Here is a 72,089-nt window from a genome sequence, read left to right as displayed (position 1 = left end):
TGACAAACGTCATGTTTTTTTTTTCCTTTTTTTTCAACTTGAAAATAAAACATTTGCATCAATATAACAGAAAACAACTCATGGCTCTGATACCACTGTTGGGTTTTGAGCATTCTAACACTCCTATGGTGTACATGCAACCCTATAGACCTTGGATCTATGTTTTCTCTATTATACATGCAAATATTAACTATTCCAAGGTTTCATCCTAACTAACATATTATGAAGCACCTATACTACAAAGTTCTAGTTAGATGACATACCTTTTGATGTAGCTTTATGTCTTCAAGCTTTAAGAGCTTAGCCCCAATAGTGTGGAAGCCTCAAATGGAATCACAAATCACCAAAACACCTTGGAAGAACTTGAGAGAATATGTATGCACACTAAAATCGGTCCACTCTTATTTTCACACACTTGTCCAATTTTGTGAGCCAAGGACCCCTTTATATATTATGGAGGATTAGGGTTACATCCATGTAAACCCTAATACCCATGACCTTTCATTTACATAGGATCCATGGGTTAAAAGCTCCATGGACCATCCATGAAAGCTTAGCCCAACCTAAATGAACTTGGCTCATTCCATATATATAAGAGTCCATATTTAATTAGTTGTTTTTGATCACTTAATTAATTCTAAATTAATTCTTGATCAATACTAATTAAATAATATGATTCCATATTAATATATTAGAACTTATAATATATTAATATAAATCATAAATATACTATTCTCAAAAGACTATCCATATAAATTGTGCCGGTGAAGTGCAACCCAAATGGACCATGCCGGGTCGGGTCAAGTACATACCAAATATAGTTATGGACTTAGACATTAATCCAACAAATGCCTTATCCTCACTTAGAACCTCTTCTCTAGCTTTATTTTGGCCATTTACACCTTGCATATACGTAAAGTTTGAAACTTTACGTAGGAAGTATGCTCTAGGAACTCAGATCTGCAAAATGGAGCTTTGGGGTGGCTTATAAGCATCTGAATGGAGGGCGAGTCCGATGAAGATTGGCCTTGAAGGTTTCTGCATGGACTCGGCGAGTCAGTAGGGTGACTTGACTAGCCAGTTAGGGTTTCCTCGACTTCAGATTACGCATAGACTCGACGAGTTGGTGGTAAAATCGGCAAGTCATTGAGGGTTTTATGACCTTCTGAACCCTTAAGGAACTCGACGAGTTGCTAGTTGCACTCGGTGAGTTGGGTCAACATGGACAGTTGACTTTGAGTTTGACCAAGGGTTGACCAGTTGACCTCTGAGGGTATTTTGGTAATTTGGAAATTTATGGAAATGGTCTTATGGTAAATATAAGTAGTGGAGTTAGTGACGGTGGTTCGAGAGTTTGAGCTTATCATTTCAGTTCGACAGTTATGAGGTGAGTTTTCCTCACTATGCTCAAGGGTCTAAGGCACCAAGGCCGTCCCTTTTTGATTGTGACTCTGTATGTTATGCTAGTATGAACTGTTAGATTTGTTGGATTAGATGTCTAAGCCCATAACTATTATTCGTATGTACTTGACCCGAGAGTAGCATGGTCCATTTGGGTTGCATATCATCAGGACAATTTGTTAGGATGGACTTTTGAGAGAAGGTTATTTATGGTTTATTAATATATTATAAGTTATAATATATTAATATGAAATCATATGTTTTAATTAGTATCGATCAAGAATTAATTTGGAATTAATTTAGTTATCAAAAGAGACTAATTAAATCTATGGGGACTAATTATGATAATTAGTTATATTTATATGTGTTGGGCTTATGATCCATGTTGGACCAAGTTTATGTATGGATACATAAAGAGTTGGGCCACATGAACCATGGATCATAAAACCCATGGGTATGGATTATGGGTTATACCTATGACCCTTGGAATCCTACATATAAATAGGTTACTCCATAGCCAAAATCACCACTTCTTTTCTTAGAGAAATATGGAGGTGTTTTGGTGCATGGAATTCTCTCTCAAGAGCCACCTTTGTCCTAGGTGTGTTGTGATTCCATTTGAGGCATTTCATACTATTGGTGCTAAGCTCTTAAGGCCAAATACATCAAGACTTCAAGCCACATAAAAGGTATGTTTCCCTAACTAGTATATTATATGGTTTATGTCAAATGCATGCTAGTTATAGGTTTAATGCCTTGGAAACCATTTGCATGTATAATTAGTGAAAACATAGATCCAAGGTATTTAGGGTTGTATGTGTACCATAGGATGTTGTATTATACCAAAATCCAACAGTGGTATCAGAGTCATGGGTTGTTTTCTATTATATTTGATGCAAATGTATTTTTTTTTCAAGTTGAAGGAAAAAAAAAGAAAAAAAAACATGAAGTTTGTCAAATTTTATGATAATTACTAGATTTTATGAAAAACTAATTATTTATAAAATTTGAGTCACTTTACTACAAGAGTTGAATTAGGTCAATTTATTAAAAGATAGAATGATATGATTATTTTATTTGTTTTAAAAGTTTGATCTAAATGGTTTTAAGGAGTTACAAATTTTGTCATAAAATTTTGGAACTCAAAAGTTTTTTTTTTTAAAGTTATGATCTTAAGAGTTTTGAAACTTCCATAAGTTATGGATGTGAAATGTCTCATTTATTAACTCTTTAGGTTATGAATTCCAAGAGTCTTCAAAGGATAATTGTCAAAGTTTCAAGATTTGTATTAGTTTATATGATTATCTAATTTCTTGAAAATTGTTGATGTGAATTATCTTTACTTATGAGTTTAATCTAGATCATAGAAAAATTATTTGATTATTGTGTTAATTGGAATATTTGATCTTAATGGTTTTTATGTACCCCATAACTTGTCCTCAAGTTATGGAAAGTGAAGAGTCTTTCTTTTTAAAGTGTCATTAAGTCTCATAGGTTATGAAAATAGAAGAGTCACTATTTTTAATGTCATCATTAAATGATTTAATGTCTTCCATAACTTGTCCTCAAGTTATGGAACTTGAATTTTTTTTTCATTAAACCTTAATTAAACTCATAAGTTATGAAAAATCCAAGAGTTTTGAAAGGTTTCAAAACTTGTCCTCAAGTTTTGGAATTTGTAAAGTTACCCCCCATGTATACTTTAATTCCAAACTAGACCTTAGAATTTTAAAAGTTTAAAATTCAACCCTTATACTATTATTATAATTTTAATTATATAGATATGTATAAGATAAAGTCAATCTTACCATTAGTAGGCCTCATTCACAAAGCCGGTCTATAAGGGGGGTATAAGGTTACTGCCTATAAAATGGCAGTTTATTGGGTGTCCACTCTCACCCACCGCTTCCTTGACTGGCGGAGGGTCGTTAGCCGAACGGGTAGGATAAAGACTATACTTCTCCCTTCATTAAAAGTATAATGATAAATACTAAGTAACTAAACACTTATAAATTCCCAATCTTAGTTACTTAGGAAAATGTGAAATGGTGCTAACCCATGAAATTACACTTTGCACATTTGTTAAGTCGTTAGTGGAGCGTGTGTGGTTAACCGGCACACTAACATGGGACTGACAATGTGTGGCGAAGGGTAACTTAAGTTTATCATAGATTGGTGGAGCGTGTGTGGTTAACCGGCACATCAATTAGGTGATAAAGTTGAGGGTACCAAGTCAATTTGCATGGTTATTCACACCTTCTTTGTGATCCTCGGCATCCCAGTCACAAACTTGAGAGGGCACAATCGAGATTCAAACATGCCATTGAAAGTTCAATGTATCTCAAAAGATCTAGGAGTTTCAAATCCAATTAAAACTTAATTATATTTCGTTTTCATGGTGGAAATTGGTAAATCGTCATTTACCTACCTTCAACTATTTTATAGCTTGGATTACGGCATCCCTCTTCCGGTTATAAATAGGTTGTTGGATCCTAGCCTTAATATTTCATATTGGGTGTTATATTAAGGACTTTAAATCAACTAAACTTGAATTTCTCCCATTATAGTTGTCTAGTTCAGACAACTATGGTCTTCCCAAATCTTTAGGAACAAGCTTTCCTATTGAAGATGATATCCCACATGGCAATCAAGGTGAAAGATTAATCCCTTTGTTGTGCATTAATGGGACTGGAAATCATGCTTCACTTCCTCCACCTCCTCCAATTATTCTCCCTATCCCACAAGTTCAAATACTTGAAAAGTTCAAGGTCACGCAATCCCTATTGCCAAGCCGGGAGAGTCGGGTGTCGAAGTCTCGAGGTAGCTGGCTGTTGACTTGGTTCTTCAGTCACACCCTGATGACAGATCAAGACATGACCCTTAATGATCTTACCTATTTGCTTGATGCTGCTAAATTAGCAACGATTTGGGGCACTGGTAAAGCAAAATTTGATTGGAAGATCAACTTCCCAAACTTCCATGGACATTGACAATGGTAACATTAGAAGTCCAGAAAAGCTTTCTCTTCCCAATGGAAAGGGATCGACCATGGTCAAGTCATTTGACCTAATGGTAAAGAGAAAGGATAAGTCTGAGATAGTCTCATGTGCCATTTCTAAAGAGTCCATATATTTCTTTTGCCAAAAGAAGGGGCATTGGCTGCGAAGCTGCCAGATTTACCTGAAAGATCTGGTAAAGTCAAAAGTTTGACTCTACTTCAGGTAAAGTCCATTGTGTAACTCTATTAAGTTCCTACTTGGCATTTGTGAAAAATTGTTGCTTATATGATTCCATTAAGAGCAATATTGGAAAATGGATTTGATTCTTTCATTTGTGGTAGTGTCTAAATTTGCCAAATAAGGAAAGATTCTCATCACCCAAGTTTCAAATTAGACCGAAACTCGGAATCATGCAAGTTGTATAGTATGATGAATGAGAACTTTTAGCTTTGGAAAAATTAAGACTAATTCCTTATGTGAACAAGGAAAGAACTAAAGGATCGAGTACACATTCTTGTGTACTGGTCAAGTCCACCACAAAAGATCGATAAGACTATTCGTCATGATTTACTAAAGCTTAGTAAATATGGTTATACTTACAAGTTTAAGTATAATTCTGAAACATTGGAAAAGATTCAATGTATGACAGAACGAATGAGAAGAATCAAATTAGGCAGAAAGATAAAAGTTTCTCAAATCTAAAAAGATGGGAGAGTACTTTAGTATCATGTTTTGTGATCATCTTAATGATTAAGAAACTATATCACAATTAGTCCTCTAAGGTCATCTTAGTGCATTCTAATGGCTAAGAAGAGGAGTCTTGAATTGTTGAAGTGGTTAAATCAAGGAGATGAGTCATACTTCGTTCCAAAACAAGTCTTAGAGTCATACTCCAAGATTGTAACTTGAGTGACACGCCTTAAAGAAGGTTTATAACACTAGTCAAATGTAAGAGTAGATTATGTTCTACTCTTGTATATTTAAAATTGGTAAGTTGTGATGTTTTGGATAAAACAGAGACCAACTAAGGCTAATTGTGTGAAATGTTTGTCTTGATAAAGAATCCGAACTATCTCTTGAATATTTGACAAGAGAGTCTTATATGTCAAGAGGACAGTGGGAGTCCTAGAGGTCTTGAAAGTCTCAAGAGCTAATCAAGGATAAAAACCTGAAGTTCATCACTAGCACACGACTTGAGGTTTATAACCTATCGTGTTGACATTTTTGTGCCTATTCCAGTTAAAGTTGGCTTTGCATATGAGTTCTGAAAGTTCTCAATTGGTTGCATAACAACTTGGAAGCAATGGCAGGCCCTTGTACTGCCAGGTGGCAAGAATTTAAGATTGCACAAGTTCAGTCCATATGAGTTTGGATTTGTCATTAACCTTGTCTTGTGATTATGGTTTTGACAAATTCATATGGATAGAACTCATACACCATAAAATCTAAGCGTCATAAGGTTTCTCTCCGATTTATGAAAATGATGGTGAGGAAATACTTTCACTAAGTAGATTTTAAGTAGACAGCAATTGTGATATTTGCATTCTCAAAGTCGTTAGTGGAGCGTGTGTGGTTAACCGGCACACTAACATGGACTTGTGAGAAATGGCAAAGGTCTAAACAATTGAGACTATGATTACGACATCCCTTTTCATAGTTCTTAAATTATTTAGACACACATGTGAGCTATCTAAGGAAAAGTGTATGATTTTGATAAAGTTCTATCAAAGCATCTCGTATTAGAAATCTGAACTTTGGTAACAAAGTCAATAAAGTATTGATTTCTAGAAGTACAGCTGATTTCTGGATACATGTTAAAGCTAGTGGGAGCATAAGTGTTATGCTAATAATCATCATGTTAGTAGGAGCATGACTATTAAGTTTAGTATTGCAAGTTAGCAATGTTAATTATGGAAAACAAAAGTTTCAATTCGTGGAGTTGCAGGGGTTGAAAAGTTGTTTTGTTATAATTAAGGGAGAGGAATTTATACTTCATTTCAATTCTAAAAGCTTAGATTGAGGTTTTAATCATCTTTAGTCAAGGATACATATATGAATTTTGTGTTGGAATGGCTCAACATAAGGAAATTCTATATATGGGTCCATTATTTGCGTTCTAAAATTCGATTATGATTACAGCATCCCTTTTCATAATCTGAATTATGAGAACTTGGCAAATAGAAATAGAAATATTGTAGCAAAAGACTGGTTTAGTATCATGTCTTTATGTGAGACATCATGAATCGTGTCCCATATGCTTCGGATATAGGATCGATTGCGTGTGCTATAATAGTCATCCTTTCTAAATTTTCCAAATGCTTAGGGCATTAAGAAGGGAAAATTCTAGAATTAGATATGACTAAAATGATTAAGCAATTTTCAAGGACAATCTAAGGTTTACCAAAGATTGGTTGCTCAAGGACAGTTGGAAGTATAATGTTAATTTTGGAAGGACCATATTGACTTATTCTGTAAGGAGGCAACTCTTATTTAGAAGTGATAGTCAAAATGGAATATGGTCAAAAAATAACAATTATAAACATTTTAAAGTTGTCATAGAAAATATGTATGGATTTTTCTTGCAAAGAGAAAACTATCCATGTTTTCCAAAAACAAAGATTCGTCAACTAAACAAATAATCTAACTAATATTGCAAAAATGTCTCTGATACCAATTGTTGGGATTTTATTCAAAAGTCCGGTTTCACAACCGTTAAAAATGATAACGGAAGCTTTAAAAATGTTGAATAAAACTAAAACTATTTTACCCACCAAGGGTCATTTTGCAAGAGTTAGAAAGATTAAAACAATCATAGAAGGGAAAGCATAACAACCTTTGAAGAATTTGATCCTCATGGGAGGTTGGAAGTTGATGAAGTGTGACATGAAACTCTAAAACAAGAGTTCTCTACAAGTATCCACTAAGCAAGAGTAGAACCATCAAAACATGTTAGTATTCACTTGTAATTTGTTGTTCATAAGACTTTGAAATATATACCAAATATATGTTCAAAGGTGAAGCAACAAAGGGGCTTTGTCTAGCATCAAAATGCAAGAGAGTGGAGGAGAAGAAGGGCTTGAACTTTCGAAATTTGGCAGCCCCTTTGAGCCTCTCATGCTCACGGTTTTGGGACTCCAAAGAACAAGAAGAAGAAGAAGCTTGCAAGAAGTGTATCAAAAACCCTTCCATGCCCTCTCTTATATAATGGATAAAAAGTGAAAGGAGACCATAAAGTAAAAGGAGAGATAACTTTGTCTCAAGCATGGCAAAAGAAGACCATGCTTGGTCTCCTTATAATTTTCGAGAAAGGCATGCACAAAAGAAGACAAAAGTTGTCTCATGGCTAGTTTATATACATATACATGTTATCTTTATAAAAATCAATCATTTTTATAAATAATTCCCAACATATATATATATATATATATATATATATATATATATATATATATATCTTATTTTATATAAAACTATCTTTTATATAAGTTGTAACTAGTTTATTAAGATATAAATATGAATATATAAATATCTTATTTTATACAAAAACTACCTTTTATATAAATTGAACTAGTTTATTAAGATATAAATATAACTTATAAATAATCATATTTTATGATATATTTCATAAGTTGTTATTTCTCCAATAAATATTATTTCCACAAATAATAAATTCTCAATTTGTAAAATATTATTTCTATAAAATAATAATTTTCCAATCAAATACAAGTGTTGATATATTTATTAATAATCAAATGATACTAATAAATAATCAATTGACGGCAACTTGCTATATGATGTGACCTATACGATCATATATTATTAGCAATATCATTCTATAATGACTATTGGGCATACTAGATCTTTCAATTATGTTCCTTAGATTTTGTAGGAGTTAACTGTTGTTGAGGTTATATGCTTTGAAAGTTTAATGGTATGATGGATTGATCTTTGAAGAAGATGTAAGATATTAATTCAATTTTTTTAATATATTAAAGGTCCTACATAACCTGAAAAAAAAAGGTCAACAGTCAACAGGAGGAGGAATGGAGATTATGCTTTTGCTTCATGGTTTATTTGATTAGTTTATCAGCATCTGTTAAACAAATAATCATTATCCGGTGCTTTGTCGACTAATGTTTGATTCTAGAATTGAAAATTGTTTATTTTTGTTAAAAGTTTTTTGTAACTACATTTGGGGAAGTTTAAGTTTGACTGAACAGGAACCTGATTCCACCATTTGTTTCTCAATTTCATAATTTTTTGGTGTTTTGAATCCTATTGATTTTAACAATTTGATGTTTTTTTAATATTTTTGTGTTTCATGTTAAACAAGTCAACTGGTGTTGATATCAATTAATGATTTCGAATCCAGGCTAATGCATTTACTCCTTCAACAGTCCGGTAACTTTCTCTTAGTATCTCTATTTCTTTTCCTTTATTTTTACTTTTATTTCAATCTTGTTTTTGACTATGTCGTCTTCGTCCTATATTGTGGTGTTTATTAGTTCAGTTAGTGATTTACATTAAGAGCAGTGTTCTTAATTCATTGTTTATTTTTGTTTTCTCCATTTGCCTTGAGACTATCCAAAGTTCCTATTAAGTGTTTATGAATCTCTGTGTCTATTTGAAATTTTCAAGTACTCATAAATTGTCAATAATGAATGATCCGTTCTTCCTTCTTCAAACAACAATTGAAGTCCTATTTTTATTGATTTGTTTTACTAGCAGACTGATAAACATTGTGCTCATCAAGTCAAATGTTTTGATGTTTATAATTTTTTTTTTTGCACTTTGCAGGGACTACAGGGAGCCCAAAGGTTGTCATGTTAATCCATTCACCTTTGGTTGCACAATATCTATTGTTGATCTTTTAACACACTAAATACCAATGTACTTTCCATTTACATGTTTTTGTTTCTGCATCTTCTCAAAAAGAGAAATGGAAAATTTTCATTAAATTGGAGAAATCCATCTTTATTCTTGGATGTATAGATAAAGTAAAAGGTCTATTTGCAAGAAGTAGCAACATACTTTCATTTCCAATCATGTCATTTTCTTTGCCGTTTCCAACCCCGCAAAGCGGGGTTTCTTCCCTAGTATATATTAAAGCACATGGGATATTTGAACAATATAGTTTACGACTTTAGGTTTCCGCCACCACTCTTTACGGACTTTGATAGTTTTCATCCCTACAATCTGCTTTTACAATTTTACCCCTACATTTGATGAATCCCGCCGTTTCTTTTTTGTTCTAGATCCCTCCACCGCCGTTCTTTCGATCTAATACTTACACAAACCCAACAATTTCATGTCCACTAGACCACCACCCTATCTCACTGCTCACTCTACACATTGCGCCTTCTCTCCACCGTTTCTCAAGCTTGCTGCTCCGACAAAGCAACTATTGACGATGGTCGATTCACTGTCTTCACAAAATCGACCATAAATTGATCCCAAAGTTCCAATCCCATGTAATTTTGTTTATTTTTGTTAACGAAAAATTGCTTCATTTCCTTAGCACGTGTTTCACTGTGTTTCATTCATCATTCCTTCATGCTTCTCCTCCTCTCGATTTTATTTATTGCCACTTTCAGATCGAAGCGAGCGACAGAAGAAGACCGACTCAAAGAAACCCATTTCAATTGCGATTTCCCTCACAATCACTGACGCCTTTGCTCACACCCGTGTCACACCCCCGAACCAGACGGTGGAAACGTCCGAGGGCTTGCGCGTGACTTCATCTTGTAATATCATCACAATGTAAATAATTGAAACAAGACAACACCATCAACATACATATCAAATACAACCGGCATTGTTTACATCAAGTATAGTATAGTATCAAAAGTTACATGCCAAAATATTTAATGTATGATGATAACAAAATATAACGAATTCCACATTTCCTGCTGACCTTTCCGCTTACCGATTCCATGAGAATACAAGTTATTTTGAAAACGGTCAACATATATAATGTTGGTGAGTTCATAAGTGTATTTGAATGAAAATTTTTGTATCGTTAGTAAAACACTAGAAAATCCGATATTTTCTGCAAAAGAGTTTGAATGTGATGTATCAATCAAGTATTAATGCATATGTGGTTTCCATTGTAGAAAGTATATATATGAATAAGCAACCCGGAAAATCCTGTATTTTTCTATTGTATGTAGAAAGTGGGGTATAAATGTATTTTTCCCAGAAAATCCGATATTTTCTGATTATGAGAGTGTTGTGGTCTTAAAACCCTAAGACGTTGTATTAGTATGCGTATGCTTTGTATCGTCACAAGTTTTATTTGTATTCCGGAATGTTTTGATGGTATTGATCTCTATGTGAGTCGTTACAGCCATGCTTGATAATGACTAATTCGCCTGTCATGGCGTCTGTCGGACGTCGGTTGGTTGTAGGTAAGGTTTGTCACCCTAGACTGACCTAGTCTAACTGTAGCGAACAGCTCAGGTGTGGGGGAGTCACCCCCGTATAGATCTATACACAAACTCCCGCTCTCCTTCCAGGAGACTCTGGTTATAACTACATGCTACGATCATACACTCTAATGTGTCAACCGACATGTCTCACTAGATCATTAATTGTTTTCACGCGAGTATTGAATTACGATATGTATAATGTTTTCGTATATATAGTTAAGATTTGCAAAGCCCAGAAAATGTGTATATGAATGTATAAGGCCGAACAGACATGTAATGGAGCAGTTATGGCCCACTAAGCATGTGATATATAGAATGGCCCCAATAAGCATGTTAATGGGTCACAAAGGCCCAAATTAACATGTAATAAACATATTAGGCCCAACAAACATGTAAATGGCCACAAAGGCCCAAATAGACAAGTAATGAATATATTAGGCCCAATATCACGAAATAAACATTTATGGCCCAAATATATATATAAGATAATATTTTTGGCCCATTTTTATAGAAATTGACATTTTGGCCCAAAATATATAAAATATTATTTTCGGCTCATTATTGTAAAGATTTACATTTTCAGCCCATTTTTAAATAAAATGACACTTTTCGACTCAAATTTATAAAAATGAGATTTTCGGCCCATGATTATAAAAATTTACATTTTCATCTCTCTTTTCATAGAAATTACGTTTTTGGCCCAAGTTTTGAAAAAATTTCATTTTTAACCCATGAAACCGTAGGTTTACATTTTAGACTCAAACTTGAGTTAAATGACAATTTACTCCATAAAAATCGAGATTTTTACAATTTAGGCCCAATAAAACCGAAATGCCCATTTTTATGGCCCAATATACAAAAATTGCATTTTTGGCCCTTTTATTCCCAAGAATATCATAAAAACTCAATTTTGTATAAAAGTGACTCTTTTAGTTCTTGTAAAACCGAAAGTGTCATAAAAATCTCATGTTTTTGTTTATTTGTCAAAAATGGCCCTATTTCAAGATTTTGTTTCATTTTTCCAACAATCATCACACATGTACACTTTCACTCCCATGTTATGGTGTGTAAAGTGTTATAGTTTGTAAATTTCATAATCTTTTGTTATGGTTTTCGAGATCTATCATATTTCATCACATAATCATAACATAAACCAAGAAAATCACACATAACATGCACTAATACATAGATCTACACATATATACTTGTATTCTCCCCCCAAAACAAAGTAAAACTGAAAACAAGGGGGTATGAACTCACTTTGAGGTTTGGATTCGGTTTTGATGAAGAATGAAGTGAAGATCTCGGCCCTAGCATGCTCCTTGAGGGGGGTTTTCGAACTCTATGAAGTTTAAGAGTATAGATCATGAAATGTTATGGGTTAAGAAGAGATTTTTGAAGAAATCAAGAAGCTAAACCATAGATCCAAGTAAGAACTTACCAAATATGATGATCTTGATGAAAAACCTTCTTGAAAATACCCACAATCTCGAAAAAAAATAGAGGAAGGAGGAGAAGTTCTTGAGAGTGTTTGAAGGTGTTTGAAAGAAAAAATGGAGTTGGTGTGGTGGAGGTTTCGGCCGAGCGTGATAAGAAGAGGGGGAGAGAAGATTGAGGTGATGTTTGCATGGAAAACCTGTTGGGTTATGAGCATTCTAACACTCCTAAGTGTACATGCAACCCTAAATACCTTGGATCTATGTTTTCTCTATTATACATACAATTATGAACATCCAAGGTATTATCCTAATCTAGCATACAAAATAATAAATATAACAAGATATAATACATACCTCTTTGATGTAGAATGTCTTCATGAAGCTTGAGTGCCTAGTGCCCCAAGTGTGACACCTCAAATGGTTCACACAACACCAAATACACTTGGAATAACTTGAGAGAAACTTGAACACTCCTTGAAATCGTCTAGCCCTCACACTCACACATTAGTGCACGATTTCTTGAGCCATGGGATTCTTTTATATGGTGGCTATTAGGGTTACACCATGTAACTATAACTTTACCCATTCCTTATGCTCCATGGATTTTAACCTCCATGGAGTATCCATGGGTCACCCCATGGACTTAGTCCAACATAAGGAATCTTGGATCACAAGCCCACATATATAAGAATGAATGATTTACACAATCAACCCATATATTTAATTAGTCTCCTTTTGATCACTTAATTAATTCCAAATTAATTCTTGATCAATACTAATTAAATAACCTTATTACTATATTAGAACTTATAATATATTAACCAACCTTAAGTGTTATTTCTCTCATTATAGTCTATCCAAATACATGATGCCATGCAACCCAAATGGACCATGCCGGGTCGGGTCAAGTCTTACCAATTATAGTTATGGACGTTGACATTAATCCAACAGTACCACCATGCAAACATTAGGTTTCACAAGCACAAAATTCCTCATTCCCCCCCCCCCCTTTGTCTAATAACCCTATTGGGCCGAGAATTTGGGCTAGAAGAATGAAAATGATTTGGTTTGGGCCCATTCTTGGTTTTGTTCGAATTTATGAACCCAAGATTATTTTTCGGCCCATTGGGCCCTTATAAGGGTTCACGGCCCAATGAAGCCCAATTAAAATGGTTTACGACCCATTAGAAATAAGAAGGATCATTCTAGGCCCAAAATGCTAAAATCTTAGGAATGTGGGTCAACTTAGGGCCCAATTAGGGTTCCTAGGCCCAAAATAGTCAAGTGGAAGGTTTATTGGTCCATTAAGCCCAATAAAGAATTCTAGTTCACAATGAACTTGAACCGGGATTTCTAGGGTTTCAACCCATAGTTGAACATATGCAATGTATTGTATTAGGTTTTGACCTTCATTTAAGAGTTTGGAATTTAAATGGATGATTTTGATTTAGCATTACAAAAGATGATGATTACATGAGAGTAGAATTTCCTAGCAAAAAATGCTAGTTGTGACAACTCGTCACTTCAATCGCCAAATTCTAGGTCTGTGTCGCTTAATCGGATTACCTTATGCTCCTGATTGAACCCTGAGATTTTATAGGTTTCAAAGATTTTGTCCTGGTTTTTTATTTGTTTCATTTGCATGTTTCAAAGATTTTGAAGGGGCTTGAATAACATCGTCCAAAACAAATTATCAGTCGGCTTCCATCTGTAAATGCTTCTTCCATATCTTCTATTCCACACTTCTCTATTGATTTACCAAAGGTCGATCATCAATTTTGGACTTTCATTATCTGCCCTGTAATTTGTTTTCTGTTTTTGAATGCTTGAGTTTTGGAAGGAGCCTTTTTTTTGGAATTCTTTATGTTGCATTTTGGCTAGGTTTACTGGGTGGCTGGGACATGGTTATGGGCATGAGGACGGTCAGTAGTCTTTATATGTTGGGAAGGCGGGAGATGCACGAATGTAAGTCTATGAAAATGGTTATGCATAGCAATTTTGAACATCTTAAATCTCAGATTCTTCACATTTTGACTTTTATTGTCATGAGATTGGATGGTTGGTTTTTGGGTTTTATATAAAAACAGGATATGACTAAGAGATGGAAAGAGAGCCCTGGAGGACCATGTCATTTTATGGGTGTCGTGTCTCTCTTTGATCTAATAAGAATTAAGACTGAAACATCCCAAAAATACAGTCCAAAAATTTCATTTTGAATCATTAAGAAAACCATAGTTATCAAACATTATATAAAATCATAAGTCGTGTATCTCAAAAATATCATAAACATCTGTCAAATATATCAAAGTATAAACATCCCAGGCTAAACAAATGGTGTGTGCACTGCAATCATCCCAAGCTCTTCCCCTTGCTACCGGAAGTACCTGAAACCAAAACTGAAAACTGTAAGCACGAAGCTTAGTGAGTCTCCCCAAGCTACCACATACCATACACATAATCACATAAGCACATGAACTGGGCCCCCGCTCATTCCTCGGGCCCCGGCCGGCATCAGACAGAGTTCGGCATCAGGCCCCGCATAGCATCGAGCCCCGCTCGGTATATAGATCTGTTTCTACCAGGCCCCGCCTGTCTCTGGGCCTCGCCCGCTATGCACATACAAACAATAACATATAATCATGCTAGTACATAAAGAATCATACACAACATTATATCTTCTAGTCTTAAGGCCCCGCTTATCATGGGCCCCGCCCCTACTCTGCTAATGGTGAGATATGGAACCCCTTCCACACTCAGCTAGTGATGATATACGGGACCCCGCCCACACTCACCTCACTACCAGGCACATACAAGTATCACAAAGACAACAAGTATAACTAAACATGCATTCATTCATCGGGTACCACCCGACATCGAACCGTAGTTCAGGAACATACATGTAAACCTTCCTCAGGCCCCGTCCGGCATCGGACCGAAATCTGTAAACATATAAACATTCCTCGGGCTCACCCCGACATCGGACCGAAGTCCAGAAACATACAAACATACACATGCAAGAATCACAAAGACATCAAGCATACAAACATTCCTCGGGCTTTCCCCGGCATCGAACCTTAGTCCGGAACATACTAACATACCTAAAAGGGCCGGCATTGGTGCCTTTGACCCGTTCCTACATGAGAAAACTCACCTCGCAAAGCTGAATGTTGAACCTCCCAGATAATCCTCTAGCTGCTAGCTGGCAGTTCCCCGAATTGTTGCTCTCTCAACTCCCCGAGCTATCATCACCAAAATAACACTTAGTCAAAACCAATAATCCTTATTAGGGTAAAATGACCATTTTACCCCTAATCTAATTTGGTCCATGCCTAAGGCCCAAAACCATACATGAAAGGCCCAACACTAGGTAGACTTCCCAAGGCCACTAATGGCCCAATTTTCTAATTTGGTCCCAACCCTTCATGGAATCACCCTTGGTAGCCATTTCATGCTTCATAATCCTCTCGGGTCAACCTTGGTCAAGGTCAAGTCAAATTCAAAGTCAAAGTCAACACATCGAGTTGACTCAACTCATCGAGTCATCCCCCTGACTCGCCGAATTCCCTTGCTACTCGCAATCGTGATAAAAACGAGTCAACTCATCGAGTCCCTCCTCAGACTCATCGAGTTCTACCCTTTACAGAATCGGGACAAATCGACTCAACTCGTCGAGTCCCTCCTCAGACTCGCCGAGTTCTTCAGTATGTTGCTTCATCTCAATAGATTTCGATAAATGATAGGAATTTGAAATTCTCACATTTTTCGATAAGGATTTAGGAGTGTGAAATTAGAATCATTGAAATTATGTTCAATTGGTTTATTTCACAAAGTAAGGATCATAGACAAACATAGAGTGCATACTTGGTGTATGGCAAAGCTATTGTTTAAGAAAAACATAGTGTACATGCTTGGAGCATGGGACAACTAGTGTTTTTAATTCAAGTATAAAGTTGATAAAACCGAAACAATGAATAATGAGTAATCAGTATGGTGATAAATAAAAGTGTTTATTTATATTCATAGGGTTTGATACCATATTTGATTCATTTATTCTTGTGTTTAACTTTGCATGTTTTGACTTCCAGAATAACTAAGTCGCTCTTCTTGAATGATTAAGTTATTCAAACCATCCACAGTCGGTCATATGTTGGAAGTAGATATGAATCAAGACTGCCATGGGTTGGTTTGGAGAGGTCCAAGTTGGTGGACAAAGTGGTGCTACAACACTCATGAGTGCTCATAAGTTCTGAGTATTGGATTCAACCCACACTCATTTGAATCACTTCATGGATTTTATCACGAGTGATCATGAGACGATAATATCTTATATTCTTAAAACCTAGAGATATGAGTTGTTACTATGAGTTGGTTATACATTGATTGCACGAAAACGCATTGGTAACTCGATGTTATAAAACGTGCCTTTGTGTATGATTCAACAAGTAGTAGAACAAGCCATATGAGTCGAAGTTTATCCATTCCTTTTACCTTCGGGATAAAAGCGATATCTGTGGGCCCCTCGATGATTTAGCGATGACACATGTGAGTGCTTGGCCAAGCCAGAACTGATTTGATTTGTTCAATCAGTCAGTCATCATAAATCGAAAATCGGGAAATAACAAATGGACAGAGAGAATGATTATAATCCATGTCTCAGTCCATATGATATCTAGAATGGAGGAATATATGATCCCTTATCTAATGGACAAGTCATTGACAAAGGTCAGAGTTCATTGACAAGATCAGAGTTCGACAGCGGCTTTAAGAGCTACGATTGCCAGTTGGTTTTTGAAGTCATACTCAATAATAGTTTTAGACTTATCCAAGTGGGAGACTGTTGGATTAATGTCTAAGTCCATAACTATATTTGGTATGTACTTGACCCGACCCGGCATGGTCCATTTGGGTTGCACTTCACCGACACAATTTATATGGATAGTCTTTTGAGAATAGTATATTTATGATTTATATTAATATATTATAAGTTCTAATATATTAATATATAATCATATTATTTAATTAGTATTGATCAAGAATTAATTTATAATTAATTAAGTGATCAAAAGGAACTAATTAAATATGGACTCTTAGATATATATATGTGTAGTGGGCCAAGTTCATTTAGGTTGGGCTAAGTCTTCATGGATAGTCCATGGAGCTTTAACCCATGGATCCTAGGAAATGAAAGGTCATGGGTATTAGGGTTTAACCCTAATCCTCCACACTATATAAAGGGTCTTATGGTTCATGAAATTATGCTAGTGGCTAGTGTGGATACACTAAAGAGGGCAATAACCGATTTCATAGTGTGAGCCAAGTATCCATATTCTCTAAAGGTTTTCCAAGGTGTTTTGGTGATTTGTGATTCCACTTGAGGCTTCCACACTATTGGGGCTAAGCTCTTAAAGCTTGAAGACATCAAGCTACATCAAAAGGTATGTCATCTAACTAGAACTTTGTAGTATAGGTGCTTCATAATATGCTAGTTAGGATGAAACCTTGGAATATTTAATATTTGCATGTATAATAGAGAAAACATAGATCCAAGGTTTATAGGGTTGCATGTACACCATAGGAGTGTTAGAATGCTCAAAACCCAACAGTGGTGTCAGAGCCATGGGTTGTTTTCTGTTATATTGATGCAAATGTTTTATTTTCAAAGTTGGAAAAAAAAGGAAAAAAAAACATGACGTTTGTCAAATTTTAAGATAATTACTTGTTTTTGTGAAAAACTAATTATTTGTAAAATTTGAATCATTTGCTATATGAGTTGAATTAGGTCAAATTTAGTAAAAGATAAAATGATATGATTATTTTATTAGTTTTAAAAGTTTGATCTAAAGAGTTTTTTGAAACCTCCATAAGTTATGGATATGAAAAAGTTTTAAAAAAATCGATTCAAAGTTTTTTATGGAGTTACAAAACTTAGTCTTAATGTTTTAAAGAATTCCATAACTTGTTCTTAAGTTATGGAACATGAAAAGTTTCATCATAAAACAAGTATTTAACTCCATAAGTTATGGAATCCAAAATTTTCAAGAGTTACAAAACTTGCCCTCAAGTTTTGGAATTTGGAAAAAGTTTTTTTATGATAAAAAAAAAGATGAAGTCACATCTTAGAGATGAAGTCACATATTAACAAGCCGGGAGAGTTGGGTGTCAAAGTCTTGAGAAAGTTGGATGTTCAATCACTTTCTAAGTCACATAGTGAGTTCCTTTGGGACTACTATGAAACAGACTATGACATGAACCTTAATGATCATATCTATTTGCTTGGTGCTGCTGAATCAGCAATAATTTGGAACGATAGTAAAGCAAATTTGATTAAAATATCAACTTCCCAAAAACTTTATGGACAGTGACAATGGTGACACTGGAAATCCAGAAAAAGCATTCTCTTCCCAATGGAAAGGGATTTGACCATAGTCAACCCGGTTGACCAAATGGTAAAGAGAAAGGCTAAGTCTGAGATAGTCCCATTACCAAAGGGTCCATATGTTTATTTTGCCAAAGGAAGGGGCGTTGATTGCAAAGCTGCCAAATTTACCTAAGGATGTTAAAGTCAATAAGTTTGACTCTACATCAGGTAGACCCCATTATCTAACTTTGTTAAGTTCTATTCTGAGATCCTCATTACATGATGTGACTGGGTCACATGTTGATGTTTTAAGAATCAAAGAATAGAAAGAAATCTTAAAGGAAGTATATGCTGATTCTGATCGCGAAGGTGGATTTCGATCGCATCAGAATTTTGAGCAGTTGCTTAAGAAGTTATGATATATTGCTAAGGAATAGATAACAACAATTTTCCATGTGGATTGTAAGGATAAGTTTTTCCGCAAAGTTTTAAAATAAAAGAAAATTGTTTAATTTTATTTATTTGAAGTATCCTTACAATGGTATTTGTGGAAAATTGTTGCTTATATGATTCCACTGACAGCAATATTGGAAAATGGATTCGATTCTTTCATTTGTGGTAGTGTCTAAATTTACCAAATCAGGAAAGTTCCTCATCACCCAAGTTTCAATTGGACCGAAACTTGGAATCATGCAAGTTGAATAGTATGATGAATGAGAACTTTCAAGTATTGGAAAATCAAGACTAATTACTTGTTCACATGGATGTGTGAGTCAAGTGAAGGACTAAAGGGATCGAGTACACATTCTTGTGCACTGGTCATGTCCACCACAAAGCTCGTTAAGACTATTTGATTTACTAAAGTTTAGTAAATATGGTTATACTTACAAGTTTAAGTATAATTCTGAAACATTGGAAAAGTCTCAATGTATGGCAGAACGAATGGGAAGAATCAAATTAGGCAGAAAGATAAAAGTTTCTCAAATCTGAAAAGATGGGAGAGTACTTTAGTATCATGTTTGTGATCATCTTAATGATTTAGAAATCATATCACAATTAGTCCTCTAAAGGTCTTCTTAGTGCATTCTTATGACTAAGAAGAGGAGTCATGAATTGTTGAAATGGTTAGATCAGGAAGATGAGTCATACTTCGTTCCAAAACAATTCTTAGAGTCATACTCCAAGATTGTAACTTGAGTAACATATCTTAAAGAAAGGTTTCAAACACTTGTCAAATGTAAGAGTAAAAGTGTCCTACTCTTGTACATTTGAAATTGGTAATTTGTGATGTTTTGGATAAAACAAAGACCAACTAAGGCCAATTGTGCGAAGTGTTTGTCTTGATAAAGAATCCGCACTATCTCTTGAATATTTGGCAAGATAGTCTTATATGTCAAGAGGATAGTGGGAGTCTTAAAGATCCTAAAAAGAATTTCAAGAACAAATCAAGAATAAAACCTGAGGTTCTTCACTAGCACACGACTTGAGGTTTATAACCTATCGTGTTGACATATTCTGTGCCCATTCCAGTTAAAGTTGGCTTTGCATAGGAGTTCTGAAAGTTCTCAATTGGTTGCATAACAACTTGGAAGCAATGGCAGGCCCTGTACTGCCAGGTGGCAAGAAGTTAAGATTGCATAAGTTCAGTCCATATGAGTTTGGATTTGTCATTATCCTTGTCTTGTGACTATGGTTTTGACGATTCACATGGATAAGAACACATACACCATAAAATCTAAGGGTCATAAGGTTTCTCTCCGATTCATGAAAATGATGGTGAGGAAACACTTCCACCAAATAGATTTGAAGCAGATGGCAAAAGGTCTAAACAATTGAGACTATGATTACGGCATCTCTTTTCATAGTTCTGAAACTGTTTAGACACACATGCATCCTATCTAAGGAAAGGTGTATGATTTTGATAAAGTTTTATCAAAGCATCTCGTATCAGAAATCTGAACTTTGGTAAGAAAGTCAATAACGTATTGATTTCTAGAAGTCCAGCTGATTTTTGAGTACATGTCAAAGCTAGTGGGAGCATAAGTGTTATGCTAATAATCATCATGTTAGTGGGAGCATGATAATTATTGTTAGTGTTGCAAGTTAGCAATGTTAATTATAGAAAACAAAAGTTTCAATTCGTGAGGCTGCAGGGATTGAAAAAGTTGTTTTGCTATAATTAAGGGAGAGGATATACTTCATTTCAGTTCTAAAGGCTTAGATTGAGACCTTAATCATCCTTAGTCAAGAATATATATATATATATATATATATATATATATATATATATATATATATATGAATTTCATTTTGGATTGGTTCAACTTAAGGAAATTCTATATATTGCGTTCTCAAAATTCGATTATGATTACGGCATCCCTCTTCATAGTCAAATTTTGAAAACATTACAAATAAAAATATTGTAGCAAAAGACTGGTCTAGAATCATGTCTTTATGTGAGACATCATGAATCGTGTACCATTTGCTTTGGGTACAGGATCGATTGCATGTGCTATAATATTTGTCATTTCTAAATTTTTCCAAATGCACAGAGGCATTAAGAAGGGAAAAGGTCTAGAATTGGATATGACTAAAATGATTAAGCAATTGTCGAGGACAATCTGAGGTTTACCAAAGATTGGTTGCTCAGGGACAGTTGGAAGTATAGTGCTAATTTTGGAAGGACCATATTGACATATTCTGAAAAGAGGCATCTCTGATTCAGAAGTGATAGTCAAAATGAGAATATGGAGTTGTCTCCATAGGTGGAAGTTATCTGTGTAAGATTAGAAAACTTAATGCAAGAAGCATGTCCAAAGCAATGTACTTTGAATATGAGACTTAGTTTCCATGGAGTTGATCTCCATTGGAATACCTTATAATGACTGTTGACAAGTCTTTGTGACTTTGTACATATTCATTACAGGAGGGTCAGTGCATATAAGTTTAAAATCTAAACAGATTTCGATAAATGATAGGAATTTGAAATTCTCACATTTTTCGATAAGGATTTAGGAGTGTGAAATTAGAATCATTGAAATTATGTTCAATTGGTTTATTTCACAAAGTAAGGATCATAGACAAACATAAAGTGCATACTTGGTGTATGGCAAAGCTATTGTTTAAGAAAAACATAGTGTACATGCTTGGAGCATGGGACAACTAGTGTTTTTAATTCAAGTATAAAGTTGATAAAACCGAAACAATGAATAATGAGTAATCAGTATGGTGATAAATAAAAGTGTTTATTTATATTCATAGGGTTTGATACCATATTTGATTCATTTATTCTTGTGTTTAACTTTGCATGTTTTGACTTCCAGAATAACTAAGTCGCTCTTCTTGAATGATTAAGTTATTCAAACCATCCACAGTCGGTCATATGTTGGAAGTAGATATGAATCAAGACTGCCATGGGTTGGTTTGGAGAGGTCCAAGTTGGTGGACAAAGTGGTGCTACAACACTCATGAGTGCTCATAAGTTCTGAGTATTGGATTCAACCCACACTCATTTGAATCACTTCATGGATTTTATCACGAGTGATCATGAGACGATAATATCTTATATTCTTAAAACCTAGAGATATGAGTTGTTACTATGAGTTGGTTATACATTGATTGCACGAAAACGCATTGGTAACTCGATGTTATAAAACGTGCCTTTGTGTATGATTCAACAAGTAGTAGAACAAGCCATATGAGTCGAAGTTTATCCATTCCTTTTACCTTCGGGATAAAAGCGATATCTGTGGGCCCCTCGATGATTTAGCGATGACACATGTGAGTGCTTGGCCAAGCCAGAACTGATTTGATTTGTTCAATCAGTCAGTCATCATAAATCGAAAATCGGGAAATAACAAATGGACAGAGAGAATGATTATAATCCATGTCTCAGTCCATATGATATCTAGAATGGAGGAATATATGATCCCTTATCTAATGGACAAGTCATTGACAAAGGTCAGAGTTCATTGACAAGATCAGAGTTCGACAGCGGCTTTAAGAGCTACGATTGCCAGTTGGTTTTTGAAGTCATACTCAATAATAGTTTTAGACTTATCCAAGTGGGAGACTGTTGGATTAATGTCTAAGTCCATAACTATATTTGGTATGTACTTGACCCGACCCGGCATGGTCCATTTGGGTTGCACTTCACCGACACAATTTATATGGATAGTCTTTTGAGAATAGTATATTTATGATTTATATTAATATATTATAAGTTCTAATATATTAATATATAATCATATTATTTAATTAGTATTGATCAAGAATTAATTTATAATTAATTAAGTGATCAAAAGGAACTAATTAAATATGGACTCTTAGATATATATATATGTGTAGTGGGCCAAGTTCATTTAGGTTGGGCTAAGTCTTCATGGATAGTCCATGGAGCTTTAACCCATGGATCCTAGGAAATGAAAGGTCATGGGTATTAGGGTTTAACCCTAATCCTCCACACTATATAAAGGGTCTTATGGTTCATGAAATTATGCTAGTGGCTAGTGTGGATACACTAAAGAGGGCAATAACCGATTTCATAGTGTGAGCCAAGTATCCATATTCTCTAAAGGTTTTCCAAGGTGTTTTGGTGATTTGTGATTCCACTTGAGGCTTCCACACTATTGGGGCTAAGCTCTTAAAGCTTGAAGACATCAAGCTACATCAAAAGGTATGTCATCTAACTAGAACTTTGTAGTATAGGTGCTTCATAATATGCTAGTTAGGATGAAACCTTGGAATATTTAATATTTGCATGTATAATAGAGAAAACATAGATCCAAGGTTTATAGGGTTGCATGTACACCATAGGAGTGTTAGAATGCTCAAAACCCAACAGCGACTTGGCTCATCCACTCGTCGAGTCCTTCAATAGACTCGTCAAGTTCTACTAACTGTAATCGGGACAACACGATATGACTCGTCGAGTTCCCTTATGGAGTCGACGAGTCCTTCTGTCCGTTTGGCCATCTTAGCAGATTAAGCCCCTATCTCCTAGATCCAAGGTTCTTAGCTCGATTGTCCACTGGAAAGGCCCTCCTAAGGGTAAAGTTTCCAACTTTACCCGTTCATAGTTCTTCTAAAAGGGTTTAGACAAAACCCTAATTCCTATAAAACATGAATCTTGTCCAAAAGGCCATATAATCTCAAATCCATGTATACAAACCCATATCTAAGGTTTTAGCATCTGTTGGACACATAAAGCTCCGAACTTTCCTTCCATGCATGGTCTTTTAGGGCTAAAAATACCATAAACTTGCTTATATGCTTGCATGGGGCTTCCATGGTCATAAAGTTTGCACCTTTATGCCATGGAACCCTTTCTAGGTCCTAGATCTGAGATATAAGTCACTTGGGACGTCCCAACCCCAAGGACCAAGGTTCTTGACCCAAAACTTTCATAATATGGAGATAACTAGATCTAAGAGAAGAATGATCAAATTGGAAGATTGATTACCAGAAAATGCAGTAAATGAAGTGTAGCTCCTGGATCTACTTCTTCTCCTTTGAGCCTTCTATCTTCTTCTTCTCCCACAAGCTTCACAATGCACAAAAACACTCAAAAATGGCAAGAACTAGCTAAAGATCACTTATGGCGGATTAAGGTTTCGATAATAGGGTTTGGAGGTGATGGAGGCTGGGGTGGAGGCCAGATATGATGTTTAAATAGGGTGCAAACCATGAAAATTAGGGTTTCCTCCTGATGGACCTACTCGTCGAGTCCAGGCTCGGACTCATCGAGTATACCATTTAAATCCCATGACCAAGCTGGCACATACTCGACGAGTTAGGGCTACCAACTCGCCGAGTAGCTCTTACAAAAATGAATATTTTAATAAATTAAATGCGTACCAGGAACGGGGGGTTACAATTAATCCCCTAATCTTCAGATCTGAGCTTCATACTTCACATACATACTGAAAATGTCCTTTTGAGGGTAAAGTTTCCAACTTTACCCGTTAATACCCTTACTTAATGGGTTTAGCTCAAACTCTAACTCTTTAGGACCTATATCTTGGTCCACAAGCCATCAACACTCCAAGCTAAAGCATACAAACTAAGATCTGGACCCTAGACACTACATGAACACGTAAAGCTTCCACCTTTCTCTCCATGCATGGCCTTTTGGAGCTTAAAAGGCCAAAATGTCATCCTATAGCTTGCATGGGGCTTCAATGGCCATAAAGTTTGCACCTTTATGCCATGAAAGCCCTCCATGATTCCAAATCTGAAGGTATACTCACCTGGGACGTCCATATCCCAAAGATCAAGCTTCTTGGACCAAAAACCCAAGAAAGAGATCTAAGAAGCTACTAAGCAAGTTTGAGACTTGCTTACCAGAAAATGATGAGAAAGAATTGGAGTCTCTGGATCTACTAGCTTCTTCTTGAATCCCCAAGCTTCTCATTCCTTCACAAGCTTCAAAACACACCAAGATTCACTCAAAAATGGCTCACAAGCTCACAAATGCATTAGGGTTTCTGAATCTAGGGTTTGGGCAATGGAGGCTGGAAATGAGGCCAAACCCTAGGTCATAAAGTGTTTAAATAGGGTGCAAAATCCCGGATCTAGGGTTTCCAAAACCTCGTCCAACTCGTCGAGTTGGTACCCTCCAACTTGTCGAGTTGGTCTTCCAAAAACACGCGTGACAACATTCCTACTCGTCGAGTTCTCACCCTTGAACTCGACGAGTTGCCTTCTTGATTGGAGGGTTCCTTCCCTTAATTGGCCTTCTGGTTTCCGGGTGTTTCAAATACATGACAGATATAAAGTGATTATACAATACGAAGGGAAAAGAAAAATTAAGGTATGTATATTTTAAATGTGTGTTGTGTGTGTATTGTAATCTTAAAATTGTCTTATCATTTCTTTGTATCTTCTGGTCAATGTAAGGCTAAAGTGTCTGCAAGTCGATTGCCGTATTTTGGTGGAGACTATTCGCTTGGTGCGGTTGGGGATATAATCTATCATTGGGAATGCATGTAAACATTGTCTTGTTACAGATGGTTCCACTTCAATAAGGTTAGATTATCGTATATTTGTTCATAACAAGCCTCTCTTTCACCCTTTTAACATTAGCTTAGATATGTAAGTTTCTAATTCCAGTGGTAATACTATGAATGTTATATAACTTCACCTATGTTAGCTTGCAGACAACATTAGATCAAACTACATCGACCAGGTAAAGTTTCATTAAGAATTAGATGGCATTGTTGAAGAATTGGGACACAGAGATTTTTAATTCTCACACATTCTGCTACACTCACACCCGAAAGAAAGCCAGCTCATCTGGAAGTGGAAGCAACATAGATGTCTATGTGTGCGATAGAATAGGTTAAGAAATAAAGAGTTTTAAAGAAATAAAGAGTATCATGATCAATCATGATATTGTTGAAGGTTTGATCTCACATCAGCTTTAGTTGTCTTAGTTTACCAAATTAAAAAATAATGATCACTTTGCTTATTGATTTGTATATGTTCGCAAAGTTTCTCTTTGAGTGTATTTTTGTCATTATACTTTACTGTTTTGTTTCTATTTACAGCTCTATAACTACTCAAGGGAAGCACAGGTCCATGACTTATAATGACAGATTAACCCAAATGACCATGCAGCCGGTAAAACTTACTCTTTTAAACCAAACATGTTTTCACCTGTGTTAAAACTAAAAATATTGTTGATTAAAAAACTACATTCTTACAGGTTTTTATGCCTTTAGTGATTACAAATATACAAATAATTTTATCCTTACAATTAGTCCAATCTGGAGCCAAATGCAACAAATATGAATGTATTTTTCATTACTAGAAGTTTCTGTGTCATATCATCATCCATGTAAGATGCAAATATGTTATTTGAAAATCTAATGTTTTGATTAATGTACAATGCTATAATATGGACAAAAAGCCTAGTATATATGTTAGCCTAAAACCGATAAATATGAAGGGCATTTTTTATATTTCCTAAAAGTGCTCCGTTTCTTTAATCCATTTACAGTTTAGACTATCATTTTCCAACATTCTTCTATTTTGATACTTTATCCATCTTCTATTATCAACCCGAACTTTTTAACATTCAGACTTTTGCCACAAGTTTTCTAAAAAGTTGCTAAATTCAACCATTTTTCTTTATTCTTTGTCATTTTCGTTTACCATATTCTTCTGCCCTTTATTTTTTTCCTAAAAAGAATGACACGTGGAACGCACGGGCCTTTTTCTAGTTTTAATAAATTTTGGGAATAACGAGAATATCATTCATGTCTGTAAGAATATTTTATTAACATATAAAAACATTGAAGACTATTTGTTAACATTAATATACGATGGTGCTAAATAATCTCATTGAATTAACATATGTGTGGGTCTCATCGTATGTAGGAAGCATTAAGGAAGAGGTTCATCTTGAACCTTAAGACTGCACGGAGCGGGCAACAGGAGCGCCCGTTAATCTGACGTGGACGTCCCATAACGCCGGTATAACGCGCGAAACACCGCCCCTAGCCGTTATTTGGTGTTACGGAAACCGGCGTTTTCATGGTAACGGGAAGAAACGGGGGAATTGGCATCAATTTTTTTTTTTGCAATGGTAATTAAATGGACCGTTATTGAACAGTCAAAATGGTAAAAAAAAACTATATTTTTTTCAATTTTCACTCAACATATATATATATATATATATATATATATATATATATATATATATATATATATATATATATATATATATATATATATATATATATTCACTTCAATTATCACTCACCATTTCTCACTTTAAATTTTTACATACCCTCAATTCATTTTTTTACACAAAAATAATCATATGGATCAAAACCCCAACACTCCTCTAAACACAAATACACCTCCACCTCTCGGTTTTGCACAATACGAATTGTATGCGAACATCCTCAACACTCAAGGCAACTTTTTCAATCCCCCCTCACCCACCACAATTCTCAACAACCCTTCCACAAAACATTTTCAACCCATTCGCTACAATACAACAAAATACCACACAACCATCACTGATCACCCACCCAAGAAACGGTACCCGAGACGCAAGCGGGGGGAGCCGAAAAAAACGACCCAGAAAGGTAGAACATGAAGGAAAGGGAAAGCGGTTGCGGTGGAGAAATCGGAAGACAAACCTCCAACATGGTGGACTGCGGAGGAGGAATACGTGTTGGCGATGGCTTGGTGCAGGACATCAAAAAATCTAATGCAAGGAAACGATATGAGAAAAGTTGCTTTTTGGGAAGCCGTGATCGGGAAATTTCAGACCATTTTGAAGAAGGATGAAAAGTATCGCAATCACAACATGTTGAGTAGCAAACGGACTCAAATAAGCAAGAAGTGCAACAAGTTCAATTTCGTCTACAACAAACTTTCCTCGCACAAGCAAAGTGGTGCGACCAATTTTGACGTTTATAGAGCGGCGAGGGACCAATATCATGTTGATACCGGTCACGTTTTTTAGCACGAAAAGATTTGGGAGATTGTCAAGGACTACCCAAATTGGAATAAAACGGACACATTTACGGAACAACAATCGAAGAGGTCCCGCGGCTCGGGTTCGGTCGACGTTTCGGACGCACGCACGAACATCAACCTCAATGCGGACATGGATGAGATACCGGACGAATTGAACGACCTTGAAGAGATCTCCCCGCCTCGACGACCGATAGGCCGCGACAAAGCGAGGCGTGCTCAACGACACGCGGAGGAAGGCGAAAGTAGACGTCGAGAGCAAGCCGAAATGAAACAAAAATTTGACGATCACAACGAAATTGTGCGTAAAAGATATGAGTTGCAACGGGAGCATTTGGAGTTCCTTCATCGTGAAGCCGGGGAAGACCCCATTGCGAAGGATTTGACAATTCTTCAAACTAGCGAGGAGAATTTGCCACCGAGACGGTCGGAGGTGCTCCGAAAAATGAAGGTGAAGATCGAGCGGAAATATTAGACGAAGATTAGTGTTTTCTTTTTCCGCTGTAATGTTTTTTTTCGGTCAATGTTTTTTTCTTTGTAATGTCGTTTTTATTTTATTTTCGTTGTAATGTCGTTTTTAATTAAGTATTTATTTTAATTATGTTTTATTTAATTTATATGTTTTTTAAAAATTATTATGACATAAATTAAAAAAAATAAAACAAAATAGAAAAATAGAAATTAAAAACATAAAAAATAGAAAATGATAGGTGTTATCACATGTTATTTAGTGTTGCCCATTTCCACCTTGGGTGTCACCAAAAGTATGACTAGGATGATGAGGTGGTCACTTTGGGTGCAATAACATGTAGTAACATATTGCCCACACCCAAGACCTTTTCCCTCATCATCCTCCACTGCCCACTTCGTCCCTTACAAAACCTAACCCATTTTGTGAGCATCTTTGAGCCTTAGTGTGTATTTTTGGTGTTCTTGAAGGAGGAAGAAAGAAGTGGATTCACCTTGGAATCTTAAGACGATTTAGATCCAGAAGTATCTCACCCTCAAGCATCCTTTGGAGGTATAAAGTTCAGATCTTGATGGGTTATTTGCTTAGATCTTATTAGCCTTGATTTTGTGTAAATTTTGGTCTCATTTGCTTGGTGTTCATGAGTATGGGTTACTCTAGCTAGAAGAGTTGTCCTTTCAGATGTTTTTAGGTGTTAGGGATCATAAAAAGGTGATCTTAGTCCTTTTATCCCTTCCATCCAAGAGCTATAGTGACTTATTGGATTAATAAGTTAGGGTTTTTGCTTTTGGACCTTTTCTAGCCATGAGAAGTTATAAAGGTGGAAACTTTATGACTTAAGACGTTGTTTTGAATTTATATCTGAGTTTGGATGGAAAAACCTTAAAGAATAAGTACTTAATGAGAAGGAATGGGTTCAGACGGCGTACGTTGGGCGTACCAAGTGGTACACTGCGCGTATGTGGTTAGTGTCATGTATTTTACACTCGGCGTAATGGCTGAGTCCGATGGGCGTACTCAGTCAACTTTGAATTTCTTTGAATTTTGACTTTCTGACTTTGACCTTTGACCTGGGGTTTGACCTAGGGCATTTTGGGTATTTTGAGGTGTAGTTTGAGTGTATTTCACTGCTTGTTGTATAGGTGACATGCAGAGTTGGCATTTGGAGCAGCGTTCTTTTCTGCTATCTTTTAAGACTACGAGGTGAGTTTCTCCTCACTGTACTCGTGAGTCGAAGGCACCAATGTCGGCCCACTAAGTTATGTATCCAGGAGTATATGATGATGCTATGTTGATTATATGTTAGATTGATAGATCTCTATGATTACCTGTATTTGCTAGTTATATGAGTATCCGTTGTAAATGTTGACATAGTGAGGTTGGGTTGAGGATGTACTACTTTGTGCTGTAAGCCATCAAACACGGGGCAATCTAATCGAGAGAATGTGGGCCAGAGTGGCAATCCAACCTGGAGATTGTGGACCCAGTATGCAATATGTATGGCAATCTAACTGGGAGGCTGTAGGTCAGGGTAATCCAGTCGGGAGGTTGTGGACCCAGCATGCAATATGTATATTTGTTTGGTTGTATGGAGTATTGTGTGGGAACTCACTAAGCTTTGGCTTACAGTTTAAGTTTTATGTTTCAGGTACTTCAGATGATCAGGGCAAGGCGAAGGCTTGATCGTGCACATCCTTCAGTTTTTTTATGAGATTCGATTTTAGGATACTCTGATTTGTGATCTTTATACTTTGGAAACCATATTTTGTAAACATTTATGGTTTTGGGTTGTTCTTGAAAAATGAAAATTTTACCTTGATTTTTAAGATGTTACAGAAGATGAGCCCATGCCACAACAAAAAGGAAAAAAGGAAGGAACCAAAGCCAAGGTCAGACCGCCATAACACCGCCATAACAGAGAAGGTGTTAGCCGAATCATGACTTGACTTATCAAAAGATTCAACGTGAGGCGATAACCAAGATGGCACAACCTTCAAGATAAGAGTTTGGAAAAGTTTTATAATCACATTGGAAAAACGTTTCGCTCATATGAACAAATTTATTCCAAATGGAGGACGGCTAACAAAAATATCATGGAGCTTAATGTCATTTATATGAATATTGTCTGTATTCCACAAATTGGTGCTATTGAAACGGACATTACTGCAAATGCTCGTGTCATTTACCAAGCAAGATACAACAAACCTTTGCAAATAAGTCTTTCTGACTATTTGTGCACAAAATACCAAAATGGTTCAGTCTTAAATCGGTGGACGATTTTATAGGTGCGATTTTAAGAAAAAGCAAATCATTTAAGACAAATCATAACGAATCATCCGATAACATGTTGGTTCCGACATCAGCAACGCGGTCCCATACGATATGCCACCTCATCCTATGGGATGTGATAATGTAGAAAAGAAGCTTAGAGGTGTTAGTTCATCTAGTTACGTTGACGCTACAAGCGAGCAACTTCAAATGTGGGACACAAGAATCGATAAAATTTTGGAGAGGGATGAAATCAAACAAAAAACTAAAGCACTAAAACTCTTCTTAGAAGACGATAGTAAGTTGTCAGAGTCGGCTTGTCAGATTACGAAGACGGATCTTACGTAAAAATTTAATTGGTATAAGAATATTTGAAGTTATTAATTAAGTTTAGGTTTAAGTCATTTATGTTTTAGGTAAGTATTTTAATATTATTATGTTTGTGTTTTTAAAAATTAGTAGTTGTTAAAAATAAATATTTATATAAAAAATAAGTATTTATTTAAAAAATAAGTATTTGTTTTAACAAAATAAATATTTGTTTAAAAAGTTAATATTTGTTTAAAAAAATAATATTTTTTTAATAAAATTAATAGTTGTTTAAAAATTAAAAATAATAATAATAAAATATGATGTGACAGACACACTACCACTCGTTAACTTGATTTTGTATTTACGTGATATGCAAAAAGATGATGCGGCAACATATAAATCTCTTCCAAAAAAAAGTAGTCGGTCAATATTCAAACATGTAAACATATATATGAACCAACAACCTAATCCAATAATCCATTGGATTGTGGGTCGTTAAGTGTATTGAAATGATATTGAAGACCTCTAGATGAGTAAATGTTGTGGAACTATGAATTTTTTGGAGTGTTTGAGATTACTTTTTAAGTTTAAAAAGTTTTTTTTATAAAAATTCTTTTTGACTTTAGATTTTGAGGAGGCAAAAGATAGTAGTTATTTTTAAAAAATGTGTGTGATGTATTTCTTGACTTTTAAGTGTAATTTAACTTTTAAAATGCTAAAAATCATAAAAAGTCATATTTTCTTGACTTTTGAAACTCATTTTCTTATTCTTTACAAAAAATTATTTTGAAAAGAACTATTATATTTCCCAAATATATTTTGACTTTTTGAAAAAAATTAAAAGCCAAAAAAGTCATTTCAAAAAGACAAAACTGCACAAATGGTCCCTGTGGTTAGCTGAAAATTGTCACTTTGGTCCAAAAACGTTTGGACTAGCACCAGATGTCCAAACTTTTCATTTTGTTGCGAGTTTGGTCCGATTTGCTTTGAATTTTTTTATAAAGACAATTTTGCCCTTGCTTTTTGCTTTTTTTAGTTTTTTATTTATTTAAATATTTTTCTGATTAAAAGATAAATTAATAAAGTCAAATCTCTCTCTCTCTCTCTCTCTCTCTCTCTCTCTCTCTCTCTCTCTCTCTCTTCTTTTATTCTTCTTCTTCACCTGATCTGTGTAGTTTATCCTCAAAAAAAAATCAAATTCTCAATGACCGATTTATGTTGAGCTTCTGGTTTAAATCATAAATTGCACAACGAAATGAAATCATGTTTCAAACTGTTAGGAACCAATCAAACGATCAAGACACCCATATGATTTCCCTTTTCTAGTTTGAAGATCTGGGTATGCAACTTCAAGATCACTTTTAATCATCTTATCTAGGGAGTTGTGAAGACCGAGGAAGCTGGAGAAGTTTTAACAACCACTCCATGAAGACGATCTCTAGCTCAGTTGCTGCAGAAGAAGATTCCAAATTGAATCCTTCATGAGACAAAGAACACCCCCACTACCCCTTCATATGTCTACATCTCTCTTCTTCTCTTCCTGTCGCCCTTCTCGTTTCCTGAAACCCTGACACCGCCACCTTCTCGTTTCAAGATCTGTAAGAACGAGTCTAGATTAGGGTTTCGTTTTGGTTTCAAGATATGAAACCCTATCACCACCATTATCCTAGTGTAGGTTTATGAAACCCTAACAATGGCGTCGGAGGTGAAGAAGGTGTAGACGATGACATATTTGTTCAGATGGCGGACCTTCGATATTCTTATTTGTCTTCGATCTTTTCATTCGTCTGACCACATCCCTATTATCGGATCTGTAAGAGAGATGTTGATAGAGGTGGCGTCCCACCTCAAATATGTCTGCGAGCAAGCCTTCACAAAGAAGCGGTCAGTACCTCCCCCATCTCTGAAATCGTCTCCAGATCAAAATCGATTTCCAGATGAAGATGAGGGATGAACACCCAAGAATCGATTTCCAAAAATTTAGAACACGCATACACTCTCTTAAATTGATTTCCAGAAACACAAACACACAGGATTTTAGTTTTTGATTCGAATTTAAGAATCCGATTCTTAAATTACCCTCGAAAAAAAAACTCACAAATGATTTCCATTGAGTTATGATTTAGAAGAACCCAAATGAAAACGAGATTGGAAAGATAACCAGATGAGATATTTTCTTCAAAAGGAGAGAGAGAGAGAGAGAGAGAGAGAGAGAGAGAGAGAGAGAGAGAGAGAGAGAGAGATTTGGCTTTTTTAATTTATTTTTTAATCAGAAAAATAATTAAATAAATAAAAAACTAAAAAAAGCAAAAAAGCAAGGGCAAAATCGTCTATATAAAAAAGTTCAAAACAAATCGGACCAAACTCGCAACAAAATGAAAAGTTTGGACCTCTGGTGCTAGTCCAAACTTTTTTGGACTAAAGTGACAATTTTCAGCTAACCACAGGACCATTTGTGCAGTTTCGTCTTTCAAGAATAATCTCAAACACCCTCTTTGTATTTGATTTTGTTCTACACACTCACGAAAAAAAAAAAAAAGGGGGGGGGGGGGGGGGGGGGGGGTTCTCAAATAATAGCAACCAAAAGCAAAACGGCACCCTAAAATTGCAACCGATGAGAAAGAATCAATAACTTTTGGTAATTGTTAATGGCCACAAGGGGCAATTAAAACCATCTTTTGCACTAACAATGGATAGAAGATTTTGATTCGAAACAAAATCCAATAACCTCTAAAAACCATTTCACTGAACAAAAACAACCTATCAATATATAAATTTCTTCCATTAAAATAATCTTTCTAGAATATACCTATTTGCCTAAAGCATTTGCAAATTGCAACTAAACGTTTAAGTCGTCACCGCTGTGTGATCTATGTAGAGACCTAATCACGAGCACTCAGCCATTTCATAAGACACCAGCAACAGATCATGTACAAGTTCACTAACAAATTCACAACCAAACAAAAGATTTATTAGAAACTTCAACATGGAAAATAGAGTTATTGAAACCCAATTCTAAAAACCAAACTTTTCAATTCGATTCAACTGTTTGAAAACAAAATATCACCACTTCATAATCTGATACCCACATAGTTCATCGAGAAAGATGAAATTTTACAATGAGTAAACCCTAAACCCCCAAATCTAAGAGCTAGTAAATTTGGTAACAGCCTTTGTCCCTTCTGAGACAGCATGTTTTGCCAACTCCCCGGGCAAAACCAACCTGACCGCTGTCTGAATCTCCCTCGACGTAATCGTCGGCTTCTTGTTGTACCTCGCAAGCTTCGATGATTCTGAAGCAAGCTTCTCGAAGATGTCATTAATGAACGAATTCATAATCCCCATAGCCTTGCTTGAGATCCCGATGTCAGGATGGACCTGCTTCAACACCTTAAAGATGTAGATCTTGTATGTCTCCACATTCTTCTTGCTTCTCTTCTTCTTCTTATCGGCGGCACCGGCGCCAGCTTCCTTGGTAAGCTTCTTCCCGGCCTTTGGCTTTTTCTCGGCAGGGGCTTTTTCAGCAACGGCGGCTTTCTTCTCTTCCGCAGGCTTCTTCTCAGCTGGCTTCTTCTCTGCTTTTGGCGCCATTGAAGGGATTTGAATTTAGAAGAAAGAGAGACTGAATTTCTAGAGGGAGAAAGATTGCTGTTTGTGGGATGTGGGGATATGGACGGAGCTTGCCCTTGTATATGAACTTTGACGCGTGATCTGATTGGTTGATTTGAATTGACCCGGATCGCGAGTACTTTGCATCGGATTGGTTGATTTTTCAGGGAGAAATATGTCATTGCACATATTTGTTTCCTTAAAAGTTTAAAATACCTTCCACGTCAATTTGGAGTTTGGAGTTTGATGGTCCTTTTAGCTAATTTTTTTAAAATTTGCTCTCATTGATCTCTCTAGGTTAAGTGCATAGTTAGAACAAGAGAAATCAACAAAAAAAGTGTTTAACCCCTCTTAGATCTTAAGTGCATAGTTAGAATAAGAGAAATCAACAAAATGGTGTTTAACCCATCTAACATATGTTTTATATATGTTGGAAACTTTTTGGATTCAACTTAGAATAAGAAGTAAATTACACGAATCGTCCCTCATACAAGTGTCAAAATGTACGTTTAGTCCCTATTTTAAAAAATTAACTCGGACCGTCCCTTATATCGTAAAAAGGTGCACGCTTCGTCCCTCGTTAGTTTAAATTTGTATATTTCATCCCTTGTGAGATATGGAATGACTAAAATACCATTTATAGTTTAAACAAACAAGGACGGTCCGAGTTAATTTTTAAAAATAGGGACTGAACGTGTATTTTGACATTTGTACGAGTGACGATTCGTGTAATTTACTCTAGAATAAGAGAAATCAACAAAATGGTGCCCCTCTGCTATTATCTATTATTTATGTATTTTTTTTATTGAAGTGAAAAAAAGAACATATTATTTCTTTTTTACTTCTAAAATCAAATAAATAAGCCATAAAAATATATCATTTTTTGATGACCATGCTAGGTTTTTTTTTTTTTTTTTTTTTCACACATCGATTATTCAGGAAAGTTGTAGATACATATAAAAGACTATTAAATTTGAGGATTTTCTTGTTTAAATCATTTTTTTTACAAATAGACATACAGCCTTTCCTAAAAATTTATATTTATCTATTTATCGGAAGTTAACCTGCAAATTGAATAATAGAAAAAACAAATGAAGAAAAAAAATTGTATGTTTTAATTGGCAAAATATTTTTTTAGGCTCAAACCGAAAAAACATGAAAATTCTAGATGCTTTCCTTTTATAAAATTGACCCGATTATATAAATTTAACCAAAACCACCGGTCATTTAGGATTAGAACAAATAAAAATACATTTTTTTCGAATGAGTTATTGTGCAAACATATAATAACATTCATTTTAGATATGTGATTCGATTATGTTTATAGTCGTCTCCATTGGACCACGAGAGCAAAAAGAACTCTATTTTTCGTATAAAGAATGACAAGATTATTATTAATTTACTCCACACACCACAATGTTATTAAACAAACCATAATTCAACTGAAATGGTAGAAGCAAACACAAAAACTCTTCAAATATTAAGCATATAGTGTCTTTTATAACTCGTTAGCAACTCAAAAATGCTTCATTTAATCAAAAATTGTGATCCATGTAACTATTCAATTCAAACATCAAATTATTCCATTGAAACAAATAAATTTCACTATCTCACTTTCCACTACTTTGTCTCCCGAAACGATAATCGCGAAATCTGCGAAAATATAAAATCCCACCCCCTTTGCGGAGCCGATTTCGGCGTGGACCCCACTTCATTTCCCTCCAACTGACCATCAAACTCCCGCCAAAACTTAATCACATGAAGAGTCTCTTCCTCCGTTGACCTTTGAACCACAATCTTCGCACCATAACCTTTATCCCTCATTTCAAGACAAATCTGCAACGGATCATTCGCCGCAAGAAACAACATATACAACCACCCTCTATCCGACAACAAATTATCCGCCACCGGCAAAATCCTATCAATCACACTTCTTCCATTTTCACCGCCCGCCCACGCCGCCGACAACCTGCCGCCGCCCACCTCCTCCTCGGGGGTCGGCACGTACGGCGGGTTAACCACCATGACATCCACCATCCCCGCCAGGCGTTTCTCGAGCCCGGAGGTGATGTTGGTTGTCAGGATCTCTGCGTGGACCCCGTGTGCTTCGAGGGTTTCGCGTGTCACGTTTGTGGCGTGAGGGTTGACGTCGGTTGCGAAAAAATGAGGGGAGTGGGAGTTTGATTCGGATTTAAGGATAAGGGCGAGGCTTGTGATGATGTAGCCACTACCGCAACCGATTTCCATGCAAATTGTTGGGCGGTGGTTTATTAATTTTTTGCGGTCGGCTAGTAGCGCGTCTACCAACGCGTATGAGTCATCGCATGGCGCGTAGACTTGCGGGTGTGAGCTCACGAGACGGATTTGGGCGATTCGTGGGGGCATTTTTATCATTTGACTGAAATTAGTTGAAGGATGGATGAACATAACAATATAACCATACTAGATATGAAATTATAGGAAAATAAAATTAAAAGAGGGGTAAACAGAGAAATGAAGGGGGGATGAGTGGCACTTTTTTCCCTTATAGAGTTCATCATGTGTCAAAATCACAAGAAGAACATCCAAGCTTTAATTTTGACCTTAGAGAATTTGATTATTTTGGTTTGATTGTTACTTCTAAAAGAGATACACCAAGGAGGAGTGCATTATATAATTCTATGAAATTAACCTAATTTTCCTTATTTTGCTATAATTTGGCTAGCATTCTTTTGTGCATCGATGATTTTGCGTGTGACTTCTCATTAGGTGATTAAGAATCGGAGAATTTAAGCACAAATCAACTAAGATTTGATCAAAATGCTCAGAATAACAAAGATTACACAACAGCTATAACCTGTGAAGCAATTCCAAGTGTTCGTATCATGAAAAAAAAAAAAAACAGGAAGATATTAATCATTGGGGAGACATGAATTAAGGATCTAACGATTGCATAAACGTACCAAAATAACTATACTTATGCTTCATACGAAATTGGGAACTAGAATTCTACAGAGAAATGAAACGGGGAAGGAGTTGTTTTGTTGAATCGGGTTGAGTTGATCCGTTTAATGAAACGGATCTTCAACCCACCGTAAATGGGTGGATTGAGATTGACCCTAAATATGTGAACCCTTAACATGTGAACCTAAACTCAAACAAAGAAAAAAAATATATATAGGGAAATTAAGTAAACTAACCGTAATTTAATGTGTATTCGAAAAAAAAAATTGTTTTTGGCAAAAATAACCATTTAGTCCGGAATAGATATTTCAGATTGAAAAAAACATTTTTCTGACAGACCGATAAAAATGTGTATTTTTGGTTGTGGCATTTGGACGGAAGGTAGTAAACCCAGCCATACGGTTGGTGTTGTTGTGTCAGTTGGACGCTGACAGGCTGTGACAGCTATTGGTTGGCGGTGATCTTGTCAGCTGTTGTATAGTGTGCTATTATTCGCCCCTACATTCAAAATTACTAGCGAGGATGAGTAGTCAACATAAATGGTATGGTTTTATTGGAAAATTGGTAAATTATTAAACCGTAAAACTGAACAAACCATAGTGTTTTTTGTTATTCTTCTCTATTTATGAAAAAAAAAGTATATGGAAGTTTGACAATTCGAATATAACGTTTCATTCATCAACAGTAGTTTTGGTTTTTTGCTTTTAAAGATATGTGCATAGTAAAAGACGGTGTTTGACGAAAGATTGTTTTCTCAAAAGTCAAAACCAAATGTTTACAAGATTTTGTAGACGACAAATGCATATTCCTCTCCTAAACTTCATTTTGATAGTCCGTTGTTTACAAAAGACACGTCGTTACTGTTTAGTCTGTTTAGTTTTGGTAAACTCATGTCTCAAAACAAGTAAAACATAATTTGTCTATTTTTGCATCAGACACTTGTACGTTTTTATTTTCAGCACACTTTGCAAATGCTTATATATAGAAACATGTAACATGAATATTGCTGATGATTTAGCTTAGACTTTGGTAACAACATATATTTCTTCCAACAATCACAAAACCAAAACCCAAAATCTAAACATTCTTTACTTTGTCCCTAAAAATAAGTTCTAACTCCACAACTAAAACCAAATACCAATAATCATGTAAACATGAGACACAACACAACCTACCACCAACTCATCCACAACAAGACATCAAAAGTAACTACTTGTAACAATATCGATCAGCAAATACTTACAAGTATACAAAAATGGAATCAGAATCAGACACCCAAAACTTGTCGTGTTAACACCATAGACTTTCAAAATTGTGTCAAATCTTTACATGCATATCAACCCTCAATCTGTGACAAAAATCAGGAACTTCAGGATTGTAAGGGGTATGTAATGTAATCACTGAAGGATCACCAGATGTCAAATAAGGAAGACAAGATTCATATGTGTTTCCAATGTTAAAAGGGTGTTGAAATTGCTCTGATGATACTTGAGAAATAGGGATAAAATCGGAATTATTTTGGTTAATGTGAGATAAAAAAGTAACATTAACATCCCCAAAACCAAAATCTTCATCATAATCTGTCCCTCTTGGTTCATATTGTGGGTGTTGTTCAGTCAATGTTCTTTCTTCTCTTTCCACTCTTTCATTATGACCAAAATACCCTCGATCAAAACTATTTATAACATTATATTCATCTTGTATCCTATTATACTTATAGCCCTGATCATCTATTTCTTTAACTTCATCTTCTCTAACCCTATCTCTAATGGTATTCCTATAATCACCAAATCTTCTAGCATCTCCCTCTGAGGGCTTTTTAGGGATTCTTTTGGAGTGGAACAGAGTTACAAGTCTATATACCTGGAAATTTTGAAATTAAGAATATGAAGATATTTCTAGAATATATTAAATGTGAGCATAAAAGATACCTGATCTTTTGATAACCCAAAATTGAACTTCTTCCATGAGAAGTAATTTTCTTTAATAGCAGCTTTGAACTCATGTTCAGAAAGAGGATTGCATTTCCAGACAGGGGCAAAACGAACCTGCATAATAAATAAAATCTAGTGGAAGTAAAAATAAGAGATAAAGAATCATAATTGTTAGAGCCTTTGTGATTCTTGAATGCTTACATAACAAAAGATTTAAACTTTGTGAGCCTTGTTTAGATCATACAATCATATACAAATAATGAAATAGAAACACATACCTGAGCAGGAAAGCTTTTTCCTGATGATTTGAATGCATTAGGTTCAATGTCGATTTCACCATTAGAAGTAGCACGAAATACACCATGAAGTTGCCTCCTCTCAAACTCAAAAAGAAACAGAATCATTCCTTTTTTCACATTCAACACAAAATTAGATTGAGCTAAAGGTAGCCCAAGCAACTTACGTTGAAAACACTCTTTCTTTGTTCCAGCATTTGACATAAATATTGCACCATAGCTTGGAACATCTACTGGATCAGTTTTACCTTTATACCCCATTTATCCTCAGCAAACTGCCAAGATATTCAAAAATGGAAACACCATGGCATGTCAAGTAGTAGTGTAGAAAACTAGGAAAAGGTTTTAAAAAAACCAAGTTCTTGAATCTAGAAAACACAAATAGTCAAATAGACGTGTGTGGTTAATTATGTTTCTGTATGTAGGAGTAACAAAAGTATGAATGCCATCAAGAAAGCAAGTGATACAAAAGCTAGAGGAAATGAGGAATAACCTCAATCATAGTCAATCTAAATGATCATCAATAGGCAACCAAATCATACTGTGATTTTGTGTCTTGCACATATGTGAAGCATTTGATCAGAAGGACCTTAAATTCAAGTTACCATGGTAATGCATAATTCGTATATATAACTAGGTACAAAACAAATGCTCCCTCTGTCTCATAAAAATGCAACACATTGAATGTTTATTGTCCAAGAAAATACTAACAACTCCTTTTTGAATGATTTCCCTTTTTGTTCTTTCATGGATGTGCATCTAGATTGACTATAGTGATAAGAAGTAAGAGCAACCATGTTGAAATGTTTGGAAAAAGCATATATTGATTTATTTTTTTGGATCATTAAGGTTGAGATAACTATGATTTGATACCCTGTAACATAGTTGATTGAAACTATTTACTGAAATATGTGTTAAACTGTATAATAAACCCTAGCTACAATCAATCAGGCTAGTGATTCTGATTATTCATGTCAATTGACAATACTCAGAAAATATACATCCAAACACCCTCTTAGAAATTGAAATGGTCGACAGTTTTGCATTAGATAACTATACAATAATCGCAATGATTTTGAATACAAAGAATCAGAAAATCATAATTAGGACATATTTCTATCAAACACTAAAAACAGTTCATGTCGCAAATAAAAGAAGAGAAAATGTACTTCGTAAATACACACTCAATCTACGAACCAAGGTAGTAATAAGCAACTTCCAAGGCAAATGACCAATCATTGATAGAAAAAGAAGAGATAATACCGGGTGAAGCGGGGAAAATTAAGCTCAGTATCATAAAAACCTATTAGAACCCGACGCACAGCCAGAAATCTAGTAATCGTCAGCTAGGATTTAACTAAGCATATAGCAAATGACGAAATGGGAAAAATAGCAAAAGATAAGTCGAAAATCAAGCCATCATGCAAATTTAAACCTAAAAAACTCTAATCTCGATCTTCAATCGGAAATGGAATACAATGTAAATACGACACTGATGATTCGATCAACAAATAAGTAAAGAGAATTAGGGTTTTCACCGATGAAAAAGGCGGAGACGCTGCCAGAAGTTTGTGCTTGAGTTTACGAAAATTCTGGAAACCGTATCGTCTGCACCTTTAAATACGTGAAGGAAGAAGGGGCGAAACGATGGGATCGAATGTAAAAGTGAATCCGTTTGATGTGGAAATGAGAAAACAGACAAACAAACAAAAAGTTAATGACATGATCGCCCATCAATTAGGATATAACAAGTATATTCAAGAATTTATCACTTTACACAAATTAACCCATCTTTTGCATCTTATAAAAATTAACCATTGAATAAGAAATATGTTATTTTGGATCCGCGATTTGATCTGTACTCACCCGTTTAAGGGTCTTCTGTTTAAAAGAAATCTGAAATGAAATGTGATACCCATTACATTCTGGAATATCATTTTAGCTTCTTTCAACAGCAACCTATCATGATTTAGATGCATAAGAGATTCTGATGAAGGATTTAGTTTTTTCTAGCTTGCACATCTTCGCTACATTTATCATGATTAAATTTGAAAAAACAATAGTATGAAACGAGAGCCTTTGCATGGAATCCAAAGAACTTGTCTTAAACGGATAGAGTTTTCATTTCAAATAGGTAGTAAGGTGTTGTTTGTTTTTCTGAAGCCAAAATGTCTGCGGTCTGCGGACCACATTTGCAAGTCTCTGCAACAGAAGAGGTGGACCAAACATCTGCAGTCTGTAATAAGAAGTCTGTTTGTTTTTTTACGTCTGCAGACTGCTGAAAAATAAACTTAATTTTAAATAAACTAATTTTACAACATTTTATTTGAGTTTTACAACATCTAATAATTATTTCATCATAATAGATAAGAAAATGCTACAACAAACAAATCATATATAAACAATATTTATAATATATAATAATAATAAAATACAACAAACAAAATGATATAATATCAATATTTTTACAATGAAAGAACTTTAAAAATCCATCCTCTTGATCTTCTTCTCTGAGATGCAACTACAACATTTAGCACAATATGGTCATTTGATCGTCATTAACAAAGTCTAGTTTCTTGCTTGAGCATCGAGCAATCTTGATAATCAATCTATGTGTTTTGAACTCATTTGTTACAAGGTTGTAAAAATCGTTTGACGGTAGCTCGACGGTCGACTGGTGTTAAGGGATTAATCGGTCTTGACGGGGATTAATCGGAGACCATAGATTATTAATAAACTATTAAAATTAATTAAATATTAATATATCTTAAGAAAAACAAGTACTTCAAAATTAGAAAATAAGAAAAATTGTAATTTGGAAATACGAAAATATGAACATTTTGGTATAATATTCGAAATTTTGAAAATTTGAAAATTTTGGAGTAAAAAAAGTTGATTTTTTGAAAAAAAAAATTTTAATTTTTTGAATTTTTTTTAAAATTTATTTAATTTTTTTTAAAATTTTATTAAATTTTGTTGACATTTTTTTGACTTTTTTTTGACTTTTTTCGACTTTTTTGACTTTTATTGACTTTTGTTGACTTTTGTTGACCGATTAATCCCGCCAAATCCAATTAATCCTAAATTTCCGATTAATGCCCTAATCCTCGACGGTTGGAGAACGCCACAACTTGATTTAAAAGGAGGCTCTTATATTGCTTTCACAACGAACTTGAGTTGAAATAGATAATCTACTAATAATTTCAAAAGTGGTATTCCGTTCTTTATACACTTCTATATATATTGCTTGGGGTTTTGCAAACACCAGGATGTGTTAAAGATGCATCAGCCCCTGTTCTTGATCCAATAAAACTTTTGATTTATTTGAGGACTTTTATCGAACACTTGGTGTGCAATATGAAATCGCCACCTCTGTATGAACCTGATTATTATAAGGATTTCATATACCCAAACCAAGAAATTCAGATGAGAAAAAAACAAAATTAGAAGGATTCCACATGCCCAAAATCACGTGATTATTATTCAATCAGATTAGATGTCGAAAGAAACTGACATCTGATTTTAGGGAAGAACAGATTCTCGTACCTGTGGATGAAGCCGGCAGTGGACGGAGGAGGAGGCAAGCATCGCCGATATTCTGGTGTGTATGGTGGATAGTGATTATGGAGGTCGGTCAGAAGGAGGAGAACGATCGGTGGAGGAACGATAGATGGTGAGGCGATATGGAGGCGCTATGAGAAAAGAACGTATTCAATGTTTTTTTTAGTTGTGAAGATGTTAGAAGACATTGTGTAACATCCTGTTTAATTAATAAATAAATAGATAAAATTTTAATAAACAAATAATTGCCCTAAATCTATATTAGTAGTGGGATGTTGGTTTTGGGAAGCCAAATGTTATAATTTTGATTATTCAGGGGTTAAAAAGTAATTTTGGAATTTATTTTGAAAAGATTTTGGAGGCTAAGGTGCAATTTGGTAAGTATAGGACTTGATTTGTAAAGGGTTTTAAGAGACAGGGTTAAAAAGGTCAAATATGGATCTATTTTGAAATAAATAGGAGTTGGAGGGACCATTTTGGTCATTATGGAGAACATTTAAAATGGAGTGGGTATTTAAGGGTTGCCAAACCCTAACCCTAAGTGAAGGTCGGCCGCACCCCTCACTTCCTCTTCATCCTTCAGCCACAAAACCCTATAGCTCTCCCTCTCTCCCAGCCATCATCTCATCGCTACCATCGAAGGACCACCCGAGGAGCCGCTTCTAAAGACGAAGGTTGCCTTTGGGAGCCATGGCAGTCGACGATCGGAAGAGGCAAACCTTGGGTCGTTCGCTGCTGTATCCTCCTCCGACGAAGTCAATCTCACACATCTCTTCTGTCGGCGAAGAATGAAGACCCACCGAGAGCAGTCGGATGAAGTTGTGTCTGTCGGGAGTTTGAAGTCGAAGATCGGAGCTGTGTCACCGGTAGCCGTTGCTGCTGTCGTTTCCTGTGCCGCTGCCGCCGTCATCTTACACCCTCGTCGTCGTTTTGCGCCACCTGTAGGGGTGGCTGGACTCATTCATGACCAGAAGTGATTTGTGGTGGTTATGTTCGATTGTAGTATTGGTATGAGGCTGCTGGAATGTTTGTATGGCCGGAGATCCGAAGGAAAATCCCCACTGCCACCACCGTGAGGTGGTGGCTGCCGCCAAAGGCCACCACAAGGTGGTTATATATGTGTGTATGTTTAGCTTAGTTAGTATATGTGTTACTTTTGGGAATTTTCACTTGTAAAATGTAATAGAAAATGGAATAATGAAAGAAAGGAACCCTAACCACCACCGTGAGGTGGTGGCTGCCGCCTCCTGCTGCCACCGACCGCCGTGTCGGGTGGCGGTGTGCTTGCATGATTGTGTTTGATTCGTTTGGATGCTGAAACCCTAATGAGCTTAAGGATTTGGCTATGGGCCTATTGGGCTAAGATGGGTTGGAAACCCTAATTAGGGTTTGGAAAACCCTAATGTCACGAAACCCTAATTTGGGACTTATCCGGACCGCATCGAGATTATTTAATGAATTTAAAATATTAATTAATAATCATTGGTAAATGAACTTAAGGCAATAATGGACTTAATGGATTAAGTCCTTAATGGGTTAAGTAGGAACACTTGACCCTAATCGATATTTTATGCGAGAAACCCTCAATTGGATTTGGGTTCTTATTGGGCCAATTGGGAACAGGTTATGGACTAAAGAAATCATTGGGCCTTAGGATAGGACCCATTAGAGAGGCTTGGGCCCAATTTGGAAAGTTGGGCCATAATTGGGCCTTGAGGACTATTAGCTATTGTACCATCAGAATGCCAATCATTTGGACTGGAATAAGTGGTTGGGCCTTAAGATAAGCCTATATAGAGTTTTGGGCCCAATTTGGAAAATTGGGCCATGTGTTGGGGTTTGGTCCATGGTTTGGCTTTTGGGCTTTGAATTGGGCCTTGAATTGAATAAAGCTGAGTTAGGGTAAAGTAGTCTTTTACCCCAAGTGTAGAGTTGTGGTTATGTGTTGGAACCCAATTATTAATTGGGTATTGTTTGATGTTGACAGTTCGGGAATCTGTCAACCAGCAAGGGGAGTTTCAGCTGCGGGGCTTCAGCAGTGCCAAGTGAGTCTCCTCACCATACCAATGGGTCTAAGGCACCAAGGCCAGCCCATTTTATGATATGTGATATGCTAGCTGATTATGTGTTTTGTTAGTATGACGTTTGCATGGAAGACTATCACACCCCCAAACCGGAACGGCGAAAACGTTCGGGGGTGGTTGACGTCATGCGTAGTATCACAACAATTGTATCATAACAAGCATAGTAAACACAACCAGACATTGAATACGTATATGAAAAAGGTTTACATTGTTTAATACATAGTTTTGTTCATATCAAAAGTAAAATGGAAAGACGTGACTCTAACGCTCCGACTTCTCCAAATCCCTGGCTGTCTACTAATTCCCTGAGAATACAAGCAGTTTTGAAAGAATATCAGCATAAAGCTGGTGAGTTCATAAGCATTTAGTTTTGGTGGGAAAAATGTTACTTTGAATCCTTTTGAAGAGTGTTCCTCAAGAAAATCCTATATTTTCTTATGAAAAGCGTGTTTGAAAACTCATTCCTTCCATGACTTCCAGATTCATACGAGATATGTACAATCCAAGGGGTCGTGGAATGAATATGAATATCCGATAGTTACTTGTTAAACAATCTGTTTATGAGAAGCCGAGTTATCCCGGGAAAATCCTATATCTTCCCTAAAAGTTGATGGTTGGTTATCCGTTCGAAACTGAGGTGTACAAGTATCTACCATACTTATATCGATAAACGTAGTTTTCTTTTAAAAACCCTGGTTACATAAATAAAACTAATAAAAGAAAATGTGATGAACTAAATCCTGAAGGTACCATTAGTACCTTCCAGTAATCAAATCGGTTATTCCTTTGAGGTTAGTTCACTTGATTCATTATTACAAAAGTAAATCTCTGTTATCTACATTGTGAGTTTTATAACCATACATTAACTTGATATGGCCCGTATCGGGGCCAGTATCCTTTATGACTTTGTCACCCGTAGACCTGCCGATCCCACTGTAGCTAGCAGCGAGGTGCGAGATAGTCAATCCCGTATAGATCTATACACAACAGTCACGCTCTCCCTACAAGAGATTCTGGTCATAAGTGCTAGTCCTACACTCTGTTTCGGTGGTGAGTGTTACCAAGGACGTGTCTCCAACTAGACTAACAAATTTACAAGTAATAATATGGAAAATCCTTTTTATGATTTGCATGAATCCTTTATAAAGTAATACGTTTTGCTACATGATTCACAAGTTCGTTACCCTAGTTTTGAAACCTGTTTCTACAAGTTGATTTCTTAATCGTTTGGTAAAACTGTTTTCCGTGTTAAAAGCATACTAAACATATAATTATCTTAAACAAAATAATATACTTTGAGCACAAGTTTCCTTGTACTTTTGCTTGTATTCCCCCCCCCCCCCTTCTGAAAAACTCAGAAAAAGCGTAGGGGTATGAACTGATGGGTTTTATACAAACAATCCTATGTGTGCATGCAACCCTAGAGTTGGATCTATGTTATCACTATTAGTTATACAACATTATGAACACATAATAAAACCCTAATGATGCTTACTATTTTTCGAAATTAACCAAAAAGGTTAGATTACATACCTCTTGTTGTTATATTGTAATAACAACTTAAATCTTGAATCTTCTTGTCTTTGAAAGCAAGCACCACAAGTGTAGTGCCTCTAATGGCTCACAAACACCAAGAACAAATGGAGAGGTAATAGAGAGAGGAAAGAGGTATAGAATTTCGTCCCTAGGACCCCTTGGGAAGGCATGGACGAATTCATGAGCCTTAGGGGTCTTTATATAGGTGTAGAGATTAAGGTTTCAGTCCTTATCCTTATCTAGTTGCTTGCCCACCAAGTAACAATAAGATAAGCCTTGAAATCCCTTATCCTTTATCCTTTGGACGATTTCAAGGATCCTTATCTCCTTGAATTCGTTCAACCCATATTTAGGATAACCATTACCATATTTTGTAACTATCACATAATTACAATTCAGCCCCTCTAGTTTAATTAATTTCATTTGATCACAAAATTAATTCTTAATTAATTATTGACCAATATTAATTAAACAAATATGATTTCTCCTTTAATATATTATTCTTATAACATATTAATAAATCATAATAACCTCTTTCTCTATTATTTCTCCAGTCAAGTTGCTTTGGTGAAGGCAACCCAAAAGGACCATGCACAATCGGGTCAAGTACTTGACAAATATGGTTACGGGCTTAGACACTAATCCAACATGAACTCACTGTGGTTGTGTGGAAACGTCTACTGGAAACGAAGATCCTCGGGTTGTTGTACGTGGCACTTAACGGAATCCTAATATCAATAAATACGTATGTGTATCTAAATTAGCAATTTCGTTAGATAAAGTGTTAGAAAAACACTTGCTTTCGGTTAAGGAATGTTACCGGAACCTGCTTGAATTGAGAAAATGAGCTTTCACCACTTAGGAAGAGTTTGCGGCCGTAAAGAGTGGTTTACGGCCGTGAAGAGTTTTCGACCGTGAACTGGGTTTTCGGTCTTTGAAGATGGGCCGTAAACGGGTTTACGGTCTTTGAAGATGGGTCGTAAACTCAAGGACAAGGGTGCTGATTTCGAAGAGAAATGTATTCCAGATGCCCCGAAATAACTATAAACGGTGTTTCTTGGTGTTTCCTCGAAGATTGAAGGCCTTCTAGATGTTTACGGTCACGAGTTTTAGAGAGAGAAAGAGAGAGTTTCCGGTCAGAGGTGTTCAAATGAAGGTGGGGGTCTCATATTTATAGAGGTTTTGTGGTCGGTGGGTGGGGTCCACCCGACGCTGGCCGCAAACGAGTTTACGGCCGTGAACTCCAGTCAGGCCGTGAACATTATGTTTTTCGAGGATAATTCGAGTTTCACGCGGTTTTGGTTCTGACTTGCATATATAAGTTTAATTACATAATACCAGATGATTTTCTAAATCAAAGGTTCGACGGAAGATTAATAAAATTCAAATTTTATTAACGAAAATTGCATAATGGAACGGAAAAAGTTTTGGGTTGTCACAAAGACCTCGGGCGGGTTCCCGAGGCAGTAGACTAAGACCATGTGGGGGTTCCCATGGCAATTAGTTATATGTGTTATGTGGTATGCTAGATAATATGTGATATGTGGTATGCTAGATATTCTGTGATATGCGATGTGCTAGTTGACTCTGTGTTGCTTGCATGGAAGACCTCAGGGGTTTCTCGAGGCAGTGAGATATAAGACCATGTGGGGGTTCCCATGGCGTTCCAGGCTAAGACCATGTGGGTGTTCCCATGGCAGTTGGATATAAGACCATGTGGGGGTTCCCATGGCTTTCCTTAGTTAAGACCACGTGGGGGTTCTAGTGGCACCCGGTGTAAGACCTTGGAGGGTTTCCATGGCTTCCTTATATGTTTATATGTATGGATTGTGTAGTTGATATGATTTATGTGAGTATGTGAATAAGACCTTGGAGGGTTTCCATGACATCTTCATATGTGTATATGCATGCTTATGCAATTGGTATGGTTTATGTGGTAGAGATAGCTTTTATAGTTAATATGATATGTGTTATGTGGATTGTTTGTGGGGTATGCTCTGGGGAACTCACTAAGCTTCGTGCTTACAGTTTTGTTTATGGTTTCAGGTATCATGGTTTTGGAAAGGAAGGGCTCAACTTGATCGCATTGCAGACACTCATGTTTTCCGCAACGAATGATTTTGGGATGAACTCTGATAAATGTTTTAATTAACAATGTTTTGGAATGTTTGGAATAAATGATATCTATGTTTGGGTTATATTAAAATGAAATTTTTACCCTTGATTTTTGGGTCGTTACACATTGGGCCATGTATATGCCAAGAAGACTTCACGCAGACGTTTTTAGGTCTGTGCATTTCCAAAAAGAAAACAGTCTGTAAGGACATATGTCTGCGCGTGGTCTGCGAGGTGCAGACATAAGTGATTATGCAGATCTGCAGACAAAAAACAAACAGCCCCTAAGTGTTTGTTTCTCGATAGTTAGACTTCAATGGACATGTCTGGAATGATTACAAAAGTCTGAAATCCAAAAAAAGTGTTTGTAACATGTGTCTGAAAGAAAACAATGTCTCGAATACAATGAACATGTTCGAATTACATCCCTCGGTTTTTGTTTTTCTAACTTTGTATGTTGTTATTTTCAACATAAATGTGGTTGTGTACACGATGTCAGGGCCGACCCTAAGCATGTGCCGGGTGTGCGACCGCACATGCCCGTGTCGTTTAAGGCCCAGATTTTTTAAAATATATTGTATTATCTTGATATATAAAATATTTTGAGAATGCAAATAATAAGAGGCTGTAGGCGAGATGGTTAAAGCGCTTTTTACTCAATGCTTGTGTTTCAGGATCGAAACTAGGCGCTATAAATGTGACTTTTTTTTGTATCACGTTATTCCATCTTATGTTCCTCAAATTGAAGCCACGTATCACACAAGTACCATTCATTAAATAAATACCATTAAGGCCTAATTATCATACTAGTCCAATATTCTGTTTATTTTTATTATTTCAATCATTTTATTTACAATTCAAATTTTTTATATTTTTGTCACAACTAGCAAATTTGGCTAGGAAGTTCTATCCTTATGTAAGCATTATCAATGGCAACAATTGTAAGCATGACTTGAAAACATGATGTTTATTCAATAACAACAAAATTCCATCAAACACTCTATACAAACACTTCAAATAGTCAACAGAAGATTGGAAACCCTAAAAAAATCCCGATTTAAGTCCAATAAGGACTAGGATTTTCTTATTGGGCCTAATGGACCAATAAGTCTCCAATTTGACTAGTTTGGGCTTAGAACTCATAATTGGGCTCTAATTCAGCCCACTTTCATGAAACTTAACATTTTGGGCCATAATGGGCCTAAAATGGATTGGTTTACCTTAATGGGCCTGGTTTGGCCATAAAAAACCTAATAAATCCTAATGGGCCACAAATCCATTCTTTTATGCAAGATTGGGCCGTAAACCCTCCTAAGGGCCCAATGGGCCGTAAACCATCAAATTGGGCTTCATATTATCGGACTCAAGCACTAAAGGCCCAAAATTCTTTCTCTCATTTCTCCCTCTCGGCCCAACTACATATAAAAGAAACAAAAAAAGAAGAGTTGACTTTTATGATTGCCACCTCCATATTATACAAAAAATAACCATGCATGATCCAACATACATCCACAATAGTCACTTCAATTCCTTCTCTCCTCTCTCTTCTCTTATTCACGGCCGAAGGAAGGAACACACACACACAAACCATTTCAAAACTCTCTCTAAGTATAACACATTCAAAAACACCCTCCCCTCTCATCAAGAATTTTCGAGAACTAGAAGCTTTTCAAGGAGGTTTCAACCAAAAATCACATCAAGTTGCACTCTAGTGGTAAGATCTCACAAATCTAAGTAGCATACTTTCTTTTGAACTCATTCATCCTTCTTACCACCCTAATTTCGTGGTTATGCACTGTAGTGAACCCATCCAAGTTCGAAATCCACACAAGGTGTTGCTATGGCCAAAAATCTTCTTCACATCTTCTTCAAAACCGAAACAACTAAGCAAGGTGAGTTCATACCCCCTTGTTTTTCGGTTTTTACTTGTTTTTGGGGGAGAATACAAGTATTATGTGATGATCTATGTGTGTTTACATGTTATGTGTGATTTCTTTAGTTTTTGGTTGTGATAATATGTAATACTTGTGATATTTCGAGATCTATAGCAAAAAGGGTGAAAGAATCATAAACAAAAACATAATAAACAACATACATCATAGATCTAAGGGATCTTAAGTTTTAAAAGTGAAAAACAAAGCCAAAGAACTTTACAAGTGTCATTTTTGCAAAAATAACCAAGATTGGGTGTAAATTGATAATTATCGGTTTTATGAGGGTTATAAGGTATTTATTTGTATAAAAGCTGATTTTTATGAAAATAATACTTTTCAAAGGGTCAAAAACATAAATTTTAGCCTATTGGGCTTTAAATTGGGCCTCACGAGTTTTTGGGCCCAAGGTTGCCAAAAAAATGTAGTTTTGAGGGGCTGAAATGTAAAACTTAACAAACTATGAGTCTAAAACGTAAATCAATTATTTCAGGGGTTGAAAATGATTTTATTACCAAATTGGACTAAAAATGCAAAGTTTTTGATTTTGGGGTCAAAATTGTAAAACTTACGGAAATTAGGCCAAAAATGTAAACTTTTTACAAATAAAGGTTGGAAATGACAAGTGCAATAGTTTTGGACTGAAATTACTATTCAAACAAAGTTTGGGTGGAAAATGTCAAGAAAAATGGTTTAAGGACCAAAAATGTCAATTTTCATAAAAAGGGACTAAAAGTGCCATTTTTATAGAAAAAGGGGCCACAATGGTCAATCTAAATGTTTTTGGGCCAAATAAACAGTTATAAATGTTTGGGTTAAAAATATCAAGTTATAACGCATGACTTTAAAAATATATACATATATATATAACGAAAAACTTCGTTATAAATCAAACGTTAAGGTATTTTTTTTTTACATTGTAAATAAACATTTAGCATACGACAAATACCAACAATACGAACTTAAACTCGATAAAACACAAGCAACTCGATAAAACATAAGCAATTCAATGGTTGAGCCCAAATACCTTCTATTCGTGCTATTGGGCATTTGTGACCCAATATCATGATTATTGGGCCCAATATAATTACACATGTTTATTGGGCCTCAGGTGACCCAATTACATGCTTAATGGACCCTCAATGGCTTTTACATGCTATTGGGCCGTAGTGGCCCATTTGCATTGCTAGTAAGGTCCAAATCAATCATAATGTGTGATGAGCTAACGTGTCCGTCGCATACTCGACAGCCTATAATAACATACATGATTAGTGGGCCCCCGTAGTCCTCTTCTCTTCGTCTGTTAGGCTTACCTTTTATTCAAGTAAACATAAATCAGGTTGTTAAACAAGGTTATTCAATTTCATTGGATTTAGTGAGTAATAACGGGCGACACCAATAAGTGTCGGTCGTAGTCTGTAGTTATAATCAAAGTCTCCTGGAGGGAGAGCGAGAGTTTGTGTATAGATCTATACGGGGGTGACTCCCCCACACCTAAGTTGTTCGCTACAGTTAGACTCGGCCAGTCTAGGGTGACAAAATCTTAAATTCAATACCGGCTTTCACTAGAATGCCAAGACAGACGAAATAGTCATTATTATGCATGGTTATAACGACTCACATAGAGATCTAATACCATCTAAGTAATCATGGGAAATCATATTCATTCATTGTGACGATACAATAATACAAGACGATCATACTATTTATATCGGAAAACATCGGGTTTTCCGGGGGAACAACATTATTCACTTTTACTTTCGATAACTATAATGCAAGAATTCATTATGAGAAACATACTACTTTTACATGTTTTGAAATCATTCACGCATATACTTATGGATCATCACACCTATTTCGTAAACAATTGTCGTTTCAGAAAATATCGGATTTTCTGGGTTTTTACAAACTACACAAAACATTTTCATATCAAACCTGCTTATGAACTCACCAACATTATATATGTTGACCGTTTTCAAAATAACTTGTGTTCTCAGGTAACCGTTAGAATGAAGAATTATCAAGCATGCATCTGAATGTATTTTATGTGATGTCATTTGTTAAACAATTTATTTTTGTGATTATGTAATGTAAACAATGTACTGGATGTGAACAATGACGGTTGTAATGTATTAATGCATGGTGATGTTTATGTTATGTTTCATGTATATTCATTGTGATGATATTTCAATTTAAGTCACACGAGCCCTCGGACGTTTCCGCCGTCTGGTTCGGGGGTGTGACAATTTTATTTTATAGTTATAAGTTTACATTGTTGTTGGCATTGTTCTTTCTTGTATTCTGATTTTTGATTTATTCAATCGAATCATAAAATTTTATTTTTATAATTTTAATTTTCATTGAATATTTGAGTGATTATTGTTATTTTATTTTTAAAAATTATGTCACCTACGTATATCTCGTAGTAAAAAAACGTAGAAAGGGAACAAGAGTTGAAGAACTAACAAAGGTTGAAAATGTGTGAACAATATTGCTTCAATTAATGCGATGAGAGTTTCGCGATTCATTTAGTTGTATAAAATTATTTATTGTCTTACCGTTTTTTTTTGTTTATGTTATAATAATTATATTAGAATTAATGAAGTTTGGTTATAAGTAGAAAAATTCACATATATTTAAGGGCCCATTTGGTAGACTTCGCATAGTGCCCTTAAAATCAACGGACCGGCCCTGCACGATGTTTCATTTCATTGACCATGGAATGCAACCCTCAAGTTGGTGAAAAATAATTACCAAGCTACGATCTACACCAACTAGTAAGGCACTTTCCAGGGTCATGCTTCAATTGTTGGCATGATGTCCCCGATGTGGAAGGGGACATGTTATTGTTTTATGCATTTCATGTTTTGTAAAAAGGTATGCACATATGAAACAAAATCAACATGGAGGAATTATACTTCGAATTGGGTGACTACAAGCCTTTACTTCGGTGAATGAGATCTTTCAAATGGTTGAAAATTGGTTTCTAAGCGCAAGTTTACTCAACAAAAAGGTGAAAGTTGATGACCCTTATCTTAAGAAATAGGTCGCTTTTTCTCTAGCATTTCTTAAGAGTTGTTGTTTCCTATATAGTATAATGCTACAATGGTTGTTAGTAGTAAGGCTTAGGAGGAAGACTTAAACAAAGATATATGACATGTAGTGCTTTAGAGCATGTATTTATTTGAATTTACATTGATCTACGTACAACACAAATAATCAATGCAAATTCAACATTTCCCGTCCAATGTGATTTTAAGAAAACTATTTATTTGTATCTCACATGTGTTTCATACTTATAATAATTCCTCCAATGAGCCATTTTACGAATAATATCCCATGGGTTTGTTGGTGCTGCATTTTTTTCTTGGCAGGATCAATCTATGATATAATGTGTCTTGTTTATATCGGCCAAATATGCGTAGTAGCTATCCCAGTAGTTACGATCTTTATTGCTTTTCTTGTAGGTTCACTTGTTGTAACACACTATATTTTTAGCAAATTTAAAAAAATAATAATAAAATAAATAAATTTGAGAGTTAAATTTGAAGTAATTAATTAGTTGAAAAAAAGAAGTTTATTAATTTTGATAATTCATTAAGATAATATTTTGAAAATATATAAATAAGTGTTAAAGACAACAATTAGCCTAATTAGTATTAACTTAATATAGAGACTAAAATGATAAGAATTAAGGAAATCTTCAGAAAAGTCCCAATATTTACGGGAAGTTACACTTTAGTCCCAATATTTTTTTTTGAACAAAAAAGTCCTGAAAACCGGCAAGAATTTGCAGTTTGACCCTTTTTAACGGGTTGAAACCGGTACCAAATTAATTTGAGACTATTTCGTAAACTAACCCAAAATATTGAGACTTTTCTGTAAACAAAAAATATTAGAATTTTTCTGTAAACAAAAATATTATGACTTTTCTACAACCAAAACCCTTATTATTATTATTATTATTATTATTATTAAAAATATAAATAAGAATACTATTTTTTGAACTTGTTATTATTAATATTGTTACTAATACATATTAATGCATTTAAATAAAAAATAATATTAATGACATTGTTTAAGGGTGGAAGTGAGGAGATGGTGATGCTTTTAGCATTGAAATCATGAATGTATGTTTGTATATTTTTACTTTGTATATGGTCATATCATATTTGTTATTATTGTTTTCAGTTCAGAATATTAATACTTAACAATTTAAAAAAAGTTGCATATTTGTAAATTGTTTATAAATAGTTTAAGGTAGAATGGTTTCTCACTTTGTATATAAAATTGTTTAAGGTTGAATAATTACTTTCCAAATTCACTACAAACATCTACATAGGTTGCACATATCAAAATTTAAAAGTATTAATTACAATATATTGTTTAATAAAAAGTAATAGAAATAATTCAAAAGTATTAATCAAAATACAAGTATTAATCCAAAAAACATGTCCTATTACTTTTTATTAATCAAGATATTGTAATTAATACTTTTAAATTTTGTTATGGGCTACCTGTGTAGATGTTTGTAGTGGATCTGTTGGATTTAAAAAGTAATCTTTCTACCTTAAACATTTTTATATACAAAGTGAGAAATCTCTTTATCTTAAACTATTTATAAACAATTTTACAAATATGCAACTTTTTTTTAAATTGTTAAGTATTATTATTCTGAATTGAAAACAATAATAACAAATGTGAAATGACCATATACAAAGTAAAAATATACAAGCAAACATTCATGATTTCAATTCTAAAAACATCACTATTTCCTCCACCTCCATCCTTAAACAATGTCATTAATATTATTTTTTTATTTAAATGCATTTATATGTATTAGTAACAATATTAATAATAACAACTTCAAAAAAGGATTCTTATTTATATTTTTAATAATAATAATAATAATAATAATAATAATAATAATAATAATAATAATAATAATAATAATGGTTTTGTTTGTAGAAAAGTCATAATATTTTTGTTTACATAAAAGTCCTAATATTTTTTGTTTACAGAAAAGTTTCAATATTTTGGGTTAGTTCACGAAATAGTCCCAAATTAATTTGGTACCGGTTTCAACCGATCAAAAAGGGTCAAACTGCAAATTTTTGCCGGTTTTCAGGACTTTTTCGTTCAAAAAAAAAATATTGGGACTAAAGTGTAACTTTTTCTGTAAATATTGAGACTTTTCTGAAAATTTCCCTAAGAATTATATGGATACGGGCTTAGTTTATAACATATGAAGTGTTGACCAAGTATATAAGTAACTAGCAACTTAGTTTAAATAATAATTTTGGATGAAACTTTAGTTGTCAAGTCTATTAAACTAATTGAATAAGCTTATCACTGTCCCCGTTAACCGATTAACGATCGAAAGAACCTAGATGGTGATGAATTAAATCTAAGTTTTCACCATTGAAGCTTTGCAAGATAGAAAACTACTTCATATCGATTCTTATATCGAATTAGGGTTTGGAACTCAATCCAAATCCAAAGTTTGAGTGAAATTAAGTTGTGAAATCAATTTCCAAGCTTAATATAACATTCAATTCATTGAGATCAAGTCTATATAGTTCATGATTATGTTCCTAAAAATTACTTCTTGGTTTTTCTTTTCACTTGAATTTCATTTTCTTTATTTGATGATCACTTAGTCGCCAACAAAGACTCCTTTTTAATAACCTTGTTATTAAGATGAAGCCTCGTCATAGTCGCCATGTCATTCTTTCATACCATGTATTGCACATATTTATCATGCAACTCCCATGTAGCTAGATACATTAACTAATAACATTCCACAACGATGCCTTATAGAAATTATTCTATGGCTTTCTAAGAAATTTAGGGTGCGTTTGATTGTGGAAAATTGTTTTCATTTTCCAAGAAAATGTTTTCAGAAAATAAAGTTGAGTTTTATTTTGTAGCTTTCAATAAAAAATTTAGCAAAGGCGTTTGGTTGGAACTGATGAACTTTTCATTTCATCTTAGAAAGTTTGAAAACTTTGGAAAACTGAAAAAATTACGTTTCTAATTTACATACAATTTGGAAAAATGAAAATTTTCACTTTCCTAGAAAACTTTGGAAAATTGAACGAACCAAATGCATTTTCACAAATTTCTGAAAAACTGGAAAATTTTCTACAACCAGACACACTCTTAGTATTCACGATTTATTTTTTTGTCATGTTCGAAATTTTAGACTACATTTGTCAAAAAAGTATCAGATAAAAATATCAAATTAAGCAATTTTCAAATATGCTCCATATAAAAAAAACCAACATAAAAATTAAGAAGCATTAGAGGATTTAATTTTTTTTTGAAACAACTTTATTTGAGAAATCGTTAGTGATCTTCAGAAAATTCATATTTTTAAAAAAGATGGTCCTTCATATTTTCTTGAGAAAATATTGTTATATTATGATATTGATTAATATGGTATTTAGGTGAATGAATATCCATTGAAAGATAGATATATAGAGAATTTTAATTCTAATGTTAATTTTCATAAATAACCTAAGTAAAATAAAAAGGACAAATTAGGCTAATCTTATTTACTAATTTCCAAAAAAAAAAAAAAATTCTAAATTAACCAAATATCAAAATAGCCATAATTTTAGGGGTGAACAATTGAATCGAGCCGGATCAGACCGATTTGATAGAAATTGATGGACATTGGATTGGACCGGTTAATCCAGGGTTTTCTAGTTCTTGTATCCGTTTGACCGGTATAACTTTAGGTGCATATGATATAACTCGTCGAAGCCTACCAAAAGTTAGTTTATCTATTATGATTGTAGGGATGACTATTTTGGACCGGACCGGTTTTACAGAAATTGATGAACCTTCGACTAGAGTTGTTGATGCTGGTCCAGATCCGATTCCCGACCCAATATAATCCAAAGGCCCAAATGGTCGATAGTGTTCGAGTATTTTGTAGATGATATTTTTAAAATCCTTTAAAAACTATAAGATTTTTTTAGGTCAAAATTATAATATCATTTTTTTTTCTTTTGCCATAAAAATGATTTTTAAATATTTTTACACAAATAACTTAAGAATGATTTTTTTGACATTTTTTTTTTACGAAAACCAATTTTTTTTTTTTTTTTTTTTTTTTGCAAAGAATTTTGCCGGTAAGTCTTATGAAATTCTTTGAGATTTTTTTTTATTCATTTCTGAAAAATACAAATATCATTTTTTTTTCCTTTTAACTTTTTGTTGTGGGCCAGTCTCCCTTTAATACTTAAATTGACTGAAATTCGATTCCATCGCGTCATCTCCTCTCCCGCCACGTATATTAAAGGGTGCCGACGATACAGTTTCCACAAACTTCGTAAACTCAAGCACCAAATCCCGGCAGCGTCTCGTATTTTCATCGGTCAAAACCCTAATTCTTCTTTCATTTATTGATCGAATCGTCAGTTTTTGTGTTTACACTGCATTCTTTCTCCGATTGAAGATCGAGATAACTGTTTTTCTGTTTCAGTCTGAACATGGCTTGCTTTTCGATTTATTTGTTCTCAAAAATTTTCCGTCTTCGATTGCTATATATTTTGTTATTTTTTTTTTAAATTATCATAACTTGTGACATGATTATCATGTTTGATTATTATAACGTCTTAGTCTGGTTAACCCTAGTTGATGATTACTAAATTTCTTACTGTGAGTCCGATTCTAGTATACGACACTGAACTTAGATTCTCTTTTTCTTCAGCCACTGAGTTCGAAGTTGCTTATTACTCCTTCTGGTGTTTGGACGTTCATGTAAGGTGATTATCGCACTGACTTGAACTGTTTTTGGGGTTTCATAGAACTTCGTTTCAATTCTGATTAATCGATTCTTTATGTATAAAATCATTACGGTTAATGTAAAATACTCTGAATCTTGCTTTAATCAACTCATTCTCTGATTATGATTCTTTACTCTAAGTTTCATTTGATTAGGCCCTACTATTTTACAAACTTTACATGCCTTTTGTTTCTATTTTTGGATGTTTAGGAAGTTCACTGAGGATATGGCGTATAGAGGTAACATTGTTCCAGGAGAGCTTCCTGGCTATGGTGCAATATTCATGTCAAATTCAGGAACAAAGAAAGAGTGTTTCCAACGTAAGTTATTTGGGCTACCTTTAGCTCAGTCTGATTTTGTGTTGCATGTGAAAAAAGGAATGTTTCTATTCCTTTTTGAGTTTGAAAAGAGGCAACTACATGGTGTATTTCGTGCTACCTCTAATGGTGATATCAACATTGAACCCCATGCATTTAGATCATCACAAAAATGCTTTCCTGCTCAGGTATTGGTTTCTACTTTCTACACTGCTAATAATTAATTCTGCTTTTCATGGTTTATGTATTCAGTATTTTATATATAAAGAAGACTTTTATGTTAAGGATAAGGTTACATACTCAAATACTCAAACAGATTGAATAAAGTAGTATATAGCCATTAATTTTGCAGATGCCATTTATTATGCAGGTTCCCTTTACTTCTGTATGGAATTGCTATCCACTATATGAACATGAATTCAAGGATGCTATTAGAGATAATTACTTCTCATGGAAGAAGTTCAAATTTGGTTTGTCTAAGCATCAGGTATGTCTCTATACTCTTAACATATTTATGTTATTTTGCACATGTATATATTCTAGAAATGTTATCATTTCTTGTTTATCCTCCTCAATATAAAACTTTTCAGGTAAATAAACTTCTGACATTATTCCGTTCCAAAAGAATATCTAAAAACAACCCTCCCAGAACTTGCTTGAGATATGATGATAACTCAGGAAAGAGAGACACAAGATATGATGATAATAGGAAAAAGGTTAGAGATAGGATGAAATTTATAGAAGAAGAAAATGTTGATGGTTTTGAAGTTGATGAAGTTAAAGAAATAGATAATCAGGGCTATAAAACTCTTATGAAGAAAAGAGCACATAAAGATAACAAAGAGGTGTTCTTAACAAATCGTATGAAGGAAATCGATGATTTTGATGATTGTGGTCATAGGAAGTTAGATAAACGCCTTGATCATACATTAAGGGGATTAAGAAGAGTGAGTGATGAAAGTTTGCATTTTCAGTGTGATATAAATAATGGGAATGAAAACATTTTGGTAGATGGTATTGCCTACAAAAACAAATATTTTAGGGATTACAATAGATTACAAGATGAATATCATTATCATGTTATCAATGATTTCAGTGAAAATCATTCAGCACTGAATAACCTTGGTAATAGCCCTAACAAAGGAACTCAAAAGATTGTTGATGGATGGTTTTTTCGAACAGTAGAAAGTCAACAAAGAAGGTTGACCAATCACCCTAAAGGGGTCACTCTCACTACTGATGTTTGTCAAAACCCTAAATATGAGCCAAGAACACCACCATTTGAACCAAGAGAAGAAGATATTGGGATAAAACTTTGTTCTGACGAAGAATTTGACTTGGAAAATGTCAACCAAAATCTTTCAGATTTTATCCCTGTTTCTGAAGCATCCAAGCATTTTCAAAATCCTTTTGAAGTTAACAATATCGAAAACTCATATGAACACATGTTTCCTAATTTAACATCTTGTGATACTTCATTGATTACAACACATACTCCTTATGATCCTCCAATTTATCCAAGTGAAACAATTCCACCACATTTTAGAAAACCTAGAAGCAAAAAATATGTGCGTAAAGCTAGTGTTTTTGATCGCTTAAATTCGGCTCCAAAACCACTCATCCATGAACAAGAACATGAAAGTGATAAAAAAAGTGAGCTAGATGCATCCGTTAAAGTTGTGAGAGAAGAAAAAGAATCAACTTTTGAACAAGATGATAAGAATGTAGATTATGAGGTTTTAAAGAAAGAATCTGATGTGAAGGTAGAGTGTGAAGGAATAGAAATAGTTGAGGAAACAAGGGTTGTGGATTTTAAACGTCGCAAGAGAACAAACAAGAAGAATCTTGATGATGAATTTAAAGAAAACAACACATCAGGGACAGATTCGGATGTGAGGATGTGTTGTAAGCGTAGGAGACTTGTTAGACCAGTTTTTGTTAAAAAAGAGTCGAATGTTTCTAATGATGAAAATATACCTTTGAAAGACGATTCCTCTTTAAGAAAAGGATGTGAAAGCGTGAGAAAGATTGAAGGTCAGAAAGATAATATTGAAAGTTGTTGGCAAGTTGAACAAAATGGAAATGCAATAGATTCGGAAAAACACGAAGAGATATGGGGTTTTGATGACATGGCGTGGGTAGTTTCGTCTAAATACGAGCACAAGATGTGTGGTTGGATCGATGAGTGATCTTTCATTGTGTCATGAGGGAACTTTAAAAGGTTGATGTGTTTTTTATACTTTATTGTGTTGACAAGAAATGTAAAGTAACCCACTTAGGTCTTATGTTTAGAACATATTTTTGTAACATGAAGTTGTTTTAGCTATATGGTAGCTAATCGTTTAAAGTTTCCTCATTTTGAACATTTGTAACATCAAGTTGTTTTTTGCTATATGTATTTGTATCTTGTGAAAATGACTTAGGAGGGTAATTATTTATTCGTTTTGTTTAAATCCGGGCAACTTATTATTTTTTTTTTATACATTTGACCAACGAACTTGTTAAAGTTATTAAAATGCTACCATTGAGAAGTTATTTTAGGTTATGGTTTACAGAGTTACTTATTAATCAAAATTGAATATTAGTTACAAATATAACACTTGAACATTTTTAATAAGCTTGATGGTCAATCGTGTACAAAAAAAGTTGCTTAAATATAAACAAAACAAATAGATAATTACTCTTCTAAATCAAATTTTCATTTTATTTTGCCATATAGGTGCCACATACACGCTAAGTAAGTTGTAACCGAATGTAGCCGGTCATAACAATAACATTTGAACACTTTTAACTAATTTGTTGGTCAATCGTGTACAAAAAAAAGTCGTCTAAATGTGAACAAAATGAATATATAATTACACTCTTAAGTTATTTTCCTTGGGCAAATGTTATATTAGCCCATAGAATTTGTCGTGTTTGTTTTAAAAGATTATCCAACTTTTTTTTATACATTAAGGAAATGAACTTTCGTTTAACCTGTTAAAAAAGTCACTTAACCCACTATAACAAGTTTTAGTCTCATTGTAGCCTCATCTCCTCCAACCTCCTCTTTGCAGTTATATGTGTCCTCTATTGCAGGTTACAAAGGACAGTCTTCAGAGAATGCCCATTTGGCTTTAAACTCCCCGTAATTGTTGGTAATTTTCCCACACTCCGACAGTAGTCATACCAGTAAAAAGAAGTTTCAAACTCTTACTGGCTTTGGCTTCTGAAGAACAACAGATAAGTAAGCCTCTAAGTTTCCTGAACCATTAATCTTCTCTCCCACAACCCATTTTGATTTCTTATACCCATATCTTTCAATCAATCGGGTAAAATTCTCTCTTTTCATCATTAGAACAAAAAAAATTATCCAACCAAACAACCCACCACCCCTAATGATCTGATCAATATCAAACATCAAGAATTCAAGATTTTCAGATCGTCCACCAATGTCTGAACCATTTCCGACATGAATAAGTCAAAAACGTTTTCATAAAATAAGAATCTGTGATCTAAACTTAGATACAAAGGGAAAATCCATCTTGCAGCTATGAATTCGTTGAAAGGGGCATCGATGTTGAGAGTTGCAGTGACAACTGTGATGTTTTTATCCGCCATTCTAGTGGCAAAAGTACCAGATAGCTAAAACATCGTCAATCAAAAAAATCGTTTTTACCTCTTGATTTTACAAATCTTTGTTCTTGTTTCCATTAGTGAGATCAAAACATCTGACACAATTGTGATTTAGTATCTTCTTGTTTAAACAGATGAGATTCTTGCAACCTAAACCACTCCAACTGTAAACCTTTTCACTAATATTTCTCCAAAGTGAAAGCGGAAAAGGGTGAAGACCAACCAAGAATTGTTTTCGCGAAGCATCTTCTTCGTGGCAAAGGCTAACATCCTGTCAAAATAAGCTTCTGTGAAAGACTCCAATCATCAAGGCAAGCTCATAGATAGTCTCTCTCTCTCTCTCTCTCTCTCTCTCTCTCTCTCTCTCAATTTGTACTTGTTTTTCGGTGTACAACCATATACATACAAATCAGTAATCAATCATCAAGTTTTTTGGTTCGATTGATCTGAAAATGAAAAGAACTAGTTGAGCTGATCAAGAAGGGTATATATGGTGAGTATACTTCAATGGAGACGCAGTTGATGGTCAAACAGTGATAGGCACACATTTTACAGGCTTACTCGGTATCATGTCACATAAGGATATTTTAATACAGGAAAACAAGAGTTCATTCCCATAATTCCCTTAATGTACAAAAAAAGTTGGATGACCTTTTAAAACAAACACGATAAATTCGATGAGCTAATAGGACATTTGCCCAATTTTCCTTTATTTTTCATGTTTTTTTCCTCAGATTTGGTTCGTAGCTAGTTTCAACTTTACGCTCCCAATTTACTTTAGAACATTTAGAAGGTGATCATGTTAAATCTCCAAACGAAACCAAAACCCGATTACCATATGAATAGGGTGAGTGAGAGGTTGGGACTTAGGCCAACCTCTACCACCGAGAGGGGATGTTTACATCGATGACATTCGACATAAATAAAAATGAAGAAAATAGATAAAAAGAATAAAGATAATAATGTAATAACATGCCTTTGAATGGTCTGCTACGCAACCAACAAATGACATCAACATTAGCTCAAGTCGTGAGAATGATGTAGGGGAGAAGGTGATAAGAAGGCTCACATCGCGTGAAAATAATGGATATAAAAACGTCACCACACAAGTTGCGAATAGAGATAAAAACAACAATATAGAGTAACTAAAGGAAAAAATCTATATTTAAGCATTGAAGTTATAAATAAGAATGAGGATTGTTGAGCAGATGCGGTAATAAACATAAATACTAGACAAAATTGCAAATTTGGTCCCTGTGGTATGTCAAAACTAGCATGTTTGGTCCAAAATGGGTTTGGCTTGCAAGGATGGTCCAATAGTTTCATTTTGTTGCAAGTTTAGTCCAATGGCTTAACAGCCGTTACCAAGCTCCCGCTACTTTACCCATGCCCCTCTCACTTAAGGGTATTTTAGTCCATTCATCTAGCCCCTTTATTATATTATTATTATTTAGTCCATAAAGAGACTTCAACGTCTCTATTCTCGTCTCCAACAAAAAGCCCTAACGATCACTCCATCTGTGATTTCATCTTCTCCATCGATCACCCCCTCTGTGATTTCATCTTCTCCATCGACAATGGTGATGTGCTTCTGCAGAAAGTGGGCGATAGTTCGGACATCGTGGACAGATAACAACCCAGGGCGTCGATTTTGGGGATGTCCTGACCCGGTAAGTATGTTACAGTTTGTTTTTGAGGACTGCTCCCTGATGATCTAATGTTTCTTTTTTCATTTTTTCAAGAATTCGTCATGTGGGTTTATTGGGTGGTATGATGAACCCATGTGTGCTCGTTCCAAAGTTATAATACCAGGGCTGCTTAGGACAATCAATAAGCTACGAAAAGCAGTGGATGATATAAAAGATCAAGCTAGTAAGCATGAAAAAGAAGTGGTGAAGATCAAAGAACAAGCAACTATGTTGAAGTATTACCTAGTCTATAGCTGGATTTTTTTGTTGTTGTGTTGGTGTTCTTGTTGTAAGTCCACAAATGTTATGGTTATCTTTTGTAATAGGTTAGGGGTATATGTGTCTGGTTTAGCTAGTTTTTTGCAAATGTAGAACATTGTTGTAATGCAAATTAATGGTAATGAAAATTTGGTATCTATTGACCAATTATGGATTTGTTCTGTTGTTCATACATAACCTGCTAAAGATAACATAGCATGCATCCATATGTAGTTAACACAAAAGCATACTAAACACATAATACCTATTACCATCTTCAAAATACATGTCATAAGTTAATTGAAAACAAAGTTATTGCAACAAAAGACATCCTACATGTATGTCACAACTAACATTTTAGCTAGGAAATTCTATTCTCATATAATCATTCAACTAGTATAATAACTGGTACTCTAAGCGAATATCATACTCTATGCTGATCCTAATACATCTCATATGCTCAACTAAGGGCAGAAAACCCTAAAAATCCCGGTTTAAGTTCACTATGGACTAGTATTCTCTTATTGGGCCTAATGGACCAATAAACCTTCAATTCGACTATTTTGGGCCTAAAAACCCTAATTGGGTTCTAAATGGACCCACATTCATAAAACTTAACATATTGGGCTATTTGGACCTAAAATAATTCATGTTATCCCTATTGGGCCAAGTTGGGCCATAAACTCCATTTCCTTGACTCTAATGGGCCGTGAACCATCTTAACGGCCCCATGGGCCGAAAAATAATTATTGGGCCTATGAAATTCGAACAAAGCCAAGAAATTGAGCCCAACACCATTTTCCTTCATTCCATTAGGCCCATTCTCGGCCCAAGAAGAAGAAAAAAAAATGGAAAAGGAGGATTTGCCTAACAAATGACACCTAATCTTTATTTGTTGGATATCCATGCAAGAGTGCATGTATCCATGCACCTCTCACACCACCATTAATCAAACTCTATATCTACCTCTCTCCCCTCTTATTCTCTCGGCCAAAGGAACACACACACACTTCCACTTTCAAACCCTCTCAAAAATCATCTCAAAAACTCTTCCTTCTCCCATCAAAATTTCGAGATTTTGGGTGCTTTCAAGAGGGTTCTTCACCAATATCATCATCCTTGGTAAGTTTTTGCTTAGATCCATGGTTTAGCTTCTTGATTTCTTCAAAAATCTCCTCTTACACCCATATCTTTGTGGATCATGTTCTTAGAACCATCTAAGTTCAAGATCTACTCAAGAAAGCTTGCTAGGATCAAAAATCTTCTTCCACTTCTTCATCAAAACCGATCCATCACCCCAAGGTGAGTTCATACCCCCTATTTTCGATTTTTACTTGGTTTTGGGGGAGAATACAAGTTGCTTTATTTAGATCTATGTGTATATGCATGAATATGTGTGTTTTTCATGACTTATTTGTTGATTATGTGCTATATACTTCATAAATCTAAAAATATTTTAAGAATATTAAGTTTATCACTTGGATCTACATGAAAACCTTGAGAAAAGTATGTGTTATCACATATAATACATGTAAACTAGTAGATCTGGGAATTATACACTTAAAATAGCAAAAATGAGTGTTGTGTTCAAAGATCTATAAACTAAACTCAAAATTCAGCCTTTGACAGAAAAGTTTTGGTCCAATCTCGAACTGTTTTGACCACCTAAATGATAATATGTTTCACAAATGTTTTACATGCAAAAATTTCAGGTTTATACCTTTAAAATGACTACTCTCACGTTTTCATACGATTTTTCTACAATTTTTTGCGAATTTTACAAAACTGCCTATCAGATTTGAAATAATTTCGGACCAGCCTGTGAAGGTGAGCAATTTAACACTTTTTAGAGGCCACTAAAAATTATGAGAAAAATTATGAATAAAGTAGACAAAATTTCCAAGCTTCCAGAATTTACGGATCCAAATTTCGACTACAATGATTTTTCTACAAATTTTCCAACAACTAGATCGGAAAAGCCAAAAGCCATAAAAATGCGTGTTTTCACAAAAATAAGCCAAAAATGATATTTTCGACAAAAATGGGTTTAAAAAGTTATTTTTACCACAAACTAGTCATAAACACAAGTTTTGAACAAAATGGGGACTAAAGTGTTATTTTTACAAAAATTGGGCCTCAATTGTAAATTTTTGGCTTATTGGGCCAAGAACGTCATTTTTACAAAAAGTGGGCATTTTATGCTATTTTAGTGAATACGTGAACCAAAACCAACAATAAACTAACAAACGGATTAATTTTGATCATTTTCTAGGTTATTGGGCCTTAGTGGCCCATTTATATGCTTGATATGTTTTGTATACTATTTGCGTGCTATTTGGGCCTATAAATACCTTACATGTGAAATGGGCCTTAGTTGTCATTTTACATATATTTTGGGCCCATGTTATATAATCTCATTCATATTAGGTTTTGAAATGACTCACATGTTTAGCGATGCCCTAGTGGCTCACTTACATGGTTCGTTGGGCCTGGAATGAGTTTTATACGTTTATCTTCGCGTAAATTCGATTAAGGATCTAGTGAGTTTTTGTCGGTTGACACTTATTAAGTGTTCGATCGTAGCCTGTAGTTATAATCAGAGTCTCTTGGAAGGAGAGCGGGGTTTTGTGTATAGATCTATACGGGGATGACACCCCACACCCGAGCTGTTCGCTACAGTTAGACTACATCAGTCTAGGGTGACTATAACCTTATTCTATTTTTCAGTCGGCGTTCACTAACGCCAAGACAGGCGAAATTGTCATTATTTAGTATGGTTATAACGGCTCACTTAGAGGAATTAATGTTAGGAAGTTTGCGGAAGACTATTTTCTTTTATGATGGATTACTCGGAAACTTACTCACACTGGTACCCCCACTTCGGTGTTGGTACGACAACATTATCTATTTTCTTTTATGATTGGATTACTCGGAAACTTACTCACACTGGTACCCCCACCTCGGTGTTGGTACGGCAACATTAATTATTCTTCTTTTACGGGCAACGTCGGGTTGTCCGGGGTCATTCTATTTACATTCTCTTCAATCACTTTTGACGTTCTATTAAACAATAACACACATGCATTAATACAAGATCAAACATAAACATACCAACTATTTTAAGAAAATACAGGATTTTCTTGTGATTACAAAGTTATACAAATCATTTTCTCAAATATACTTATGAACTCACCAACATTATATATGTTGACGTTTTCAAAATAACTTGTATTTTCAGGGACTCGTTAAGCAGAAGAATCAACAAGAATAGGGGATTTTGTTTTGTGTACTGTCAAACATCATACATTGAATGTTTTGGTCATGTTATTTAAAAGATTGTACTTGATGTAAACAATGGCAGTTGTATTATATTATGCATGGTAATGATGATGTTATGTTTCATTTATATTCACTGTAATGATATTTCAAGATGAAGTCACGCACAAGCCCCCAGACGTTTCCGCTGTCTGGTTCGGGGGTGTGACAGATTGGTATCAGAGCATTGTTTATAGTGAACTGACATATCTAACCATACAAGATATTCAACTATAAATACAATGGGACTAAACTACTCTGAACATAATAATTAAAATACATACTTATGTGTGCATTTTAGAGTAATAACACAACAAGAACAGTAAAAGTCTTTGGAGGATTTGAACATCGCTATTAAACCCGGACAGTTATGTAGTCGTATTGGGGGTGAATGTAGTCTGATCAACTACATTCATTCAAAATACGACCAACATGTGTTCGGGAATAATTGTGATGGACAATGAATAAAAAACTTACCATTTAATTATCCAAAGAGCTTATAGAATCAAACCTAAACAAAATTTAAATACTATAGGAGTATTTGGTGTGCTATTTGTTTCTAGTAATTATACCCCTTCGTGCAATACACTATAGACGGGCATCATTAGCCAGGAGACCCCTATTTCCCTAGTCAGGGGAATGCAGGGTGGCATGACCCAGAAGAAGACTCAAAGGAAGAACCAGAGGAGGAACATGAAGTAGAACTTACAGATGAACCCGCCGAGCCAGTAGTGAACCTCGAAGAGGAAGAGCTCGAGGGCGATGATGATGATGACTCGAATGCAGAATCCAATGTCATCAATCCTCCATACAAAGCCAGAGTACCGGCTTATCGTATGGTCCCCGATGGTCCCACGCCCCATTGGCACACAATATTTGGAGATGGAGTCACCAGCAGGGGATACGACCACACTACGGTAGGAACCGAGGTCTCTTCGATCTTAGTCATAGAGGACCAGCTGACCGGGCCCTCCCAGTTATGGTCCGGCGCACCCGAGACGTTGGCAACCAAGCTCAGGACGCCCTAAATCAAACGGACCAAATGCGGACTGCTGTTGAGGGAGATGAGAGACAAACACATGAAGCAATTGGAGACTTTCAAGCGAGATAGTCAGTTTGGGAAGCAAGACTACGAGACACCGAGCGTCAAGTAGCTCATCTCCGGGGTGCATCTACTTCATCAGCACCACCACCAGACACCTTCTGCCACAATTAGGATCAGTCTTTTCTTTTCCCCCTACTATCCGATATGAGTCCCTTTCGTGTACTAAGACGGTACTTACCAATGAAACAATTATGTGCTATCTTTATTTCATGTTATTGCATAAGTTTAATTATATGCACAACCGAACCCTCGAAACTGCTAGATACTTAAGGACCTCGAAACCAAAACAACCCATATACTCTAAGGATAGACGTAACGGTCGTGCCAAATCTGGGATTACCTACTACCGTAAATACATCATAGGGATATAAATGGAAACAATGAGAATCATACGACAAGACGCGAAATTTATAGAGTACAACCAGGAATGACGATCATTACTTACGATCTGGATTAACATCATGCAGCAGGAAAAATGTCATCCCACAGAAATAACAAGCACACCCGCGAGACACCGCTCCTGCAGATGGACTCTGCTACCTTCCAAGCTGCTGTAACAGTGGCAGTAACCACTGCTATGACACAACTCAACGCAAACAACACCAATAGAGGTGGAAATAGCATCGACAACTCCAGCCGTAGGAACGAGCACGGAAACCAACAAGTGACAGCTTATCAAGGCACTCCAAACCCCAAGCTTAAGAACATGAAGCGGAAGTCTGGAAGTAAGAGAAAGGGACAGCCACTCAAGGGTTCTCTAAGAAGCAACATGTTGTTGCTTACCATGCAACCATGACCCCTACTACATTAACACCAGCGAGATCATATGCTGGAAGCCTTCCAAAATGCAACCAGTGCAATTTACATCATAAGGGTGCCTATCGGGAGCCGCATTGTAAGAAATGCAACCGAAAGAGTCACACCACCAAATACTGTAGAACTTATCCATGACAGAATCGGCAGCCAAATAAAAACAACAACAATCGCAACAACATCAACAACAACACCAATGATAAGACCAGTCACACCTGCTATGGGTGTGGAGGAACCGGTCACTTCAGGCGCAATTGCCCCAAGGCTAACAATCAAGGAGCAAAAGGATCAGGAAGAGTCATGACTGTGGGTCCAGGAGAGACAACTCAAGACCTGACGGTTGTTGCCGGTATGTTCCCACTTAACAACCCTTTCTCTTGCATCTCACTCGATAGTGGAGCTGAGCGAAGCTTCGTTAGTAACAAATTAGAGCACTTACTAAAACAACAACCCAAGAAGCTAAACGAAGCCTTCACGGTGGAGATGGCTAAGGGGAAAAACCGAATCAACCTACAATATTTATGTAGGGTACACCTTAACACTAAACAAACATTCATTTCAAATAAATTTAATGCCAGTAAATATTAGGAGTTTTGATGTGATAATCGACATAGTTGGGTTAAGCCCCCACCATGCTGATACTATATGTCGCGAGACGGCCGTTTGCCTTCACCTCCCCAATCACAAAACTTTAATAATCTATGGTGATAAACCTGACGCCAATCCTCGTCTTATCTCGTGCATTAAGGCACAGAAGTTCCTGCACAAGAAGAACTATGTTTTCCTCGCTCACGTTGTGGACAAGACCAAGGAAGAAGTAAGCATACAAGGTATTCCAGTAGCATGCGATTTTCCGGATGTATTTCCCGAAGAACTTCCGGGAATACCCCAGAGAGACAGGTCGAAATTTCGAATCGACCTCATACCGGGAGCCACATCAATTGCCAATTCACCCTACAGGTTAGCTCCCGCCGAAATTCAGGAATTATCCAATCAATTAGGAGCATTGTAGAGCAAAGGATTCATCAGACCAAGCTTCTCACCCCGGGAACTCCAGTCTTGTTCGTCAAAGAAGACGAATCCTTCAGAACGCGCATCAGTATTAGAAAATTGAATAAGCTCACTATCAAAAACCGATACCCACTCCCTCGGATTGACGATCTATTTGGCCAGCTCCAAGGAGCTAGTTATTTCTTTAAAAATAGATCTAAGAACCGGTTATCATCAACTTCAAGTCCGAGAAGAGGACATTCCAAAAACTGCTTTTCGAACTCGATACAGCCATTTCAAATTCGTTGTGATACCCTTCGGTCTAGCGAATGCTCCCACGGTATTCATGAACCCTACGAACCGAGTTTTCCCAACCATTCCTAGTCAGCCTTTTTAATTATATTCATCGATAACATACTCGCCTGCTCACGAAGCAAGAACAAAACACTGTCAACACCTACGACCGACCTTGAAAGCATCGAAGCCGGAGAATATCGTGGAGGAAGCACTGCATGGATGGATAAAACTCTCGAAGCCAAAAGACGAAGCTTATTGTTATAAGAGTAGAGTTGGGCGCTATCTGGGTGATCGTCGATAGGTTAACCCAACCCGCCCATTTCCTGCTAATACAGAAATCAAGCATGACTGAAAGATTAACATTGATCTATATCAAAGAGATCGTGAGACTTCATGAAATATCCGTATCTATTATCTCGGATCGGGATAACGGAATTAGTTCAAGATTTTGGCAGTCACTTCAGAAGGCTATGGGAATACAGCTAGTCATGAGCATTGCTTACCACCCTCAAACCAATAGCCCAAAGCGAATGGACCATTCAACCACTCGAAGTCATGCTCCAAATCTGGGTGTTTGAATTCAACAAGTCATGGGATACCCAGTTGCCCTTGATTGAATTCTCATACCATAACAGCTATCGCATGAGCATCAAGGTTGCCCCTTTCGAGGCTCTTTATGGTCGTAAATGCAGATCACTCGTCAGTACTCTCACGGGACCAGAAA

The 72,089-nt window shown here is 35.4% G+C and overlaps 3 protein-coding genes and 2 pseudogenes across 4 annotated transcripts; 1 reads left to right on the top strand and 4 right to left on the bottom strand.

The window, feature by feature from the left end:
• Positions 1-34,176: 34,176 nt before the first annotated feature.
• Positions 34,177-34,842, bottom strand: LOC145159822 (putative histone H2B.1). The gene has a single exon (XM_079078866.1). It carries the CDS (start codon positions 34,752-34,754, stop codon positions 34,308-34,310), a length of 447 nt encoding a protein of 148 aa, XP_078934992.1. The 5' UTR covers positions 34,755-34,842; the 3' UTR covers positions 34,177-34,307.
• A 1,426-nt stretch (positions 34,843-36,268) lies between these two features.
• LOC145156656 (uncharacterized) lies at positions 36,269-37,172 on the bottom strand (annotated as a pseudogene).
• A 1,556-nt stretch (positions 37,173-38,728) lies between these two features.
• Positions 38,729-41,862, bottom strand: LOC145159821 (uncharacterized). 2 transcript variants are annotated; one of them, XM_079078864.1, is made up of 5 exons: positions 41,812-41,862; positions 41,484-41,553; positions 39,928-40,220; positions 39,647-39,763; positions 38,729-39,578 (listed from the first exon to the last, which is right to left on the bottom strand). In XM_079078864.1, the coding sequence occupies exons 3-5, from the start codon at positions 40,204-40,206 to the stop codon at positions 39,033-39,035; spliced, it is 942 nt and encodes a 313-aa protein (XP_078934990.1). In that variant the 5' UTR covers positions 40,207-40,220; positions 41,484-41,553; positions 41,812-41,862; the 3' UTR covers positions 38,729-39,032. The 2 variants fall into 2 exon arrangements, with proteins under 2 accessions (XP_078934990.1, XP_078934989.1); XM_079078863.1 differs by lacking the exon at positions 41,812-41,862 and having other exon boundaries at positions 41,484-41,692.
• A 17,329-nt stretch (positions 41,863-59,191) lies between these two features.
• LOC145156655 (uncharacterized) lies at positions 59,192-61,550 on the top strand. The gene is made up of 3 exons (XM_079075943.1): positions 59,192-59,472; positions 59,655-59,771; positions 59,875-61,550. The coding sequence occupies exons 1-3, from the start codon at positions 59,194-59,196 to the stop codon at positions 61,471-61,473; spliced, it is 1,995 nt and encodes a 664-aa protein (XP_078932069.1). The 5' UTR covers positions 59,192-59,193; the 3' UTR covers positions 61,474-61,550.
• Positions 61,551-62,468: 918 nt separating this feature from the next.
• LOC145158022 (putative methyltransferase At1g29790) lies at positions 62,469-63,210 on the bottom strand (annotated as a pseudogene).
• Positions 63,211-72,089: the final 8,879 nt, after the last annotated feature.

The sequence above is a fragment of the Lactuca virosa genome, chromosome 2 (assembly GCF_052849685.1).
Source record: "Lactuca virosa cultivar CGN04683 chromosome 2, Lactuca_virosa_CGN04683_v6, whole genome shotgun sequence".
Lineage (NCBI taxonomy): Eukaryota > Viridiplantae > Streptophyta > Magnoliopsida > Asterales > Asteraceae > Lactuca > Lactuca virosa.
Note: the sequence above shows the minus strand (reverse complement) of the source record. Positions and strands in the feature narration are given on the sequence as shown.

Coding starts and splice junctions, on each gene's coding strand:
- LOC145159822 (XM_079078866.1), bottom strand. CDS start 34,754: ATGGCGCCAAAAGCAGAGAAGAAGCCAGCTGAGAAGAAGCCTGCGGAA.
- LOC145159821 (XM_079078864.1), bottom strand. CDS start 40,206: ATGGGGTATAAAGGTAAAACTGATCCAGTAGATGTTCCAAGCTATGGT. Junction 39,764..39,927: donor GAAAAAGCTTTCCTGCTCAG/GTATGTGTTTCT, acceptor TTTATTATGCAG/GTTCGTTTTGCCCCTGTCTG. Junction 39,579..39,646: donor TTGGGTTATCAAAAGATCAG/GTATCTTTTATG, acceptor CAAAATTTCCAG/GTATATAGACTTGTAACTCT.
- LOC145156655 (XM_079075943.1), top strand. CDS start 59,194: ATGGCGTATAGAGGTAACATTGTTCCAGGAGAGCTTCCTGGCTATGGT. Junction 59,473..59,654: donor AAAAATGCTTTCCTGCTCAG/GTATTGGTTTCT, acceptor TTTATTATGCAG/GTTCCCTTTACTTCTGTATG. Junction 59,772..59,874: donor TTGGTTTGTCTAAGCATCAG/GTATGTCTCTAT, acceptor AAAACTTTTCAG/GTAAATAAACTTCTGACATT.